Raw genomic sequence first — 69,967 nt, 5'->3', positions numbered from 1 at the left:
TGAGAGGGGGCCGGAGCTGGAGCTGGGGACCACGGTGAGAGGGGGCCGGAGCTGGAGCTGGGGACCACGGTGAGAGGGGGCCGGAGCTGGAGCTGGGGACCACGGTGAGAGGGGGCCGGAGCTGGAGCTGGGGACCACGGTGAGAGGGGGCCGGAGCTGGAGCTGGGGACCACGGTGAGAGGGGGCCGGAGCTGGAGCTGGAGCTGGGGACCACGGTGAGAGAGGGCCGGAGCTGGAGCTGGAGCTGGGGACCACGGTGAGAGGGGGCCGGAGCTGGAGCTGGAGCTGGGGACCACGGTGAGAGGGGGCCGGAGCTGGAGCTGGAGCTGGGGACCACGGTGAGAGGGGGCCGGAGCTGGAGCTGGAGCTGGGGACCACGGTGAGAGGGGGCTGGAGCCGGAGCTGGAGCTGGGGACCATGGTGAGAGGGGGGACTGGACGCTCTGGCAACAGTGACACAAAGAAGTGACTACAGGCTGTGGACATTTTATTTAACCTCTCAAAAGAAAATGCCTTTTTTTTTTTTAAATCACAACACCTTTAAAATATTACCATCTGGGAATGAATAACAGAGACAGTTGCAGGATCAGGAATGTACTAACACCCCTGACTTGCGCAGTTGACAATCGTTAAAGTAGTCAATTTTATGTTATGTATATTTTACCACAATAAAAAAAATATATTAAGACAGCAAGGGAAAAATAAACAAAAACTTCTTAATGTCATCAAATGCCCAGATGTGTAATTGACCGCTTTCTTCAAAGTCTCTTGTAATCTATAGGTTTCTGCTCAATCTCTCGTCCTTTCTCCCATCTTTTTTTTTTCCTTGTTTTTTATTTCTTAAAATAAATAACATTCCTATGCTGTAGTCTGAACCATATTTCTCTGTCCCCCGTATTTTGTACAAATGGTGAGTTTGCTCTAGAGACTCGATGAGATTCGAGTTTAAGATGGTGCTGGAGACTTCCTACAGGGGGCGTCAAGTCCGCTTGGCCTCTCTTCTGGGAAAGTTGACAGCCACCGGTGGTCACGGCCTACGGCATTAGTCCAGCAGGGGTTGTGATGCCCGGGCACCGGGAGCAGCAGGCTGGGGGCTCCACTGGGCCTAGCGTCTTCCTGCTCACCTGGGGAAGGCCTTGCTGGTGTTGATCCTAATCTGGAGGGACCCAAAACATTGAAGACACGAACAAGGTCCATCAATTACACACCAAAGCTTTATTGTCTAGCTTGGCCAAGCGGCGGGAACTCCGACAGAAATCTGAAGGAGAGCGCGCCGGCCCTTTGTTCTACTTGGTTTTTATAGTTTTGTGAGTGGGAAGTACAGAAGCAAAAATTGTAATTAGGAGCCCTTTACCACTATTGGTTATAATCATATGTCCTTTAACATGATAGGACCACGTTCAATTTGCAAGCCATACATTATTTTAGAGAAAACACAATTTACAAGTCAACACAATGGTAGAAAGATGTCTCTTTGCATATTACAAGGCATTCCTATATTACCTAGTGTTTATCTGCTATCTCTTTGTCCAGAGTCACACGTGTTAACCACACGCATTTACATAGGAGAGGTAGTTTCGGTGGGGACAAATGCCCGCAAATGGTTCATTGCTATAAGAAAAGCTTTATTTTTGGCTTTTCTCTCCCTGCACCTGGCTAGCCATTCACCCCTTTCCCCAGAGGTGTGGTGGAATGTCTGGGAATCCATGTTTTCCTCCCCTTTGCATCTACAATACAATGCCAATCACACAGTACAGAGACTATTCTTACAATTTCTCTGCACACCTTAACCCAAATTAATAAAATGTTCTCCAAGCCTCTTAAAATATTAATATTAATTCTGTAGCTTTTGGTACTTTACAACACCTACGGCTGAAGTGGCTCAGTGGCTGCTCACTGGTGGAGGCAGGGTCTGCCGGGGTCTGCAGGCCCCTTCCTCTCCACCACCTCTGAGCACTGACAATTCTCCGCTTGGTAAAGAACCTCTCTTGTCTATGAAACCACTCCTGGCAAAAGAAGACAACTTCACCTGGGCTTTCCTTGTGCTCAGGTTTCAGTTTTGAAGTCAGCAGCAGGGCCAACCCTGTTGCTGGCCCTCAGGTAAAAGCCTGGCTCTGGAGGGACACGGGGCTGAGGGCAGGAGGGGCAGAGCTCACTCAGAACCCCCCTGACTGTTCAGAAGCCTCTGCCATCAGACCAGTCCGGGTCCTCCCCGTCCTGGCTTCCCCGTGCACCGGAGTGGGCAAGTTACTTCCCCTCCCTGCACTTCAGTGTCCTCCCGGGTAAAAGGGGAGTAGACACCAGGCTGACTCTCAAGGGCTGTAAGGTCAAACACAGTCGTGGGTATCAGGTGCTGAGAGCAGGGCCTGACACACGAGTTGTTCCCTGTGAAGCTGACTCATGTCACGGCATCGCTCGCCCCTAGTCCCTTCCTTGGCCCGACGGCAGAGTGATTCAAGGAAGTGGACCAGACCATTCACCCAGCATGCTCCTCTTCAGGGAGGTCCTAGAGCTGGTGGTCCCAATCAAAGCTTCTTCCAGAGCAGGCCAGCTTGAGTCTCTGACACAGGAGGAGAGGATCTGGTCACTGGTGTGAGGAGGGAGGTGTTTTGTGACCAGAGACAGGGTTTCCAGTTCCTTACGCTCATAAATAAATAGTAGCTTATTTGTGACAAGCCCCATAAGAAGGCAGGGGACCCTAAGGCCCTGGAGCCTCGGGACTCGCTCGGCTACCGCCCAGAAGCACACATCCCTGGAGTCCAAGGCCGAAGTCCTGTGTGTGCCCAGGTTCTGTTTATTACCCTGGACATTGGCTCAGGAGGCAGAAATCCCAGGAGTCCCAGTTCCTCCTCCCCTTGGCATCTCCTCGTCCTCCCCCTCCCACCCTCTTCTCTGCCAATCCTCGGGCCTCCGTCCCGTTTGGTGGACAAGTGGCCAATTGTCTCTGGGATCTTTGTGTCCCTTGGGAGTATCCACGCTGGGGACAAATGTGGCTGTTGTGGGCATTAAACACTGGGTCCCAGTGAGGCCTTCTGGAGTTGCTTAGAGAAGCCTGAGGGTGGGGAAAGGTGGGAGGGGGCTGGCTTGGGGAGGGGCTGTGTGTGAGCCCAGCGGTCAGGCAATGGGGGATGGGAAGCTGGTTTTCTCGGGTGCCGCCCTCGAGAATACAGCAGGTCCTGCAAACAGCATACAGCAGCAGAGCGTCCCAAACAGTGACGGCCCCTCAACCACGAAGCCACTAGCTCCTTCACATCTACTGAGTCGTCCCGGCCTCTCCCTGCCCCTGCTCCTACCTTCCTTCTGGTCCCCGGTGTCACACCCCTGGATTCTTGTCCTTACCTCCTAAAAGACACACCCAACTAGGTAAGCTCTTGAAAATGCTGGTGATCAAGACACTTGCTTAAAACCCTTCCGGGAAGAGTGCTTCAACATTGTATTACTTTTTATTTTAATGTGGGGTTTTTTTTTAACTGGCTTTAGAGACAGGAAGAGGAGAGAGAGAGGTAGAGACAGGAACATCGGTCTGTTCCTACATGTTTTGCCCTGATCAAGGATCTAACTGGCAACCTCTGTGCTTTGTGCTTCAGGATGATGCTCAAACAACTGAGCCATCTGGCCAAGGCGAATGCTTAAACATTTTAATGTTTCACCCACCCACCCACCCCTAACCATCTTCCCCCAACCCCCGGGCTGTTAGGTGAAGCCTGTGGACTCCTAACTAGTATAAGGTTTTCAATGCATTCAGCAAAATGTGTCATATTATAAAGGCAACCAATTATATTAAAACAAAATTATCAAAAAATATTTTAAAAATAAAATCTGGGTATAGTAATACAGGGTCAGGTGCAGCCTAATGAGTTCAGTCAACAACAGACCACACACGCGGCAGTGGGCCTCGTAAGAGTATAACGGAGCTGAAAATTTCCCACCGTCCAATGATGTTACAGCTATCATAATGTCATAGCGCGAGGCATTACACAAAACTCCTTACTGGGTTACAATGTGTTACGATTGCCTATGGCAGTAATCTTCAACCGTTTTCATCACACATAAATTAATTATTAAAACTGTGGCACACCGCCTGAGCAGGCGGTGTGGCACAGTGGATAGAGCGTCAAACTGGGATGCAGAGGACCCAGGTTCGAGACCCCGAGGTCGCCAGCTTGAGCACGGGCTCATCTGGCTTGAGCAAAAAGCTCACCAGCTTGGACCCAAGGTCGTTAGCATGAGCAAGCAGTTACTCAGTCTGCTGAAGGCCCATGGTCAAGGTATATATGAGAAAGCAATCAATGAACAACTAAAGTGTCCCAATGAAAAACTGATGATTGATGCTTCTCATCTCTCTCTGTTCCTGTCTGTCTGTCCCTATCTATCCCTTTCTCTGACTCTCTCTGTCTCTGTAAAAATAAAATAAAATAAAAGATAGCTAAGGTCTCTTTTAAAAAAAATTTAAAAACAAAACAAAACTGAGGCACAACAAAAAAATAAAATTTTTACTGATCTGACCAAAAAAAGAAGTAAGTACAATTTTGATTCATTCACACCAGATGGTTACTGTTGCGTTGGCTGTTGTCATTTTTATTTGACAGTCTACGGGAGAGGAGGTCAGTGCCCCTGACTAAATAGTTAGGTGGTGCGTGTTTTTAAATTTTTTGCGGCACACCGGTTGAAAATCGCTGACCTATGGTAGCCAGTACAGTAAACATACCGTAGGTTTGCAGCCTAGAAGATGCAGAGGACAGAATCTGTCACCCCGAAATACATCTCTTTGGCATAGGTTTATTGTATTTTAAGCTGGTTAATTTTTAAAAACAACCAACAAGGGAGAAGCTCCAAATACCAAGTTGAAATTGCCCTTTGTAAAAACACATTTACATTTGTAAGAAAGATCTTCATTTGTGGGGATATCTTCCGGGGGTGTACCAGGAGGAGGGGTCTGACCTCATCCTTATCTCTAGAAAACCCTTATCAATGCACGAAATGCTGAAATCTGCATAACAGCTATCCACATAACAGCGTCCAAGCCTGTAGAGAGTTTGTAAAGCCAGTGGCCACAGCCGTCATCACAGCTGCCGGCCCGTGCAGGTTCGCATTAGATTTGGACAGACGATAATGAAACAATGAGGCCAAGAACTGGTGGGTCATCATCTTTAATCCTAGATTGCACCTGGTGGGCAAATAAAAACACACACTGGGCTCCAAAACCCACTCATTCAGTGCTCACAAAGCTACTGACTTACCCGAGTTTTCTAGAATCAAAGGTTTCTAACCTCACCAGTCTCATTCACCTCTGTTCCCCATCTCCTTCTCTCTGCACAAACTGGCTTCTCCTTTAGCATTCTACCATCTTGGCTGTTTCTTCTCTCCTTCACGTGGCCTTTATCTGTTCTCCTCTCTAATGCTAATCTCAGAAACCAAGAGAGAGCAAGCTCCTGGTCTGCCCCACTTTATAGTATAGAAATCAAAACCTTTAATCCAATATACAAACAAGGAAGTCTCTGATACAAAGTCACTTATCTGAGGCATAATGGGATTCCTCATAAGAGTGCACCCCGCATCAAAAAGGGTGGGAAAGGCTTAGTCTTAAAACTAAAGCTTAGGCCAGGGATCGGGAACATTTTTGGCTGAGAGAGCCATGAACACCACATATTTTAAAATGTAATTCCATGAGAGCCATACAACGACCTGTGTACGTTATACATTATCCAATAAAAATTTGATGTTGCCTGACCTGTGGTGGCGCAGTGGATAAAGCCTCAACCTGGAGATGCTGAGGTTGCCGGTTTGAAACCCTGGTCAAGGCACATACGGGAGATGATGCTTCCAGCTCCTCCCCCTTTCTCTCTCTCTCTCTGTCTCTCCCTCTCCTCTCTAAAATGAATAAATAAATAAAAAAAAATTAAAAAAAAAAAATTTGATGTTGTCCCGGAGGACAGCTGTGATTAGCTCCAGCCACCCGCAACCATGAACATGAGCGATAGGAAATGAATGAATTGTAATACATGAGAATGTTTTATATATTTAACGTTATTATTTTTTTTTATTAAAGATTTGTCTGTGAGCCAGATGCAGCCATCAAAAAAGCCACATCTGGCTCGCCAGCCATAGGTTCCCAACCCCTGCCTGCTTACAGCCTGTCCCCCACACCCAATGCAAACTATAAGGGAGCAAACATATATATCATATTTACAAACTTATTTGACCAACACTGGGCGATGGGCTTCTATGTGGGCAGCACCATCTTTAACAAAGTGAGCATAATATATTTTATCTTCCCAACAGAGTTTTTTCCTTTTGTTTTAAAAAATGTGTTGATGTTAGAGAGAGAAAGGATGGGAGGGAGAGAGACACCGATCTGTTGTTCACTTAGGTAGGCACTCATTGGGGGATTCTTGCATGTGTCCTCACTGGGGATCGAACCGGCAACCTTGGTCTATGACGATGCTCTAACCAACTGAGTTACCCAAGCAGGGCTCTGTAGAGAACTTTTATAAAAGTTGCTCTGAGCCAAAACTGATGACATTTGGCAGGAAGCAGAATCTCAAGCGCTCCAGAGAATGACAGTTTTGTTTTAACAGTCACTTTTGCCCGACGCCTGCTTTGCAATCCCTTTTTTTCCTCTTTCATTCTCCTTATCAACCAGCTCCACTCCATCTTTCTCAGCCCCACCCCCCTGCCCTAAGCAGCTTATGGGTCCAGCCAGCCAGGAACAACACCGGTGACTGACGGGTAAGGCCGAGGCGCTCGCGTGAGCCAGCGGAACTTGCGTAAAAGTTCTGGTGGACATGCCTAAGTGCATTTTTCTGAGGAGACGTCCACAGATTGTGTCCTGACCAAAACAAGCAAATTGAGAAAAGATGAGGATCCATGAATGTGTTAGGGTCACACTCCTTCCCTGGGTTTGCAAGGAGGTCTTAGGGGACAGGGTGATGCTTGATGCAAAGGAATGACTCCCAAGTGGTGGCGTTTCAGGGGTCAGTGACAGTTTGAGAGAGAGGTTTGGGGGCAGGTCCCATGACACACACCGCCCTGCTGTGTTCCTCTAGAAATGACCCAGTCTAAGGAATAGCTTTGAGTGACCTCTGAACTGGTCGGAGGGGCACTCTCTTGTTTCTGAGTTGTTTTTCCTGGCAGTGGAAAATGTAGATGTTGTCACATAGCAATGAAATTCTGACATTATCATGTTTCCGTGTGAGAGAAGGGCTCTGAAACATCAGTGCAGGCCCCTCTGAGATCTTCAAATACAAGTAAACCAGAATCCGAGCTTGTGCCCTGCTCTTAACCTGCAAGAATGGTTTCTCTATAGCTTGACTGGCGCTCAGAGCAAAGGACAGGCGGCTCTCGTGATAGTATAAGGAGAACCCTACCAGGGCCGTACTGGCCTGATCTCATCATTGTCACTTAGCCGTATCTCTCTCCTCAATGCCTGGCTCATTCTTGTAACTTCAAATTTCTTGCATTGAATTTACAAGGTCAATTTTTACTACATTTTTTTGGGGTGTGTTTTTCATATAAAAATGACTATTCATAAACTTGATGTAAATTTACAAAACTTACTGCAGTAGTTTTTTTGTGTGTGTTTTTACCTTAAACATAACGTACTCTCTTAACACAGAATTTGCTATCTTTTTAAATTTTTCCATTGAATTGAGAGAAAGAGAGAGGGGAAGGGAGTGGGGGGGGGGGGGGAGAGGGAAAAGAGAAAGAGAGAGATTGTTTTGCTTAGTTGTTTCATTTATTTGTGCTCTCATTGATGGCATCTCGCATGTGCCTGGACTGGGGATCAAGCCTAGGACCTCAGGGGGCTGGGACGACACTCCAAAATATCCCGCTGAACCACCAGCCAAGGCTAATTCAGCATGTTTTTAAGGGAATAGCACAGAAATGTTAACTATGTTCTCCTTGTTGCGCAACAAATATCTAAAACTCTTAAACTGAAAAGTTTAAAACATTGAACAAACCTTTTTTTCCCTCCCCATACCCCCTGGCCATTACTATTTTCTGTTTCTAAGAGTTTGACAATAGTCATGAGCCATTTAAAGGACATGGAGACATTCTAAGAAATCTGTCCTCAGGTAATTTCATTGTTGTGCAAGCATCGTGGAAAGCACGTACCCAAACCTACACTGTATCATCTACATCGATGTCAGAACATCCAAACCTGTCAAGGATTTTTATGAGTTTATTTGAGCCAAAATGGACAACAGTGCTGGGAACAAGATTTCAAATGCTTTGGAGAATGACAGGTTTGTGGTTTCTTTTATACACTTGGAATTAAGGAGGGGAAGGGAGGAAGATTACAAGAAGGTGGGAGAAAATAGAGTGAGATACCTCCATGTTTAGATAACAGAGTTACAAAATAACGCACCCCTCCCCTGAGGGTGGTTAAATTTCCCACGGGTATAAAAAAGAAGCATTTCAAAGGTCTTAACCGAGGTGCGCAAGAACAACAGACTTTGCTGAAGTCAAAGACTAGCCTTTTACTGAAGAAGTTACGTGCCTGGCGTGTGACTATTCACTATGACCTGTTCAGTTAAGAATTTATAATCAGATACTTCTGTAAGTTACTTTCCATTGACCCTTTCACCTAATTTTGTCCACAAGAACCATAAAGCTTTTTTTATTGTTGTTGTTTTTTGGGGTTTTGTTTGTTTGTTTTTGTTTTACAGAGACAGAGAGAGAGTCAGAGAGAGGGATAGATAGGGACAGACAGACAGGAATGGAGAGAGATGAGAAGCATCAATCATCAGTTTTTCGTTGGGACAAGAATGGAGAGAGATGAGAAGCATCAATCATCAGTTGTCGTTGGGACACCTTAGTTGTTCATTGATTGCTTTCTCATATGTGCCTTGACCATGGGCCTTTAGCAAACCAAGTAACTCCTTGCTCGAGCCAGCGACCTTGGGTCCAAGCTGGTGAGCTTTGCTCAAACCAGATGAGCCCGCGCTCAAGCTGGCGACCTCGGGGTCTTGAACCTGAGTGCTTAGCATCCCAGTCCAATGCTCTATCTACTGCGCCACTGCCTGGTCAGGCAAAGCATTTTTTTTTTTTAAGGAATCAAGGTTTTCAAATTATTGTAATGTTAAATCATTTTATGCTCTCTTTTAAGGAATATTTATTGATTTTAGAGAGAAGAAGGGAGAGCACAGGAGAGAGACAGGAACAGATGTTCCTGTATGTGCCCTGGCTAGGGATTGAACCGGCAACCTCTGTGCTTTGGGATGATGCTCTACTGGCCAGGGTTAGTTTATACTCTCGATGGTTCTTTATATGCCTTCTTAGGTGGGATGGGAAATTTCAGAAGAGGACTATTTTCCTTGAAACTCCTGAACAGAATATAAACAGAAACATTCCTACAAGGAGATAAAACTTTGTGTTTTAGCATTATCCCGTGTTCTCTCACCAGGAGGATAATCCATTCATCCACACTGAGAGGAGGAAGTAACAGAGGTGGGTGTGGATCTTTCTGTGCACAGAGTTGAGGAGCGTGACCTTGGGGGAAACCACCAATCTGCTCCGCCGGTTTCTCAGGGTGGAACCCAGGTGCGTCTAGTGAGTGACCTGTTGCTATCAAGGTGAGACTCGACTCCAAGCCGATTGCCTTTCCAAACAGGGCGCTCTGAAAGAAATGGTTATCAGCTGCAAGCTGATAAATCAGCATAATAAGAAGGTCATTTCAATGTAGCAACGTTCGAACAGACATCCCCTGAGCCCCTCCCCCACAGTCCCACCTTTTCCTTTTCTGTTCTTGAGGCTCAAGTTGTCTAGACAGTCATTAGTTTCAGTACAGATTATATTTCCCAAAAGCCCCCCGCTAGCTGCTGTGCAGAGAACGGGCAGGACTCCCGATTTCCATCGGAAATTGTTGAACCAAATGTGTGGATGGGACCAGGGAGGGTGGGGAGGGCGGAGGGAAGAAGAAAGAAGCACATTCGATGTGGAGAGAGACAGAGGAGAGAGAGAGGCAGCAGAAGGGAGAACGGGGAGCTGTGTGAGGGTTCGGAGGGAAGGTAAGGAGGGGTCCCCCGAAGGAGAGGGTGAGGGGAGAGTGGGTACGGCACCGACATCAACATCGGGAGAGCCGGAAAGAGAAAGGGGTCAGGAAATGAAGACAGAGGCACAGCGGACAAGCAGAGGAACTAGCAATTATAAAAACTTCAAATAAAAACCAACTGGTCTCAAACGATCCTGCGGTGTTTTTGTGAACCAGTGAGGCCGAAATAGGAAGAGGCCCTTCATTTTCTTAGGAAGGGAGCACAGTCCAGAGGCGGGAGAGGAATGATGGGACTGAATTTTCCAAACAAAGAGAGAGTCTGTGGCCTCTCACACTGCCCTCACCCCACGCCCGCCCGATGAACTGTTCACACCATAGTCTCCGATTTTCTCCATCCAGAGAGGAGGCGGAGGGACAGAAGCCTGGACTCCCCGGGGGGCCAAGGGCGGGAGAGTGGGGCCCCAGAGTTTGGTTTGGGCCGGATAGAAGGCAGGCAGGGTTAGAGAAGAGGGCTCTGTCCCCGGTGGGCCCAGAGAGAGTGTAAAGCCAGTAGCCACGGCCACCGTCACAGCCGCCTGGCCCACGCAGCTTCACATTTGATTCGGACAGACGGTAATGAAACAATGGAGCCAAGAACTGGTGGGCCATTACCTTTAATCCTAGCTTGCACCCAGTGGGCAAGAAATACACACAGTGGGAGAACACTTCCCTTTCCATGCAGGGCTCCCAAAGCCACTGACTTATCCGAGTTTCCTAGAATCAAACGTTTGTACCTCATCAGCCTTATTCACCTCTGTTCCCCATCTCCTTCTCTCTGCACAAACTGGCTTCTCCTTCAGCACTCCGCCATCTTGGCTGCTTCTCCTCTCCTCCACGTGGCCTTTCTCTGCTCTCCTCCAGCATGGGCTCCTCTTCCCTCATTTTATAGTGTAGACATGAAAACCTTTAATCCAATATACAAACAAGGAAGTCTCTGATACAAAGCCACTTATCTGAGGCATAATGGGATTCCTCATGCGAGTGCACCACCCCACATCATGCAACAGTCAAGGGTGTGGGGAAAAGCTTAGTTTTGAAAAGATCTTAGTATTAAAAGGGTGGGAAAAGCTTTGTCCTAAAACTAAGCCTTAGGCTATAATGACCCTGCCTGCTTACAGCCTGTCCCCCACACCCAATGCAAACTATAAGCGAACAAACATATACATCATATTTACAAACTTATTTGACCAACAGGGAGCCATCCCAAGGCTTCAGGGACATGGAATCAGGAAACCCGGGGCTTCCCAGCTTCCTACTCCAGCCTCCTGGGGACACACGCCTGCTCTCAAAGTGAGACAGAAACACGTACAAACCCAGATCAGCCTTCAAATCTGAAGCTCCAGCTCCTTTGACCCAGCCTGATTTGGAGATCCTACAGACACCTCTCCCTTCCCACCCCGCCCCAAGTAAAAACTGCCCAACTCTTGATACCCGAGCAAAGACTCCTTACTTCCCCCCCCCCAAAAAAAGGGCATTGGTCTGGGAGCCGTGAGGGGGCTTGACCTACAGCTGTACCGGTCCTGCAGAGACATTTGGGGCCAGCCCTTGGTACAACGTGCTGGAAGCATGTGTCTCTCCGGCTTCTGTGTGTGGCTGGTTCACAGCTCTCTCCCTGCAAAGGGGGTATAAGGACAGGCCCTGCTTATGATGCTTGGAAAGGATATAGCACGCCTGGGGTTTATTTACAGTTTATACACACTAGATAATTGATAGCAAGGCGAATGAGACATATCCGTGTGTGTGTGTGTGTGTGTGTGTGTGTGTGTGTGTGTGTTACAGTTGTTTAATGATTTTTTTTTTTTTTGAGAGAGAGAGACAGACAGAAAGGGAGAGAGATGAGAAGCATCAAGTCGTAGTTACGTCACTTCGGTTGTTCATTGATTGCTTCTCACATGTGCTTTGATGGGAGTGACTCCAGCCAAGCCAGTGACCCCTTGCTCAAGCCAGCGACTTTGAGATCATGTCAATGGTCTCACACTGATGCTGGCGACTCGAGCTGAAGCGCCTGCATTCTAGCCGGATGAGCCGGCGACTTTGAGATCATGTCAATGGTCTCACACTGATGCTGGCGACTCGAGCTGATGCGCCTGCATCCTAGCCGGATGAGCCAGCGCTTTAATCCGGCAACCTCGGGGTTTCGAACCTGACACTTCAGCATCCCAGGTCAGTGTTCTATCCACTGTGCCACCACCAGTCAGGCAAATTTGGTTAATTTTTTTTATTAAGATATAATTGAGGCCCTGGCTGGTTGGCTCAGTGGTAGAGCGTCGGCCTGGCGTGCAAAAGTCCCGGGTTCGATTCCCGGCCAGGGCACACAGGAGAGGCACCCATCTGCTTCTCCACCCCTCCCCCTCTCCTTCCTCTCTGTCTCTCTCTTCCCCTCCCGCAGCCGAGGCTCCATTGGAGCAAAAAGATGGCCGGGCGCTGGGGATGGCTCCTTGGCCTCTGCCCCAGGTGCTAGAGTGGCTCTGGTCGAGACAGAGCAACGCCCCGATGGGCAGAGCATCGCCCCCTGGTGGGCGTGCCAGGTGGATCCTGGTCGGGCGCGTGCGGGAGTCTGTCTGGCTGCCTCCCCGTTTCCAGCTTCAGAAAAATACAAAAAAAAAAAAAAAAAAGATATAATTGACATATAGCATCATATCAGTTTCAGGTGTACAACTATAAGGCCAGGAGCCGCCATCGTGGCCATTCACATGCAGGTTCCCATTGGATTCGGGCAGACGATAAAGAAATGGCGGAGTCAGAGGATGGGGGGCCATCCTATTTATTGGTGTCTCACCAAGACAGGCAAACCACAAAAGAAGACAAGGGAAAAGCAGAAAACCAGCTCTTCCCATGAAGGGCCAGGGATCAGGGAAGCCCCTGCAATTGTGATAGCAGGAACTGTGTGTCCAAGCTCCTGGTCTGTCCCACTTTATAGTGTAGAAAACCAAAAACTCTTAATCTAATATACAAACAAGGAAGTCTCTGATACAAAGTCACTTATCCAAGGCATAATTGGATTCCTCATGAGAGTGCACCACCCAGATCATACAATCCGTCAAGGGTGTGGGGAAAAGCTTAGTCCCAAAACCAAACCTTAGGCTACAACGACCTGGCCTGCTTATAGCCTGTCCCCCACACCCAATATAAGTCACAAGCGAGCAAACATATATATCATATTTACAAACTTATTTGACCAACAACAACCTAATGATTGTATACTTGTATGTATTGTGAAATGAGCACCACAATACGTCTAGTTAATATCTGTCAACACAGTTACAAAAAAAATTTTTTTTCTTGTTGTAAAGCCAGAAGCCAGGGCCAGGGCCACCATCATAGCAGCCGGGCCCATGCAGGTTCGCATAGGATTCGGACAGTCGGTAAAGAAACAATGGAGCCAAAAACTGATGGGCCATAGTCTTTAATCCTAGCTTGCACCTGGCGGGCAAGCAAAAAACACACACTGGGCTCCAAAACCCATTCATATTCAGTGCTCACAGAGCTACTGATTTATCCGAGTTTCCTAGAATCAAAGGTTTCTAGCTCACCAGCCTTATTCTCCTCAGTTCCCCATCTCCTTCCTTATCCCAGATACAAACTCTACACAAACTGGCATCTCACTCAGCACTCCGCCATCTTGGCTGCTTCTCCTGGCCTCCTCCACATGGCCTCCTTCTGCTCTGCTCTCTCCTCTAATCATCCCAGGAACCAAGAGCGCAAACTCTCGTTCTGCCCCCATTTTATAGTGTAGAAATCCAAACCCTTAATCCAATATACAAAATAGGGAAGTCTCTAATACAAAGTCACTTCTCTGAGGCATGATTGGATTGTACCGCCCCACATCAAAAAGGGTGGGAAAGGCTTAATCCCAAAACCAAGCCCCAGGCTACAAGGATTCTGCCTGCCTTTAGCCCACCCCCAACACACATTAATATCACCTGGGTAACGCCATCTTTAACAAAGTGAGCATAATACATTTTATCTGCCCAACACTTGTGACGAAGACTTTTATGATTTACTGTCTTAGCAACCTTTGTTTTCTTCAGATAAGTAACCAGAAGTAGAATTTCAAGATCATATGGGAGTTCTAATTTTAATTTCTTGAGAAACCACCATACTGTTTTCCATAGTGAATGTGCCAATTTACATTCCCGCCAGCAGCACGCAAGGTCCCCTTCTCTCCATGTTTTCGCTTACACTTCTTATTTCTTATCTTTTTGATAATAGCTGCCTGACAGGTGTGATAGTTCATTGCGGTTCTAATTTTTATTTCCCTGATAATTAGTGATGGTAAGCATCTTTTCATGTACCTGTTGGCTATCTATATGTCTTTTATTGGGGGGAAAAATGTCTATTCAGATCCTCTACCCATTTTTAAATTAAAATGCTTTGTTTTTGCTATTGAATTTTATCAGTTTTTATATATTTTGGATTGTAATCCCTTATTACAGTTGTCTTCAACTGCCAGCCCACGAACCAGTGCTGGTGGTTGAAAAACACTTATCAAATATGTAATTTGCTAATATTTTCTTCCATTCCATAGGTTGCTTTTTCATTTTGTTGATGATGTTCCTTTGCGGTGCAGAAGCTTTTTAGTTTGAATGAGTCCCACTTATTTATTTTTGTTTTTGTTGCCTTGGCTTTTGGAATCAAGACCAAAAAAAATCACTTCTAAGAACATCAAGACTAATGTAAAAAAAAATTCACGGCCTGGTCTGGCCTGACCAGGTGGTGGCGTAGTGGATAGAGCCTCGGACTGGAATGCCGAGGACCCAGGTTCGAGAACCCGAGGTCGCCAGCTTTGAGCACGGGCTCATCTGGTTTGAGCAAAAGCTCACCAGCTTGGACCCAAGGTCGCTGGCACGATCAAGGGGTTACTCGGTCTGCTGAAGGCCCACGGTCAAAGCACATATGAGAAAGCAATCAATGAACAACTAAGGTGTCGCAACGCACAATGAAACACTAATGATTGATGCTTCTCATCTCTCTGTCCCTGTCTATCCCCCTCTCTGACTCTCTCTCTCTCTCTCTGTCTCTTTAAAAAGGAAAGAGATATTCATGACCTGTATTTTCTTCTAGGAGTCTTATGGTTTTAGGTCTTACATTCAAGTCTTTAATCCACTTTGGTTTAATTTTTGTGTATGGTGTAAGACAGTAGTCTAGTTTTATTGTTTTGCATGTGGCTGTTCAGTTTTCTCAATGTCATTTATCAAAGAAACTGTCCTTTCCTCCATTGTATATATTCTTGGTTCCTTTGCTGTAAATTGATTTCCAGGATCTATTCTGTTCCATTGATCTATGTATTTGTTCCAATACTATATGATTTTGATTACCATTGTTTTGTAATATAGTTTTTTTGTTTTGGGGTTTTTTTTTCGTATTTTTCCGAAGCTGGAAACGGGGAGGCAGTCAGACTCCCGCATGCGCCGACTGGGATCCACCCGGCACGCCCACCAGGGGGCCATGCTCTGCCCATCTTGGGGCATTGCTCTGCTGCAATCAGAGCCATTCTAGCGCCTGAGGCAGAGGCCACAGAGCCATCCTCAGCGCAGGGCAAACTTTGCTCCAGTGGAGCCTTGGCTGCGGGAGGGGGAAGAAAGAGACAGAGAGGAAGGAGAAGGGGAGGGGTGGAGAAGCAGATGGGCACTTCTCCTGTGTGCCCTGGCCGGGAATCGAACCCAGAACTCCTGCACGCCAGGCTGACGCTCTACCACTGAGCCAACCGGCCAGGGCTTTGTTTTGTAATATAGTTTAAAATCAAGGGGGTATGATGCCTCCAGCTTTGTTCATTTCTCTCAAGATTGCTTTGGCTATTCTGGGTCTTTGGTAGTTTCACATACATGTTAGATTGTTTGTTACATTTCTTTGAAAAATACCATTGAAATTTTGATAGAATAGCATTGAATCTGTAGATTGCTTTGGTAGGATGGGACATTTTAGTGATATTAATTCTCCCAATCTTTAAGCACAGAATATCTTTCCATTTATTTGTGTCCTCTTCTATTTCTTTTCTGTATAATAGTTCTTTTTTTAAAAAAGACTTTATTTATTCATTTGAAAGAGGAGACAGAGAGAGAGAGAGAAAGAAGAGACACAAAGGGGGAGGAGCAGGAAGCATCCACTCCCATATGTGCCTTGACCAGGTAAGCCCAGGGTTTTGAACCTGCAACCTCAGCATTCCAGGTCAAAGCTTTATCCACTGTGCCACCACAGGTCAGGCCTTCTTCTACTTCTCTTAATCAATATCTTATTGTTTTCAGTGCACAGTTATTTCACCTTCTTAGTTCAATTGAGTCTTGGTATTTTATTCTTTTTGATGCAATTGTAAATGATAATGCTTTCTTAATTCCTATTCCTTATATTTCATTAGTAGTATACTGAAGTGCAATTTATTTTTATATATTAATTTTTTATCCTATAACTACTGAATTCATTGATTAGCTCTAACAGTTTTTTGGTGAAATCTTTAGTAGGATTTTCTACACATAATATCATGTCATCCATAAATAGTAACAGTTTTACGTCTTTCTCTCCAATTTGGATGCCTTTTATTTATTTATTTTTCTTGCATAATTGCTCTGGCTAGGACTTCCATTGGATGTGTGGTTTTGACAAATATGTGTTTGGCTGTCATTCACTTCTTTGTTGCACAAATGTTTAATGAGTATCTACTATGTAACAGGTTCCTGCAATAGGTCATTGAACAATCCAGACTCCCCACCCACAAGTTGTCGTTTTTAGTGTCATATAGTATATTTGAAAGCATTTAGTGCTAGGAAGAAAATAAGGCTAACAAGGGGGATAAGGAGTGTGTGTGTGTGTGGGGGGGGGCCGTTGCAATTTTAAATAGGCCTAGGAATATAAAAGAGGTCGTTTTCCCTAGAGTTAAGGGGTATATGTAGTGAGGATATGGGTACGGGAGGGGTAGCAGTGCTGCCTAGACTGGTTCTTCCCTGTCCCGGGGTCTCACACCAGAGCAAGTGAGAATGGGGCTATAAGGAGGGGCTGACATCCTGATTCCCCACAGTTTCTCCATTCCCTTTCTGATCCTCTTTCCCCAAGTTTATAATTCTAGGAAGGTGTGTGAAACAGAGAAACTGAGTATCAAGCTTTCTTGGCAGAAACGTCAGTAAAGGAAAACTGAACTACAATGAAAATAAAATAGTAGTAACTTCCCGATCCCAGTCATTAGGTACACGCTCACTTTACTTAGCACACCAGTACTAGTAACACACGCGAGTCCCAGAGTCCTCAAACGCTTAGGCATTTGGCACCGGGGCGCGAATCAAACAGTGGAGCGCACCTTGAGCGATTGTCGCGGCTGCGGGGCCTGCGTGGGCGGGGCCTGAGGCGGGGCCGGCGAGGGGCGGTCCTGGTCGGCCCCACCCCCGCGGGGGCCTGGCGCGGGCGGGCGGTGCTGGCTGGGCGCTGATTAAAGAGGCGCGCGGAGGCGGGCACGGCGCATACTGCTGTGGCGCGAGTAGTGCTGCCCACGTGTCTCCCAGAGTCGAGCCCTGAGTTCCTCCAGCTCCTTCGGCCCCCGCGATTCTGGGTCCCCTTGCTGTGAGCCTATCCTCAGCCTGCGTGAGCAGGACTCCACACAATTCCCCTGCGCCTACGTGGAGACAAAATCAACTTTGTCCGGGGAACCGCGCCGGGGGTACGGGGCACTGCGCATGCGGAGCTCCAAATTCAAACAGCTGTTTCCAGAGGCTGGAGGGAGGGTGGACAGGGAGCCTCGGAGGCTAGGGGACGCTTTCTCCAGGAGGCGGCCTCTCGGGAGCCATGGTGGACCGGGGCCCTCTGCTCACCTCGGCCATCATCTTCTACTTGGCCATCGGGGCAGCGATCTTCGAGGTCCTGGAGGAGCCGCACTGGAAAGATGCTTCGAAAACTTACTACACACAGAAACTGCATCTACTCAAGGAGTTCCCGTGTCTGGGCCAGGAGGGTCTGGACAGGATCCTGCAGGTGAGCCTCCGCTTTACCCCTACAAACACCTGAAGCTGGCTGGAGCTTTAGGGGTGCTGAAGGGACGCCCCTCACTATTTTGGATGACCCTCGGTCCCTGTGGGTTGTCCTGGGGGTGACAGGAGAGGATGCCTCATCATGGATCTGGCTGCTGGGATCTTTCGTTCACCCGTGGACACAGGAGTCACCCACGCGCGGAGACTCTTTGGAACCCAGTTTGTCCAGAGAAGAATTTAGGGTTGACCTCCGGGTGAACCAGGCCCCGCGGAGGCTCGGTGTGGGTGTGCGGGTGCCTCCCTCCTAGGAGCGAGGCTGTGGGTCGGATAAAGGCGTTTATCTTTCCTTGGAGACGCTCCCGGAGTTCGGGAGCCCAGCCAGGTGTCACCCCCCCTAACGTCACCTCCCATGTCCGCGGTCAGTGCGGCTCCCGCACGGCTTCTCTTCAGGACTGTGAGCCCGGCGGCGGCGTTGCAGGAGAGCCCCCAGTTCCGGCCTGAGCGGAGACCCCCTTCCCGCGTAGGGCTGAGTGAGGAGTGGGGTAAGGAGCTCTGCCAGGCTGGAACCGCCGGGATCGGGGCTGGTGACTGAGGTGCTGGAGACGCGCTCTGGCTGCCGGGAAAGCTTATCTCCTTATCTCGCCGTATGTATCTCGCCTATCCGGCAAGGCTAACTTCAAGGGCTTAGAGTTAAACTTGGTGAAAGTAGTAGGTTGAACAAAAGAACAAACCCTGGGGAGTCCACTTGGGAGAGGGGGGGAGGGAGGAGGGGGGAGGGGGGAGGGGAGAGTTTCTCATCTAGGTTGGCATTGGGAGTTTCTTCTAGTTCATATGCCCTATGGGTGTCATTGACCTCACTGGGGGAAACCGACCTTTGGCCATTTTGGGAATCGAAGCCCCCCTACCTTAGTTTTTAGAAGACTCTTCGTCTTAACCATCCACTGTTGGTCTGCACTAATGGCTTCCTCCAGTGCAGTGACCAAGACCTGAGTGAGAGCCCTCGAAGGCTCTAGGTTGTGAGGTGGAGTAGGGGTAGTTAGTGGATGGAAGATGTTGCATTGCCCATGAGGTGAAAGGCCCCAGCCACAAAGGAGGTCGTCTGATAAGGAACGACATTTAATCTACAGCAGTCCTCCCAGTACTTTATGGCTGTTTTGTGTGTGTGTGTGGGGGGGGGGGGGTTCTGGCCTCAGTTTCCCCATATTGTAAAGTAAGAATGGAACTGTCTTCCTCTCTGTTTCCTGTCCTGAACTGTTGGAACGTTGACAGCATTGGAAAACGTGAAGCTGTCTGCTTGTGGCTCCCCTTTATGCCCCAGAATTGATAAGACCTCACAGATGAGCAGATCGGTGCCTACCGGCAGCCGGGCCAATAGACTTGCGCCGTCCAGGGCCACCGGAAGAGGGGAGGCTTAGGGCTGCAGGGTGGGTGTTTGACTTCAGTGGGGAGAGGTCCCAGGATGGGGACCAGGAGTCCAGGTTGGTGAGGAGGATGAGCTTCAGAGGGTCGTTGGGTGGTCTGGCTCCTAATAGCAGGAGTTCTCAGGTGACGAGGGTCCCCTTGGCTGGGCATCTGCCCTCTGTACATGTGCTGGGGAGGGGGTCACTTGATAATTTCCCTTGAGGAAACAATTCTTTGGACAACGAGCTGTTGTTTAGTTTCTTGCTGGGCTTTGTTTAGAGGGGAAGAAGGCCGGCGAGCGTGATAAAGAATCGAGCTGCCCTCGAAGTTTCCCTCTTCCCTGCTCCTCCACCAACCACTGCAGGGGAAGGAAGGAAAGAATTCAAGGCTGAATGTGGGAAAATAAACTTCAAAACACGAGGAGAAGGGAAAAGGGGGGGTCTAGGGGCAGGCAGCCGGGTGCAGCTGGTGGTAGGAGCTTTGGAGGTTAGACAGCTTTCTTAAGGTAGTTTGAGCAAATGAAATGTCTCTTTATTTTGAGGTCCTGTTAACCCCCTCCCCCTAAAGCAGGCAGGTAACTTTTAGAAAAAAGATTTCGGCGTCAGGCCAGTGTGACTTGAAGATGATTGTGGATAGATAGCCCTGTCCCCATCCGCAACTCAGAAACTCAAACCGTCTCCAACTGGGCGAGTCTCTTCCCTTCATAGGAAAAACCCAAGAAATGCAAACCAGTGGAAGGAAGCATTTTGTTCGTGTTACCTTGTAGTCTCCAGAAGTCTGCCGGGCTGGGCGCTCTGGTGTGACTTAGGGCATTGCCTCAGACCTCGGGAAATTGGTTTAAGCAAAAAGGAAAAGTCAAAAATTTTTCCTATGGGGTTGTTTGGGCATTTTCCACCTGAAGTTCTGAATCACCTTTGTAATTCTAAAGAAGTCCTTTGCTAGGAATTCCTGGGGGTGGGGGCAGGCTCATGAGAAGGGCTGTTGGAAGGCTGTGGGGGTGGTGCTGGCTAGGTTGGGGGTTTTCTTAACACTGGAAATTGGGTGTGCTTTCAAATTCGTGAGAAAGGGAGTTCACACACCTTTCTGTAGCTCACTGGAAACAGTCCCTGAGGCCTCAGGTGCTTCCTCCCTGTTCAAGCTGTGGTTGAATTGAAGGGGAGGTAGACTTTCAAACGCCCTGCACCCCACCAGTTTTGGACCACGTGGTCACCGCCTTCCTGTCTTCAGAACCTTCTCAAACCCTTTGCTGTGACCCTTGCTCCACCAGGGGTTAGGCGACCGCCTCTCCAAGCCTCGCATGAGGGGAGTTAACTAACTCCTCCCCTCAGGGACTGAGCTAACAGCGCCCTTGGTGTTGGTGTTGTGGGTTGTATCTGCGTTTTATGAGAAAGGGCACAGTCTGATTTTTGCATCTGGCCTGGCCAATTTACCCGTCAAGCCATGTAAGTTCTCCATCTGCAACATGAGGGTCTGGTGAAGTAGAAGCATTCGGCCAGATATCCGTAGATGTCACGTAGGAGAGCCAGCTGGGCTGCCCGTCATTTGCATGCGTGGAGCACACACTGATCAAGGCAGCTCGCCAGGTGCTTTACCTGTCTTTGTTCAGGTACTCCTTTTCCTTTTGTTTTGTTTTTCCAGTTCAGGGACTCCTTGCAGCAACCTTACCTATTTAAATATGGACACACTGACGCTCAGGGAAGTTCGAGAGGTTTTGGTGACACAGGAAGGAGGCACAGCCTGGGGTGGGGACCAGCTGTCTACCTCCTTGTACACCCCTGCCTTTCCTCTTGGGCATGTGGAGCTATTGACTGGTTGTTCTGTAAGTGAGTTTAGTTTGTAAATTGGTTCCTCTAGACTTTGGTCGGCTGGGAAATTCTATTTTCTGTTCCCCCAAGAACAGGCGTCCGCACGCAGGCTTCTCCGTGCTGCGCCTGGCTGAGCAGGCGGGCTGCGTCACGGAAGGAAGCGTCGGTCCGCCGTGCCCCGGAACGCAGAGGATTGGGTTGGAGGAGCAGAATGAACCCTTCTCGGCTTTCACCACCGGTGTGCTGTGATCACAAACAGGAAGCATCTGAGATCTTACCTAGCACCAGGGATTCGGTTAAACACTTCACATTTATTCTTATTTTAATCTAATCTTGCTGACCACCCTCTTTGATAGGGGAGGACAAGGAGGCTCAAGAAAATGATACAACTTGCCCAGGATCGGACAGTGCGGAGTCAGGTTTCAGGCTGAAGTGTGTTGCGTTCCAAAGTACATGGGAATTAGATGACAAGCAATCACTAAGCACCCACTGTGCGCCAGACACGGAGCAAGTTGCTGGGAGTTCAAAGGTGAACTTAAGTCACAACCAAGCTTAGGCTGCCTGCTGGGGACAAGAATAAATAAACCCACCATGACAGCAGTTCCTGGGGTCCTCCCAAGGGTGTTCAGGAGGGACTTTTAACGAGGGCCTCCAGGTCCAGCCTGAGGGGTCAGGGAGAACTCTCAGGAGGAGGTGACCTCAAGCTAGAGTGGGGTCTTGGAATTAGCAGGGTTTAGCAGGGAAGAGAAGGGGGGAAAGGGTAGGGTGTTGCTTTGTGCTGTCACTCCTGACATTCCCTCCATCTCTTGGGGGTGTGGTAAAGGTCACCCCAGACCCTGCCCTCCACTGGGGTACCCATCCGTCACTAGGTTTTCCTAGACCACTCGCATAGGTGACCAGTTCCCAGAGCCTCTTGGATTTCACTGGCCTCCTTGCAGCCTAAGCTGCAAACTGTGTAATCTTATTGGGAGGTCTTCCATATGTCTGAAACCTCTCTCCTTTTATTTTCTGAACCCTTCCTACTCTCTCTGCATGCTCCCGTCGACAGGAGTGAAGCTCATTCCAATTTTGCGGCTCTGACATCCTGTTCTTCACACCATTCCTCCTCCTAAAATTTGAAAGATACAGCCGTGCGGTCAGGTTACATCTGACTCAAAATGCTCAGCATGGGGCACATTTCATGGAAATTGTTTTGGAGAACTGAGGGTTAACATAAAAACCTCTCTTGTGTCATGCCTTGTTGGAAATGGTAGAAGTGCACTGGTACGTTTAAATGCCTTTGTAAGTGAAGGGAACACAATAGATCTTTTGATTACCCAGGATTACGGAGGCCCCGCGTCATTTGCTCGGATTTGAACCCTCACCTTCTAGGAATGGAGAGGCAGAAAGTGGAGAAAAGTTGGGTTTGGGAGAGGAAATGGAAGAAAAAGGTCTCTTCCTAAGGGCTTGTTTCCTTATTAACGTTTCGCTCAAAGTTTGGGCAGCCAAAAGAAAAGAAAAAAAGAAATTCTCAAATTAGTAAATCTGCCTTAGTTAACTGCTCTGGTTAGAGTTTTAACAGTAAAGTGAATTTTTATTGAATCGTTTTGAGAGTTTTACTAGCGGCTGTAGGATGATTCCAGAAGGCACGGTAATAGAGACTTACTGAAGGTAGGAATTAGCAAGTGTTGAAATGTTCTGGCAGAAGTGGGGGCTTCCTATAGGAGGGGTGCAAGGGGTGAGGACTGTTGCTTCTGAGTATTTTCCTGGGCTTTTGCCATCTTTATAGTCTGTTGTTTAAAAGAAACAGAATCTTCTAGTTTTGAAGACTGTGCCTGGCTGGCTCCGACCTCAAACCATGGGCTTTCATCTTGAACTTGGCTGTTTGCTGTGAGCTTGGACTCAGCCTTTGAACTCTATGTGTGTGTGTACGGGGTGGGGCGGGGGTGGCGAGCGGGGAAGTGCAAGGCTTTGGGGCGCAGAGGAGCCGTGCTCCTGAGAGGGGTACTCCCCAAGAGTGTCTTCTCAAATGGGGATGTTAGATCCGAGGGGTGTGCTACGGAGAGGCCAGGTGAGGTCGGTGACTGTCGGAAAACACTGGAAACAGGTTCCTCTCCTTATATCCCTTTCGGGGAGTGGAGAGGGAGATTCCGTGAACATGCCCCTGGATCAGTCCCGCACCCTGGCCTTGGACTGCGGCCACAGGGCAGAAGGAGGAGGGAGGGAAGGGTCAGATAAGGAGGCTTTCTGGGTTTAGCCAAAGAATTTGAACTCACCAAGTTATTGCCATTTTCAAGTCAGGGAGTGACCAGCATTTCGGAAAGTTCTTCTTCAGAGCCGTTTGTGACTTGAAAGAAGGGGAATATTCTACTGTGCATAACGGTATTCCTGTGGGCGGATCCCTTGCCCCCCCCCCCCCCCCCCCGTGAGGGTTGTGATAAGGGCACTTCCTCCCTTCTCCTGAGAGATGGAGTGTGGTTTCTCTACCAAAGCCTTCGGCGCACAGCCTCCCCCTCAGAGAGCCTGCCACGCTCCCTCACTCGCCCCAACTTGCAGTTGAGGTGCCACTCCTTTCCACGAGCCCCTTGGGGGGTGTCTAGATCTGGGTCCCCCTCCCTGCCAGAGACACCCCCCACCTGACGACCTGCACAGACTCTGCCTTCGTTGTACCTTTATGTAGAAGTGGGGGCGGGGCAGCGTGCTTCGCTCTGTGCGCTGCCTGAGGCCTCTAGGCTTCTTGGGAGCAGTTAATCTGGTCCCCAGCTTCAGAGACCTGGGCGACGTTAGGGGACCACAGAGGAGCCCGTGGCTCCAGCTGTCTTAGGGGACCACAGAGGAGTCCGTGGCTCCAGCTGTCGTTTCTGTGTGTGCTGGAGCTTCCGAAACCAGACGGGGCTCCAGCCCCCAGGAGCTGAGGCTGGCTGGGGAGAGGAGCAGGGCCGGGGCGGGGGAAGTGGGGAAATCCAGTCCTGGTGCTGACTGATGGTGTGCAGATGGCTGAGGCTGGAGAGATGCACGCGGGTCAGAGGGCCTCAGAGGATTCGGTGCCGGCTTCCGAAGGCCCGTAGCAGCCCCTGGCCAGCAGGGGGATCGGCCCGAACGAAGCATAACCCCTGCCCTCAGGGATCCCCGGTCTAGAGGAAGAAAGGCGAGGAGCTGTTACCAGGGGGACGGCGGCCAGTGGGTTCCGAGGGTGGACCATCGACAGGCTAACTTCTGCTCTTGAACTTGGAGGAGGGGACTCGGAGGCCGGCGGGAAGGGTGAGCGGTGTGAAGAGCAGCCCCTGTGAGCGTTCTCCCAGGAACCGGCATGTGCCAGGCACTGGGCTGGTGCTTCACCTGTGCCTCGCCGAGCCAGTCCTGTGGGCCAGGTGTTACTGCTCTGCCCACTGGACAGGAAACTGGAGGCCAGGGGATTTGCCCGCGTCTACACGGCTAGCTGGAGGCCGAGGTTCACAGTGCCGCGCTGACTTCAGAGCCTTGCCGAGTGGAGGCCGAGCCGGAGGTTGGAGTGATGAGAGCGAGATGGGACGGTGGTGATGGCCGGGTAACAGGCCCGAGCACCCGCCTGGCCACGGGCGTGTGAGCCGTGGTGTGCAGGTTCTCAGCCCTTAGCAGCCGGTGCTCTGACTGGTACTGCTACCTCATGGTGGGAGCCGTAGTGAGGACCTCGGAGGCTCTGTAACTGGTCTGAGCCCATGCAGCCGGGAAGTGGGAGACCGGGGCCTTGAACCCAGAGCCCATACTCCGAGCCGTTTTAAGTGAGGCCACCAGGAGGGTGGGGGGATAAAAAGGAACAAAGGCCTAGAGGAGGAAAATGCAAGGTCCGTGTGCTGTCTTCAGAGGCGTGGGACAACTTCCAGTTTGCTTACTCAGCGGCGTGACTTGAGCAAGCCACCTGCTCCTCTACGAAACGGGACAGCAGTACAGGAGCTCCCACATTCCCGCAGAATCCGTGTAGGCTCCTAGACGGAGCGCCTGGCATCTGCGACAGGCCACGGGCCAGCTTTCAGCGGCTGTTTCTGTGTCCCCTCTCTCTGCGGGGGGGGGGGGGGGGTTCCTCGCCTGCCTCAGGCCCCATTGAGGGCTGAGCTCCCAATCTGCAGATGGACTCACAGACAATAAAATGCACCTAACCCCTCCATTTTCCATTGTCCTCAAATGCACCCACAACCCACCCTCCCCTCAGAAGAGCTCCCGGTCACCACCAAAGCCATGGAAGCTTCACTTCCTTTCCTCACAGTAGGGCCCTGCTCCCTGCTCAGTCTCGGCTTATCCGGGGCCGTGTTAAACCTTTTCCCTTCTGGGGGATTCCTGGGTCCAGATGGCCTCGTGGGGTGGGACCTCCCTGGAAGGCGGTCACGTGGGATCCGGGGTCAAACTTGTACCCTCCTCGGGGGCTGACGCACTACCCACCTCTCCCCTTTCAGAGCCCTTGGTAGTCAGGGCTCTTTGATTGGCTTTGAAATGTATATTCTATTTTTCCTCTCCTCTATCTAAATATTTGGGTTTCCTGCCTAAATATCTAGGGAGGATTGTGTACTTCTGGCTGTTGTCACCTCCCGTGGCCCACTGTGATCTTGCCGCAGCTGCTCACTCAACCCCTTTCATGGGGGACAGGCTTGCCTCAAAGGCCAGGAGAGAAGCCCAGTGGAGCCCCTCCCTCGGCCTGAGTGCGCCGGCGCTTAGGGCTGGGGCTGCGGCCTTTGTCTGGACTGCTGTGCACGGAATAGTTCGGATTCTCCCTACAGAATGGTTTGTGCTGGGTGACCCTGGTCACACTGCGTCTCTCTGAAGTCCACTTCCTTTGAGTAAATTCATCTGTTCGTTCAAGGAGACACAGAGTACCTGTCACATGAGGCCCGGCTAGACTGCAGGAACCCATGCGGTGGGGCCACGGCTCCCAACCATTGGCTCTAAGTCCCCAGGCCAAGCCCACGAGACAGGCTCAGGTTGTGTGTGTGGGTTTTAGTCAACCGGTGACTTGCCCAGAACCTGCCTATTGAACCTGAGTGCCCAGCATGGTGCCTGGCTCTGAGGGGGGGAATGCCGAGAGCCATGTGGACCTTCCGGCTGGAGGTCCGGTCAGGAGGGGCCCTAGCCGAGCCTCTCATAAGATAAGGCGGTTATTGGGGGTAAACTGAGCCAGGCCCAGACTCTGGCCCTGGTCTCCAAGGCTCTGGATCCTGGAGAGGGGAGAGGGCGTGCCATTATAAAAATTTACTCCCACCGTCCCCTTCAAGCCACGTGAGGTGAGACCGTGTTTCCTAGTGGTTGAGGACAGGCTTTTAGGTCGCCCCTAAGCGCCTGCTTCATTGGATGCCCGCGGGAGTGGACGCACTGCAGGGACGCATGGGCAGCTCACCCACTTCGTCCCCGTTGAACCTTTAAGACCCACTCATTGTCCCCTTCTCCATCTGAGGGGTTTTACAGAACAAACAGCTCTCCCTTCGGGGGTCCAGCCCTCAACAGGAATCCTCTTCTCTGTCCACTATCCCTTGCTTCATGGTCTTTTCCGAAACGCCTTTCCCCTGGGGTTCACAAGGTGGCCGGCGTGAGCGTATTTAGGAGGCCTGTCCCCGCAGGGCTGGCGGTGGAAGGGAGCTGTGCTTTCTGCTCTAAAGGAACTGGAGACGGAGCAGATATCCATCCAGCCCTCCCTTCAGGAGGTGCTTCCGTCACGCGCACGCCCCGCGTAGGTCACGCGCACGCCCCGCGTAGGTCACGCACACGTACGATGTGCCCAGGTCTATTTGAGACCTGCTGCAGAGAGAGAAAGTTTTGCCCCTGCCCTTTGGGGGGCAAAACTTCAGACGACGGACCGCAGAACCCAAGAAGGCAAATGAAGTGCTGGAGGGAGGGGTTGGGGGGAGACAGCACCCCTCTGCCTCTTCCTTGTGGAAACTTGTTTGATCTCCAGAGCCTTCTGAGAAGGAGCAGGAGGGAGGCTGGGCTGTTTGCATGGAGAAGGGCGTGTCCGCAGCTGGTATCTCTTTGGCACGACGGGAGCCAGTGCTGGGCCTTTTCTGCCCTCTGGCCCACCCCACAGGGCACCCCCTTCACAGCTGACCAAGGGTGTTGGCCCAGGGGAGGCGGCAGGGGTGTCGCCTGCAGAGACATAGGCCCCCCCACCTCACTGTGTGGGCTCTGCAGACCCACCCTCCAAGGCTCCTTCCTGCAGCCTCTCTGGGCCTGCCTCTCTGAGGTCTGGCAGGGAAATGCCATCCCATTTGCCAGATGGAAAAACTGAGGCCTGGTGAGGAGCTGGGCACAGACTGTCGCTAGAACCAAGCTCAGGTTATAAAGGGGTTCCACGTGCCCAGGTCCAGGGAGCCTTTTTCTTCAGGGAGCCATTTGTCACGCTGCCTCTAATCCCCTTTGACGTGGCCCTTAAATCACAACCTTGCTGGTTGTGGTGGCGGACAGCGCTTGCTCAACGAACACTAACCGGTCTGCCGACTCCCTAACCTGCCCGCACGCCCCTTCCTGTCCTCCCGAGCACCCCCACACACCTAGTGAGTTTCTCTGGGGCAGGAGGCGAAATTCAGAGACTCGGAAAGGCCAGAGCCTGGGGCAGAAATGATCCAATGCCTCCCCCAGGGAGTTTCCGGTCACAGGACAGCGCTCCCCAAGGGTCTGCGCCCAGGAAGCTGTTGTTGGCTGATTTCTTGGAGCCTTGGAGGCAGGTGTGGCTGGTGGCCGTGGGGTCAGGCTCTGGTCTCTCTGTAGCCCGGACCGAAGGCCCAAGCTTTGTGAGGTTATGTAACTTTTCCAAGGTTGCCTTGCTCACCAGAGGCAGGGGAAGTACAATAAAAGAGTAATTAGAGCTAAGTGGGGCAATTAGGGAAAGTTTCTGGTAAGCATTGACCACAAGAACTGGGATAAAAGGTGATTGCCACACCTAATAGGTCCTCTGGTCACTGCCACTGCAGTCAGGGACTCTCAGAACCAGATCTGGACCCCCAGCTCAGAACAACCTCCTCCCCCCCCCACACCCATGGCTTGTCCCTGAGACAAAGGGCTGACACGCTCTCAGTGGCCCAGGTGACCTGGACTCTGCTACTCGTGCGGTCCCGCCTCTCTGTGTCCCCTACCCCTCATCCCAGGAGCCTTGATACAGGCAGGAGGCCCAGCATGTCCACTAATCCCACAAATCCCACAGGTGACGGGATGGGGCAGGGGGTGGCACAGGGAGGCGTGAGGACAGTCACAGCAGTAGGAACATGAGCTGGCACCCAGGGGAGGGAAGGCTGTGTGGGCCAGGTGAGGGCCAGGGCCACGTCCCGCCGGCTCCCCAACGACGGTGGGCTGCGCGCTGTGGGGAGCCTCGTTTTGCAGATACGGCGACAGAGATGGAGTCGCTGAGCCAAGGCCGCGCAGCCAGTGTCTGGCCCGGGCCCAGGCTCTCTGCGTCCCGAGCGCTGCGGGGCCGCCTCTGTCTCATTTTAAACCCCGCGTGTCCTAGACCCGTGCCCGTCCTCCCGGCCTCGCCAAGCTGTGCCAGCCAGTCCTTGGGGCTGTTTTCTGCTGGGACCCCATTAGCTCCCGGCACCCCGGCATGCTCTGGCTCTCTCCACTCGGCTCTGTGGGTCTGACACCGCCGTGCCTGACCACATGGACCGTCTATAGCAGTGGTCCCCAACCTTTTTTGGGCCACGGACTGGTTTAATGTCAGAAAATATTTTCACGGACCGGCCTTTAGGGTGGGACGGATAAATGTATCACGTGACCGAAACAAGCCTCAGGAGTGAGGCTTAGACGGATATAACAGAGGGAATCTGGTCATTTTTTAAAAAAGAAAACATCGTTCAGACTTAAATAGAAATAATGTAAGTTATTTATTCTTTCTCTGCAGACCGGTACCAAATGGCCCTTGGACTGGTACCGGTCCGCGGCCCGGGGGTTGGGGACCACTGGTCTATAGGTTTGTTTGCCATTGTCAGTGTGAAAAGTTTGAACGCAGGCACACCTGGGTTCTGGAAGTGGGTGCCATGCCTCAGAGAGCTGGGACTGTGGGCTCTGCCCCGCCCCCAGCCCCTGACCCCTGTCGCCCTTCATCAAGACCTAGCAGGCCCCTGACCCTTCCCTGCAGGATTTGTGGGTCAGGGGACCCAGAGACCCGTCTCGGGGAAAAGGGAAGGGGAGACACAGTTGCCTCTCAGCCGTGGGGGGTCCTGCCTGCGTCTCATTATCTGTCACCTCCCTAACAGCTACACCCACATCTGTGACAGGTCCTCCCGTTTGGGTTCCCCAGGGCTGACCCCCAGCAGGACACTGGCCTGCACCTTGGGGGGGAAGAGTTTGCCCCAGCCTCCGTCCTGGGGTGTGAGCGCTGCCCAGACCCCGGGCCTCCGTCCTGGGGTGTGAGCGCTGCCCAGACCCCGGGCCTCCGTCCTGGGGTGTGAGCGCTGCCCAGACCCTGCCTGCACGGCCGGGGACCCCGGGGCGGGTCCTTCATGGGCTGAATGTTTCCTTTGGCTTGGGGGCCTTGTGTGACTAGCACGGCTTCTTGCTCCTCCCATGCCCCGGATGCGGGATGGCACCTGTTCCCAGACCCTCTGCAGGAGAGAGAACAGCAGCGGCTTGTCCCTTCCCCGTCGCTCCTGTTCAAATAACACCCTTGCCTCCCAGGTCGTGGAATGCATCCTGACAGTGTTGGCTTTGGAAGGGCGCCCTGTCCCTTCTCAGCATCCAGGCCCCCTTGGAGCGGCGGGTGGAGGGCCGCCCGTCCCCGGGAGAAGTGCTGAGTGGGCTAAGTGGGGCAGGCTGTGCGGGAGTGTCTTGTCAGCAACCCCTGGGGAGCAGGAAAAGGGAGGGTGTCCTGATTATCAGCTTTTCAACACCCACCTCTCCCAGCCTCCGGACGCTGAACAGGGGCCCCAGATCTACTTACCAGTGTGGCCCGGTGGGGGACTAGAAGACAGAGCCAGCTGGGGCCTGGCGGGGCCGATGTGCTGTGTGACTAGGCCAGGTCCCTGCCCCCACTCTGAGCCAAGGACTTGCTCGCTCAGGCCAATTAGGCACCCGCTGTGCTGTTTTTAAGGGTCTGGGGAGTTATGAGAAGGGTTAGATGTTATTCCAGTCTTGGCTGTTGGAGTGGGGCCATGTACTGTATGTTATTAAGCAAGTTGTGACGTGCTGTAGGGGTCTCAGGCGCTCCAAGGGGGAGGTTTCCCTGACCCTGGACCTGGGGGTTGCCTTCCTTTGAGCCCCGTCATCCTCTGGGCATGAGGCCTCTGCCTTGTGTGCACTCCCCTCCCCACCCCCACCCCCTGTCCCACAAGGCCCTCAGCTTGTGCCCTATTGGATTCCAAACTCAGCACACTGAAGAGGGTAATTATTAATGAACATCCTGAACTGCGAGTCCGTGTACCCCCCTCCGTGGCCTTCCAGATGGGTCCACCTCCAGTCTGGAAACTGCGATCAAGGCTCCTCCCAGCGAGGGGGCCTGCCAGGCCGGCCCCTGCCCTCCCCCAGCAAGCACTCTGGGCCTGTCCCCACCTCTCTGCCTCGTGCGTGTGCAGTGCCCTCTTCCCCGAGGACGCTCTGTTCTCTTTCGGGACAGGTGGGTAGGTTGCCCGGTGAAGTGCGTCACATCTCCCCGGCGAGCATCTGTCTAGACCCAGGGCAGAATCCGCAGGGCGTCTGGTCAGGGCCAGCTCGGACTCATCGGGGGCACCTCGGGGTTCCTGCTCGAAGGCTGCCGTGCTCACCAGGCAGGCGGGCTGGGATCCGAGGGCTCCCCGGTCTCGGCTTCGGCTTGCCCTCTCTTCTCAGAATGCCCGGTCTCCCTGCGCCTGCTCTGGGTTGGGGTCGTTGCGTCCATGGCATTCGCTTCTCCCTTCCTGCAGCTGGTCTCCCACCTGTGTGCACACTCCCCCACACGCCTCCGCGCTCCTCTGCACACACGGTTTCTCCCCGGCCTGTGGCGTCAGGAGCCTCGGACAGCCTGCCGCGGGGCCGCGGGGCGCAGAAGCTGCCCAGGCCCTGGGGTGGGGGTGGTTTCTGGTGCCACGAGCCCGATGTGATGTTACACGAAAGCAAGCCCGGTGGAGGGCGGGCCCGTGTGGGCTCTCCAGGGCACGGTCAGAGAAGCCCGGCGGACAGCCAGCAGGGGGGCGCTGCCGGGTCGCGGACAGGGTGGTTGATGCCTTGCTCTTCCTCTGCCTCCCCAGTTTTCTGTAATGCTGTGGTATCGCTTTTAAAGCCAAGAAAGCTAATTTTCCTAAAGGGTAAGGTCATGCATATGGCATTAGCCCCCTCTGTCTACGCTGGCCATTTGTTTTATTTTATTTATCTATCTATTCATTTTAGAGGAGAGAGAGAGAGAGAGAGAGAAGGGGGAGGGGCAGGAAGCATCAACTCCCATATGTGCCTTGACTGGGCAAGCCCAGGGTTCTGAACCGGCGACCTCAGCGTTCCAGGTCAAAGCTTGATCCACTGCGCCACCACAGGTCAGGCCTATGCCGGCCATTTTTAATGTACGAGGTGCACAGGCCACTGATAAACAGGGTTTCAACAGAACACCCTCTGAGAACTGGTGCCACCTGTGTAACCACTGACCAGTCTGCTGATATTTTTAAGTCTAGCTGTCGGAGTGGCGGCTTCCTGGTAGCCATGCTGTTGCACTCCGGTGGGCAGGTCTCAGAACCTGAGGAAACCGGGTGGGCTCTGCTCTGCAGACCAGGAAGTGAGAGCTTGGGCACGCCAGTTGACAGTCACCAAAAGAACGTGATTCTTCAGCCAGAGGCCTGTCAGAACCAGCAGGGCACCAGCAGCTGTCCCCAGTGTTGGGGGCAATGTCACCTGCATGGAGGGGACCCTCCAGAGGTCCGTGGACAAGTATTCTATTGGTCTCTGTGTGCACCTAGCTCCTTGGGGGCCCAAGAAAATCTTGCCTTGTCTTTCACACTAAGCACAGCAAAATGCATGCACGAGCAAGATTGGGGACCGCCCAGGACCAGGCAGGAGCTCGCTGTGGGCCTCGGCCGGCAGGTTGGGTCAACCTGAGGGCCCAGGGGAGGCAGACCTTGCCTGGGGAAGGGTTTGGGTAGTGACCACCCCCATGTCACTCGCTACCTTCATTAACAGGGGTCCCCAAACTACGGCCCATGGGCTGCATGCGGCCCCCTGAGGCTATTTATCCGGCCCCCTGTCGCACCGGAAGAGGCACTTCTTTCATTGGTGGTCAGTGAGAGGTCGTAAAGCGCAGCGTCACTCACGTACAGTACTACTTCCGGTGACGTGGGACGCACGCGTCACGGCTCCGGAAGCACGTCATATCACTTGTTACGTCTAGCAGTGACAAATATGGAACTGGACATTGACCATCTCATTAGCCAAAAGCAGGCCCATGGTTCCCATTGAAATACTGGTCAGTTTGTTGATTTAAATTTACTTGTTCTTTATTTTAAATATTGTATTTGTTCCCGTTTTGTTTTTTTACTTTAAAATAAGATATGTGCAGTGTGCATAGGGATTTGTTCATAGTTTTTTTTATAGTCCGGCCCTCCAACGGTCTGAGGGTCAGTGAACTGGCCCCCTGTGTAAAAAGTTTGGGGACCCCTGTTCATTAATATGTGATATAACTGACTATGGTGGCTGTTTAATTTTAAGTTAAAACCTGTAAAATTAAAGTTTAGGTCTTCAACCACACCAGCCACTTCTCATCAAAGGCTCAGTAGTCACAGGGGACTGCTTCAGGTCTAGAACATTCCGTCAGCACAGAGTTCTAACGGAAAGTGCTGGAGTGTTGACGGGAATCGGTCGGCGAGGTTTCCGACGGCACGCAGGCCTCTCCGGGCGCCCCGTCAAATCGCAGGCCTGCTCCGGGGTGGGAAAGGGGAGGCCTGGCATGGCAGCCGTGGAGTGGGGAGGGTGAGCTGGGACCCCACAGGAGGGTTTTCCCCTCTCGCACCCACCAGGACACTTGCCAGCTTTCCCCAAGTGAGCACACCCACCGGTCTGGTTTACAGAAAGCAGAGTTCGCAGAGGCCTGTTGAGAGCCTTACCCCGTCTGCCCCATCCATCAGACTCAGATGAGTGTGTATTTGGCGGGAGGGTCATTCCTGGTGTCCCCAAACCCAGCGTCATTGGTCAGCCTTGGCTCCATTGGAGGTGAGACCAGGCTGTAGAAAGTGGATCCTTTTTCATGGGCCTCCCACTCAAAACGTGGGGTCCCAATTGTTTCTCGTTGCCCCCTCTAATGCCAGCCCCTCAGCCCACCAGTCTGCGGCGAGGTGCGCACCCCTGTTCCCCAGTCCTTGCGAGGAAAGCCTTTTCCTAAGGTGCGGGTCACGGGTCAGGGGAAGCTGCTGGTCGCATGGGCACGTCTTCCTGTTGGCATGAGACCTGCAGATGTGTCTTCCTGCCGCGAGTCTAGAAAGAGGAAGAAGAGGGTGGCCGACGAACGGGCAGGCTGTGCCTCCGTGACCTCCGGGGCCCGCGCTGGGGCCTGGGCCGGGGGAGGCAGGGCTCTGACAATGAGGGTCTGGGGGTGGGGTGGGCAGTCTGCAGAGCAGGGAGAGCACCTGACTGGGAGACGGCTCCGGACTAGCTCGGTCGTGGCTTTTGAGCCTCAGTTTCCCCACCTGTGTTTGGGCTTCTCATCCTGTCTTGTTCCCCTTCGCTTGGACTGGAAGGGGGCATGCCGGGTGCCCCTGGGCCTGTCCCGGCCTCACCGTTGGTTTGCCTGCTGCCACCCCTGTCAGGTCACTCCTGGCTGCCTGCCTGTGTCTTGTTAGACAGCGAAGTCCTCCTGGACAGGCCTCTCTCTGTCTTACACTACTACCTTGTTCTGCCCACAGCATCAGGACACATGGCTGGTGCTTGATCTATGAGCTACGTCAGGAGTCCCCAAACTACGGCCCGCGGGCCACATGCGGCCCCCTTAGGCCATTTATCCGGCCCCCGCCGCACTTCTGGAAGGGTACCTCTTTCATTGGTGGTCAGTGAGAGGAGTATAGTTCCCATTGAAATATTGGTCAGTTTGTTGATTTAAATTTACTTGTTCTTTATTTTAAATATTGTATTTGTTCTCATTTTGTTTTTTTACTTTAAAATAAGATATGTGCAGTGTGCATAGGAATTTGTTCATAGTTTTTTTTTATAGTCCGGCCCTCCAACTGACTGAGGGACAGTGAACTGGCCCCCTGGGTAAAAAGTTTGGGGACCCCTGAGCTACGTCATGCAAGGGAAGTTTGTCCATCACGCTGGTCCTATGCTTCTTTGGGTTAACTTAGGTTGGGTGGGCGGTTCTGTATGTGGGTGGCGGCTTGGTGCCTGGCCACAGGCAGTGTTTGTAGTAGGCAGACAGTTTTGCCCACTGCCCCCAAGAGGGGAATGGCCCAGGTCCCCGGGGTGGGGAAGAGAGTACACTCATTGCCTTCTCCCCGGGAGATGATATATGCAGGAGGGAGGGGCAGGCTGTGTCCTGGATGCCCACTGCTAGGTCACTTGTTGGGCCCTCAGCAGCCCTGGATAAATGGTCCTCTCTGGACAAGTCTGAGAAGTGGCCACCCCACCTGCCACTCGCAGTGTTTCCCAGGAAACCGAGTTCTCCCAGGAACGGGATGCACTGACTTGAGTGGGTCTCACTCTCCTGTCTGACCCTTGGGTGACTTGGAAGTCTGGTCACATTTACTTTTCTGCCTTCCGCCTTCCCCTGGCCCCACACGGTGCCTTGGGACCCTGAAAGAAAGCCCACCCCAGGGTTGCCAGGGTTCGGAAGCTAGGAATGCCCAAGTCAGGAGCGTGTCTAACTTTGCCTGTGTGCCTGCTTCGCGCTCTTCACGTTCACGTCCCACAAGCCTCGGACCCATAACCCTGAGACCGGCGGGGGGGAGGCGGGAGGGTGAGTGGAGGAACGGGGAGTAGCCAACGCGCAGGCCTGAGCGTCGAATGCTCTGTGCTCTGCTGAGGACCCCCAGAGCCTGGTGGGCGTCAGGGGCTCGAGCAGCCTTGAGAACCAGAGCCTCTGTGGAGGAGGAAGAACGTGTGTGTGTGAGGGCCCTGTCCTGGGCCCCTGCCTCCGGCCCTTCGCAGTGGGGCTGTCTGGGTCAAGATTCTCCCCACGCCGGCAAGAGATTTCCGTTTCCTGTCACCCTGGCTTGTCCCTGGCCCTGGGGCTGGGGGGCAGGAGGTTTCTCCGAGCCCTGCACCCCCCCTCACCTCCGCCAGCCTCCCTGTGCTCGGAGGGCCGGCTGTACTTTTCCATACCTTCGGCACAAGACGGCTGTTTCTTCACCCTGGTCACGTCCCCGCCCAGTGGCTCCGGGATGGGAGGGGTGCGGGGCAGGCTCCTGGGCACCGTCCCTGCAGCACGCTGGTGGCCTAGAGCGGGCTCCCGTCCCCTTCCCACACTATTTGGGGGTCTGCTTGGTGTCTCAGCCCTTGGATCCCCATCCCGATGGGGGCCGTGGGGACCAGAGCCCCGGGCAGCCGCCGTGCTGTGAGGTTTATGTCTGGAGTCTGCACGTGAGGGCAGAACTGCCTTTGCATCTGGTCCACTGACTCCACTGGTGGGGCATCATGGCCTTAGCTCCTGCCTCCAGCTGCGATTCAGTGGGGTCTGATCTGGGATTTGGGGGCTGTCGAGGCAGAAGGCTCGACAAAGGCTCACAAAGGGTAGAGCACCCATCCCCAGATGCCTGTGCTGATTTGCCAGTAGTTCCTTGTACAGTTTACTCCAGAGGGGAGGAGGCCAGCCGGTGTCGTCTCTGGCTGGAGGCTGGACGACCGAAGGACCTGGGGCTCGGCCCGCAGCCACAGGCGCTGAGGTGAGAGTCCAGACAATAGGAAGGTTTGGAGGCAGGTGGTTTGGCCCTCAGGAGGATCCTTTGTGAGGAGGGGTGGGGTGAGGTGGGCTCGGACAGAGGCAGAGGGCCAGGTTGGAGTGGGAAGGGTGGTTTGTGATAACCAGGCTGGGAGGTCACTTCATCGGAATAGAGAAACCCAGCTGGCCTCCGCTGCTGCCGGCCTGACACCACTGCCCGGTACCCCCTGGGCTTTTAATTTTTTAATTAGTGAAGAGGTTTACAGTTTAACCATCACGTCATCCTAAACAAGTTATAATAAATGGGTAGGTTTAATAACCCCTAATTATCAGAACTTCAGCCTTCAAGGATGGGCAGTTGACTTATTACCCAGAGCAGCCTGCCACAGGCGAGGGAGAAAGGATGGCAGGAAGGGGCAGGTGCGGAGACCCCTTTCTGAGGCCCTGAGTGGGGACAGTTTGCTGGTGCTCTACGGGGCAAGAGGTGGGAGGCCAGCCACCACCTCTGTAAGGTGTGAGTGAATTGAGATGGAACGAGTGTGGCAGGGGTCAGGCACAATTCTCCCCATGGAGGTGGGAGTCTGGGGTGTTGGTGGGGGGGCGTCCTGTCCACAGAACCCCCCAAGGTGGGCCAGGGACAGGGCTGGCAGCCACCAGGGAGCAGAGCCGTCTTCCTCCCCATTGCTGGGGAAGACCTGTGGCCTCACCGTGGCCTCTCACCTGCCCCCCCCTCCCCACCCGCCTCCTTCCTCTGAAATCCCCATGGTTCCAAAGTCTGCAGTGCAGCTGACTCACCGGGGCTGGCATCTCAGGTGGGGTAGGGTGAGAGGCCGGGCAAAGGCACTGAGGCAGAGCAACACCAAGCCATCAGCCTGGGCTGCCCGCACCTGCTAGGACTGCCCGCCTCGTCCAGGGGAGCCAGAACCCGTGCTAAACGCAACACGGCAACCACCTTTGTGCCCCGGAAGGGGTGATTGTGGAGGGCATACGTCTGGGAGACTCGGTCACTTATTTGGCAAATACTGAGCACCCACTGGTGCCAGGTTCTGTCCTGGGATGAGTGAAGTTTCTGCCCTCAGTGCTCAGTCTATTTGCCAGAGATAGAGGCCGGATAACAGGTACTCATGAGAATGTCATGTGGTGATAAGTACCGTCCCGAGCCCTGGCCTTCCAGAAGTTGGTAGCCAGGGAGGAGGGGATTGCTGTCGACGGCCAGCCCAGCTCTCTGGTCCGCAGCTGTGGAGGTGCCCTGCGCCGCGGCACAAAGCCTGGGGGCTGAGCTGGCCTCCCCAGCCCCCCAGTCCTCCCGCGTTCACTTTTCTGCCCAGCACCAAGCCTCGCATCGTTTCCAGCCCATTCGAGTCTTGGTAGCCCCACTTTGCAGGTGCAGAGAGTGAAGCTCAGAGACGGGGGAAGACATGCCCCCGTTGACCTTGCTGGTGGCTGGGAGAGCCGGGACTTGAACCCAGGCGTGTCAGCCCCAACGCCTCGGCCTTCCCCCCTCCACCCGGCGCTGCTGGCGCAGGGTCCCCGACGTGGTGTTTGTGAGATTTGGGGTGGGGCAGGCCATCCCGGCGGGGGTGCAGACCTGGGCTCTGGAGAGCAGGAAGCAGGCTGGCACCGGGCGGGGCAGCCGGCTGGTGATGAACCAGATCTCCCTCAGGCCCTCAGCCCAGATGGCGAAATGGCAAGTCAGCAGTTGCCGTGACCTCCTTTGTGGCCCGCTCAAGGGCTGTTTTTAGAAACTTTGAGTGGCTGGTGACATCCTGGGGTTGCTTCCTTCACCTGCAAGGTTGGGGGTAAATCTAAGGCATCTCCGGGCGTTGGGGGCGGGTGGCGTAAGCGTGCGCTCATCCTTGCATAATGTCGAGATTAGATCGTGGGTGTGACGGCTCAGCCCTTTCGGATCCCGGCATCACCGATCACCTGCGTCTAGCTGCTCCGCTTCGGTTGGTGTTTCCTAGCCTGGTCCCAGGCGCAAGGCTGGATGGTCTGGTTATTTGATAGGAAGGGCCCTCAACTGAGAGAGAAGGGGGGGCTCTTGGCTGGTTCTTCTCTGTACTTGGTCATCGGCTTGCTGTGTGACTTCTACCACGTCGCTCGCCCTCTCTGGTCAGTTTCCTCAGCTACAAAATGGGAATAGTGGTATCCATTCTGTCTGTCTCCCCTTAAGTCTCATGTGATTGGGGCCGGAGGAGGTTGTAGGCACGAAAGGTGCCTGGTGAATGTGAGGTTGGCGGGGAGGAGGGAGATGCTGACACGCCGTCTCCTTCGTCAGTTACAGAGGAGTGGAATGGGGCCCAGAGCGGTTTGCCGTCTTGCTTAGAAAGGGCACCAGTCAGAAGCCAAACCCTGTGCAGGGACCTCTCCTCCCTAATGACCCACACCCTTATGGGGAAGGAGGAAGGGGCTGCTCTGCCCACCTGATGTGCCCGAGGGGTCCTGGCTAAACAGTTTCCTGCCCTCACGTTGTTGACCCACTGGTTGGGAGCCACCTCTTGGCATCAGTGAAAGCAGAATGATGTCATCAGACACTCCTAGGATCTCGATTCTGGGGGCAGGGAAGGGACCTGGCCATGAACCCAGCCCCCAGGACACAGCCTCCCAGGCTGGGAAGAGACACCCGCCCCCCCAGCACAGGACTGGGACCAGGCAGTGGTGGTGAGTTGGGGTAGGGAAGCCACAGGCAGAAGAAGAAGGTCCCTCTTGTCATTTAAGTCTCTGGACCTCCTCCCACCCTCCCGGAGTCCTTCAGGAGATGATTCAGGGGTTTGAGAACGTAGCCCCAGAGAGCCATCCGGTGGGTCTGTGTTTGTGTCAAAGGGGACTCTTTCTTACCCCCAGGGTCAGCTCTCAGGCAGTGGTGCTGCGGGCCTGGGCCTGGGCCCGAGAGGTCCCCTGTGTCCCCGTGCAGAGTTCCAATCCAGCTCGTCCGCTGAGTCCTCCGGGCGCCTGAGCCTGCCTGCTGAGCCCCCGTCCTGCGCCCAGACCCCACCCGCCAGCCTTCGGGGCTGCTCTTTAGCCGAACCTGGCGGCCCTCACAGGTCAGCCAGTTCCGCGCAGCTCAGAGCTCGACTCTCACGGGATGGGGCGCCCAGCTGCCAGGGGGTTACCGGTCCAGCCTGAGAACAATGGGGGCAGGGTCACCTCCTTTGTTTTCATTGTCCCTCCTGAGTGAGGACAGGGCTCCCGGGCCTGAGAAAGTCGGAAACCCAGAGGTTTCTGCTGAAAGCATGCTCACCTCTGGCATGAGCTTGTCCCTGTGAGCGTGAGACCCTGGGCCCTGCGGAGGCTGCTGAGAGATGGCCCGGGAGGGCAGGCCAGGGGAAGCCCAGAGGCGGGGCGGACGGGAGGACAAGTGGACATCCATGACCTGTGCGCTGACTCCAGGGACTGGCCGGACTCGGGCTGGCCTCGGGCCTCCCCCTGACAAGGGAAGATGACGGTGTGTGTCTAGGACAGTGATTTTGAAATCGGCTGTGTATACATTATTAGTGTCACTAGATTCCAGTGGGTGGGACCCAGGCATGAGTGTTTTTCTAGGCTCTCTCAGGATATCTTGATGTGCCGTTCAAGAAGCCATAGTGGTGACCGTGACCCCTGTGGTGTGCGTCAGGGCGGGGATGGTGTCCCCATGTTCCCCCTCGCCTGATGAGGGTGCCAGGTTTCCGGGGTTGGGGGCAACAATATATCTTTCCTTCTGTTTTTTCTAATGAGTGAGACAAAGACAGACAGGAAGGGAGAGAGATGAGAAGCATCAACTCGTAGCTGCGGCACTTTAGTTGTTCATTGATTGCTTCTCATCTGTGCCTTGACCAGGGGTGGGGCTCCAGCACGGCCAGTGACTCCTTGCTCAAGCCAGCGACCTTGGGCTTCAAGTCAGTGACTTTGGGTTCAAACAGTGACCTTTGGGCTCAAGCTGGCAACCCCACTCTCCAGCTTGATGAGCCTGCACTCACCTGAGACCTCAGCACCCCAGGTCAGTGCTCTATCAACTGAGCCGCCACTGGTCAGTCTCTTTCTGCCTTCTAAAAGCGTTCTAATTAACCGGGTAGGAATTGGGGGCAAATCTGAACATTTAACGAAGTCCCCGTTGCGATAGCGGAGGTCTGTTCTCTGTGGAGACGGGTTGCCCTGGCCCTCGGGTCCCCGCACCTGCCCCTGCCCCACCCCCACCCCAGACACCCGCCCCTTCCCAGGGAGAGAGAGGGCCTGGGCGAGCTGCATCTGCAGCTGGCGCGGGTATCAGGGTGGCACCGTTGGGCCGTCGCCAGCACCCTGCTTATAAACCGGGCCTGCCTCTGAGCCGCACCCTGGTCACCTGGGCTGAGGGGGGAGGGCAGTGAATGCCGTGGATGCTTTCCCTCTGTCCTCAGATCCTCCCTCCTGCAGGGAGACGGGAGGCTGAGCCCGGGGCCCAGCCCGGCACCCACACTAAGGCAGCGGTCGGCCGCGCATCAGAACCGCCCCAGGAGCTTGTGGCCCGGGGCCCGGGTCCGGGCATCCTCCTAGCCGGAACTGAGAGCCGCTGCCCTAGTGGCCATGTGGGGTGTCTAAGGTCCCCAAGGCCTCGGTTTCCTCATCTGAAAACAGTCCCAGCACCCCTCCCTTGCCCCCCACAATTCGCCTTAAGAGAAAACTCGGGCAGTTGAGTCAGAGTAGAGAGCGAGGCAGTGGGGATAACTGAGGGCTTAGCTGACAGTTCAACCTCTAATTCGTCTCGGGAATGAGCTAGCAGGTGCTCACCTTCTCTGCAAGGTCCGATGGACCTGCCAGCCGCCCCCAAAGGATGGAGGGCCTGCCCGCCACCCCCTCAGAGGGAGGATGGCTGGATGGGGACCAACAGCCGTACCCACGAGCCCCTCAGCCCACTCCCCCTTCGCAAACTGCAGCAGGGTGTTGGGGCCCTGGGGTCCTCCCCCGGCACCGTTTATGTTTTCACGAATTCTTGGTGTTAAAGAATTTGGAAACCATCGTTTCAAATAAGCCCAAGTTGCAAAGAGTTGCATGAAAATTGCCTGTGATGGCTTTGCTAAACTCTCCACTTCTGTCTGTCCTGTTCAGATCTCCCCAAACCCACTCATGGTGGGGCCGCCACCCTACCCTGGGCCCCCGGCACTGAGGGGTTCTTTGTTAGAGACAAGAGAGACATGGGGACAGACTTGGACACAACACATAGCGCCAAGCCCACGGGCTGGGGAGGAGGTGCGGGTGGGCATTGGCTGCCTTGTGAGGCTGAGGCAGCCATCGGGGAGGTTAGGACCAGGGTTCAGAGAAGTCTGCATGGCCCCTGGGTCACCTGCAGAGCACAACGCGGTGACCGGTGCGTGGCCCTGTGTTCCCTGCAGCCTGCCGGCCCAATTGGCTATGCAGGGAACTGTCCCAGGTGGCCAGGAGCTCTGGGCGACGGAGGGCAGGAGAGATGGGCCTTGTGAGGGGTGGGGCAGGACATTTTAGGGGTGCTTCTGTCTCCCCGGCCTCTGCTGCCTCCAGGGAGAGCCATTTAACGTGCACACCCCTTTTCCACAGGCCGCTGGACTCCAGCAGTCCAGTGGCTCCAGAACACCTGGGGAACAACTCCTGAGCCTCAGTTTCTCTGGCCACCCAGGAATTTTTTTTTTTTTGGGTCCTCCTCCGTATTGGAGAAGTCGCCCAGTGGCCTGAGGAAGCAGACTGACCAGATTGAGGAAGGACAGCTTTGACTGCTAGACGGGGACAGTTGGGAAGAGGCGGCAGGTGCGAGGAAGTCTGGGGACAGTGTCCCTGTTCCCACCTACGCCTGCCCTCCAGTGCCGGGAAGTAAAGCCCTCTGATCTATCCTTGGGGGCCAGCAGTCCTTCCTTCGGGTCTCAGGTCCCTGCAGGGCCTGGCTTCCTGACAAGCACATACAATGGATCAGATCGTGGCTCTGACTGCTGGTACATTTACTCAGCGCTGACGATGTTTTGGGTACTTTCCATATGTTCAGAGTAGGTGTTAGTTTTGGCAGATGGCGAGACGGAGGCTGACAGGCTGTCATTTACCTAGAGACTGGGTGCCAGCCATCAAGAGACTCTAGCCTCACACCCAGGCCAGGCCCGCGTTTCCACGAGCCTCTGCCTGGAAGAGGTCACCGGTCTGCCTGTGCCAGAGGGCTGTGTCCCCCCTCCCCCATTCACTTTACTTTTTCTGTTCTCTCGGGGAGTTTCCGGAGAGAAGAGGCTTTCATTTCCTGCAGGAAGGATAGTCCCTCCTGTCACCGCGGCCACCCCAAGGATTCTCTCAGCCCGCTGCCTCTCGCTCTGCCCACTCGGACCCCTTCCCCACCCCCCAGCCTCCAGGACCTTTAGCCCCTGCCCTCCTGCCCTCTCTGCTCATACAGCCTGGTGAACAGTCCCCTCCCCTCCCCCCTGACAGCAGTTGGCTGCTGCTGGCTTCGGCAGCCCCTGCCTCCATCCCCAGACCCTGCCAGCCCCAGTCAGGCTGGGGTCGGACTCTACTTCCCATCTTCTTGCTGGGTAAAGGCTTCTTCCACCTTGTTGCTGGTGAATTAGTTGAACCCAACCCAGATGCTGGGAAAGTCTGAGAAGGAAGGACCTTACAAGATGAGTTACTTCAGGGCTAGAGAACAAACCCTCATTCGTGCAGATTAACTAACTCACTCACTCGTTTAACGAATAATTTATTGAGCACCTACTACGTGCCTGGCAGTGTTCTAGGCTCTGGGAAAAGAGTAGTGGAAAAGAAAGCAGAAAACAACCGTGCCCTTGTGGAGTGTACCTTCTAAGGGAGGCTCCCTTCCTGTGGACATGTCCCTTGCAATGGCCTGCAAGTTGTGCTCCAGAGACCTGGCTTCAGTCCTGGTAGCTCAAAAGCTCCCTTGTCCCTCCCTCCCCCACACCTGTCCAGCTCCAGCTCTGAATAGCAGCAGTGTGACCTTGGGCAAGGTACCTAGTTAGCCTCTGGGCCTCCTTTTCCTCATCAGTAAATGGGGCTACAGTAGTCATTCCCTCTCCCCCTTATTCACGGTTTCGCTTTCTGCAGTTTTACACCCACGGTCAACCACGGCCCAAAAATATTACATGGAAAATTCCAAAAATAAACAGTTCATAAATTGCGTGGCATTTTGAGCAGCATGATACAAGCCCACGTCATCCAGCTCTGTCCTGCCTGGAACATGAGTCATGCCCTGGTCCGGAGGATCCACGCTGTGTGATCCCCACCTGTTAGTCACTTAGTAGCCATTGAGGTCATCAGATAGACTGTCTTGTGTACGAGGTGCCTGTGCTCAACACCCTTACCTTAGTCCTTAGTGAATAATGGCCCCAGAGCTCAGGAGTGGTGATGCTGGCAGCTCAGTTCTGCCAAAGAGAAGCGGTACTGGGCTTCTTTTAAGTGAGAAAAGTGCCCGTGTAGGGAAAACAGGGTCGACTTAGGTTTTGGTGCCAGCCGTGGTTTCTGGCATCCACTGGGGGTCTTGGGACGTATTCACCTTGTATGAGGGGCTGCTGTATGTAGGACCTACGCTATAGGTTCTGGAGGTTTCCGCCAGCTGAGTTCCAGTGGTCTGGTCGGGGCCTGTCCTCTATAATTAAGTGAGCACTTATCACGAGTACTCAAATAACAGCTGTTTTATAATCTGTGATAGGAGCATTAATAAGCCATGCCCCACCCACCTCAGCAGGTGGCCGGGAGGGCTAGGTGAGAGGAACCATAAAGGTTCTTCCTGGGCTGCCAAGCCCCGTACACGGGGCAAGGAGCGTTACTTCACCTTCCAAGCCAGGGGGACCAAGCGAGCTTAGACGGATCGGGCTAAGGATGCAGGCAGCCCGGGACAGTGAGGGACGGTGGGCGCGCACACCGCCAACAGTCCGTGGGCAGTGGAGGCCAGCATCGAGGGGGCTGGGGGCTGCCCGCCCAGCAGGAAGGGGCTCTGAGGCCTGGGTAGCGCCTGCTGTGTGTGACGGCCGGGCTGCCGCGGGCACTGGAGGCAGGATGGGAGTAGCCCATGGGTGCCAGACAGGCTGCCAGCCTTCTGTCGGTTTCCGCCACCCTGCTCGGTGACCGGAAAGGCCCCACCTCAGCCCCGGCTGCCCTGCCCGAAGGTGGGCACTGTCTCCCGATCCCTGCGTGTGCCTCCTCCGGCCCTGCCCGCGTGGCCCGTTGAATCTCTCTCTCCGGGGAGAGGGGACGCGCAGCGGCCTCCGCGTGGGAAACCCTGGGCCCCGGGGATGCGATGTGGCCCGGGAACCCGGAATTCACAGACAGTGAGAGATCCCAGGAGGGTGGGGTGAGGGCCGCTGGGTGGCCGGAGCCAAAGGCCCGGGCACGCATCTCACTCGCCTCCTGGAGGGCTGGCTGGAAACGCTAAGCTCAGTCACTGGACCGACTGGTTCTAGCGCAGTGTTTTCTCAGCTGGCGCGGAGGGGTGGAAGTAGGCCCGGCCGGCCTCCGTCCTGTGCCCTGGGGGAAGTGGGTAGGCTCGCAGTGTCCTGGGCCAGCTCGGGCCCAGACGGGCAGGGCTCTCCTCCCGGCTTCATTGCTCCGAGCAAGCACCCTGACCTTCGGCTACTTACTTCACCTCCGAGCCTTAAAACCCTCATTTGTAAAGTGGAAAAAAAAAAAAAATGATGGTTTTGTCGCAGCAGGATTCAGTTCTCATGAAACAAGCTAAAGGCTTGTGAAGTTTGCTTTAGCACCTAACATTTGTCGCATAGGAAGCCCCCCATCAATTATAGCTGCTTTATTAGGAGGGTGACGGAGGCCACGGGGAGCCCTGTTCCGTCCCCAAACAAGAGCCGGGCCTGGCAGTGTGCAGGGTCTCCCCCTCGTCACTCTCCCAGGTTCTGTGGAAAAGGAAAATATTGTCTTGTGTGCATTTGGGAGCCAAGTTAAAGAATCCCGCCAGTGAGCAGGGGCCACCTCCTCCCGCGAAAGCTGTTTCCCTAACCCTGCAGGGACAGGACGCCGAGTCTAACTGGATGTTAGCCTGCCCACCCCCCCACACCCCTCTCCCTAACCCAGGGATGACCTCGGCCTGGGCCAGCCCCTCTGCTCTGGGAGACCTCTCCTCCACAGCCTGCGTGACCCTGACCTGACCGTCCCCAGTGTGGCATCCTGACCAGGGCCACAGTGCCGCGTGGTAGGAACACAGAACAGGCACCCCAGCTCCCACTGGGGCCTCTGCTCCCAGGCCTAGCTGTTCTCCCCCGCCGGTGACGCCCGGTGGAGTCGCAGGAGGAGCCTGGAGGGTTAGCGACACCAAAGCCCAGAGGGTGTCTGACATACGGCACTCGGAGCCAGGCTGGTTCTCGGGACCCATAGGCAGAGTGGGGACGACCACAGCTGTGCTGGGGGCGCTGGGCACGCGGGGGCAGACAGAGCAGCGGAGGGAGGGAGGTGGGAACTGTGCTGACTGGCACCCAGCAGCCCAGAACCCACCCCGATCCTGCCACTTAGCCTGTCAGCCTCTGTTTCCCCACTAACCAGCAGGCGGGAGTCCTGCCACTGGCTTGTTCTGAGGGTCAGTGGTGCTTCTCACCCTGGGGGTGTGAGGCCTTCCAGAATGCCCCTTGTGCCTGTCCCTCTCTGGGTGACCATGAGGGACAACGGAGATCACGTATCAGTGGCTCCCTGATAACCTAGGGCCAGAGGCGGAGGCTGTGCCCCACAGGGCACCCTGTCTCAGGGCAAAGGGCAGGAAACCCCGCTTCTCAGCCGCAAAGCCCCCAACGGCAACGCCCTCTTTGGTCGCCTGTTCTGCCAGCTCTTACGCTTGATGCCTCCTTAGCACTTACTAAGTGACTCCCCAGCCACCGCTCACCGGTGGCAGCCAGTTCTCTCAGTGGGAGCGGTGTCGGCATGGTGGGTGGGCTGTCCTGTGACTGGCAGGGCATTTCGCCTCTCTGGTCCCTGCCCACTTGATGTCAGCAGCACCCCCACCACCCCTGGGAGGTATTTCATCTCTGCGCCGCGTTATCCCTGGTGCCCGAATGGTGCCCAGCACAATGCTCCCCGCACCAGGCTGCATATCTAACATTACCAGAGTGTACCAGCACCCCCCCACCCCCCACCCCACCGCCCAGCTGAGGACCCCTGCTCTAGCCACACCTTCGCCATCTCTGATGTACGGGACTCACCCTTGGTCCCAGGGGTCCCCAAACTTTTTACACAGGGGACCAGTTCACTGTCCCTCAGACCATTGGAGGGCCACCACATACAGTGCTGCTCTCACTGACCACCAATGAAAGAGGTGCCCCTTCTGGAAGTGTGGTGGGGGGCCGGATAAATGGCCTCAGGGGGCCACATGTGGCCCGCGGGCCCTAGTTTGGGGAAGCCTGGCCCTAGACCCTTTGTTATTGGAAATGGACAACTGCCAGGGGCAGTCTCTTCTGAGTTAGCTAAGAAAGCGCCCCCTCCTCCCTCTAAGACCTTGGCCTGTTGGTGGACACGTTGGTTAGTTACCATATCCTGTGAAGTCACCCAGAATGGGGCAGAGTGCCCACTGCCCGCTGTGTGGCCTGACCTCGAGAGAACCATGGGCCCATTACCCCCAGCCCTGCAGAACAGGTAATGTGTGGACGTGGCCTGAGATATATTTACCTTTCTCTGGGCGGCGACCCTAGTGTTCACTGGTTTGTGCTCGGCTGGAAACCAAGGACTTTCCTCTCTGGTCCTATATCGGTCTTTTCCAACCCAAAGTGTAAGACACGAAAATTTTAAAAAGACATTCATATCTTGTCAGTTTGGGCTCAGGTTTCAAGTACAGATGGTTTTGAGTCCTCAGCTGCCATTGCCGCGTGTGGGTCAGCCATCGTCCCATCCCAGCCTTGTCCCCGGCATTGCGTCCTTTGCAGATGAGACTGGCCGACCACCTCTGTCCTTGGTGTGTTGGTGATTAAAATGTTGACGAGGCCAGGCCTTTGGCCTGATCATGGAGACCACAGGCCAAGTTGATAATGATCAATACGTCTTGGGGTTGTTTCCCTGCCTTCAAATGGACCCAAATTAATCCCAGCTCTTTACCACCACCCCACCCCATCCCCGCTTTCTCTGTTTTGTCCACATGAATGTCTTTAAACCCATGCCTTCAGCTGCCTCGCGAAATCTAGATCTACTGCATTCCACCCAACTTCAAAGCATCGCAACCCCTTTGGAGCTGCGGAGATGCACTTAGCTGAGCGTGACCCGTTCCTTCATTGTTGGTGACCCTGTGTTCTTGGTGACCCCGTGTTCTTGGTGACCCCGTGTTCTAGGTGACCCGTTCCTTTGCTCTTGGTGACCCCGTGCCCGCTCCAGGGCCCTTCACTTCCTCTCCGGGTCTCCAGAACGTTCTGCCACGGCGAAGTCTGCAGCAGTTCATGTTGGAGTTTCCAGGATCCACCCCTTTTTGTTGTTGTTGTTTGTAAAAGAATAGAGGCAGCTGGTCTCCCGAAATCTTTTTCTGTTCCCGGCGATTCCACGGGGACGACCAGAGGTGGCAGGTCAGGCGCGTCCTTCCCTGGTCAGCGGGACGGTTCCCGCCAGAAGGTGTCCCTGTGTGCCCTTTCCATCTCTGGAAGTTCACCGTGCCCTCCCCGCTCCCCTCTGAGACGGATGTCTGAGGGGTTCTGCGCTCTCTGCCATCTGCTGGACATGAGGGCACAGCCTCATTCTCCGGCTTCCTCAATGTCCTTTTTCAGGGAAACTTTGGGTGGGCCTTCATGTCTCAGCTCTCCTGTTGGCCCGTTCATATCGAAATGTCCCGGTGTTGTCACACGCACGTGGCCTGGCCAGCTTGACGGCCAGCTCTCTGCGGGCAGGGCTGACGGCACGGCAGCCTCTCCACGTGGCTGCCCCACGGCCTGCCAGGATACACTCTGCACATGCCGCGGGGGGGGGGGGGGGGGGCAAGCAGCAAGCGAGGTAGTGTGATGGCCTGTCAGGCAAGCATGGCATCATGGGAAATTCTTTATAGCATCTGCAGATGCACGTACACGGACTTGCAGCTCCTGCTGCAGACTGCGCCTTCCTTCAGAGCAAGCTGCCCCTTCCCCGTCTCCCACCAAATGTCAGTCATGCCGCGGCGGGTTAAAGCTATGGCTTTTCTGTCTCCCTCGCTTCCATCCCTTTCTGTCTCCCACCAGCCCTAGGCTTGACTTTTATAGGGACTATGGCTGAACTCCCGGCATGTGGACTGGGTGGGGCATCCTGGGACCCCCTCCCTCCTTGGGGGCAGAACTGGAGCCCCAGACTCGGAGCAGATCCTGGCCCTGTGAGCTGCCCTCTGGGGTCCAGCCTCCGGCATGGCATCAGAGATTACGGTCCAGGGGGCAGAACGGAAGGATGGGCCAAGGGCAGGGTCTGGTCAGGTGGAAACAGGTTGGGCAGCTCTCAGTGCTCCTGGAACAGAGAAGGCCTCCCCCAGGAGCTTCTCCCTGGACTTCCCCAGGCGACCTCCCCGCCCCGCCCCGCCCACAGCCCACAGTTGCTGGGAGCTCTCTGGGGACTGCCAGCACCATATTGAGTCACCCAGAAATGTATACACTAATGATCTGTCCTGTCCCAGATGTTGAAACTGCTCGGCCCAGAGCTGAGATAAAGGGCTCCAGAGAAGGCGTGGGGGAGGGCAGGAGCCCATAGGGGGAGAGGATGGAGACCCAGACACAGGGCAAAGGGGACCTTGGAGGGCAGATCCCCGAGGATGCTGAGCCCAAGAGGAAACCTTGGCAGGTGTCCTGACAGTGGGGGTGGAGGGTGTGGAAGGGTCCCTGGCGGGCCAGCCCTGCAGGAGAACACTCCTCTGTGGAGAGCTGGGAACGGCATGCGGGCCCTCCTGTGTGTGTGCCGCCGTCACACCTGTCCTCTCAAAGAGGCCGAGCCATCTGCTGCAGTGGTTCTCAAAGTGTGGTCCCTGGACCCGTAGCTTCAGCATCACCTGGGAACTTGTCAGGAAGGGAAGTTCTTGGCCCCCTTCCCAGACCTCCCGAACCAGAGGCTCTGGATTGACAAGCTCTCTGGCTGATTCTGGTGCATGTGAGTAAGTTTGGGAAGCACTGGCTCGGGTAGAGGGGCGACTTGGGAGCAGACTGCCTGGGTTCGTTCAGATGGTACGCAACGTACAAGGGCTGGACTTGCGACTCTTTGACTCGATGGTGATGTGAAAGCAATAATGCATTCAGTAGAAACTGTACTTGGAATTTTGAATTTTGAGCCTTCCCGGGGCTAGTGATAGACGGCACAGTCCTCTCGCGACGCTGGGCGGCAGCCGCGAGCCGCACGCCCCAGCCGGCCCCATGGCCACAAGGGCCAACCACCAACTCTGCAGTGCCCAGTGCTGCCGGTGCTGCTTGTGCTGTGTTCTGAGCACGTTTCAGGTGGGCTAGGCTAAGCTGTGATGTTCGGTAGGTTAGGTGCGTGAAATGCATTTGTCAAAAAGATTTTATTTGTTGATTTCAGAAAGAGGAGAGAGAAAAAGAGCCAGATGGGAGGGTAGGGGGGAGAACAAGAAGCATCAACTCACAGTTGCTTCCCGTGTGTGCTTTGATCGGGCAAGCCTGAGGCTTTGAACCGGCGACCTCAGCATTCCAGGTTGAGGCCCTATCCACTAGGCCACCACAGGTCAGGCTAAGTGCATTTTTTGACTTGCGAACTTACAGTGGGCTTATTGGGACGCAAGCCCATCATAAGCTGAGGAGCAGCTGTACTTAATAGCTAGCTGTGTGACCTTGGACAAATTGCTTAACCTCTCTGATCCTCTATAAAACGTTTCATCATCTATAAAATGGAGACAATAATGTCCCTTGTTATTGTAATGATTAAATGAGAATGTTTACAAGGAATTGAACACAGTACCGTCACTTAGAAAGCATTTGTTGGTTTGGCCTCCTTTGACCTTCACTGTCCCCCTTTGTAGGTAGTATCTGATGCCGCAGGACAGGGCGTGGCCATCACAGGGAACCAGACCTTCAACAACTGGAACTGGCCCAATGCAATGATTTTTGCAGCCACCGTCATCACTACCATCGGTGAGTCTTCTGGGACCTTGGGGATGCCCACTTCCATGCCCTCGCTCCCCAGAACCTTGGAGGAGTGCAGTTCTGGTCCCACGGCCTTGTCCAGCTAAACTCGTGTCAGCTGCAGCCTGTCCTTCTGAGACTTTTCCTGGGGGGAGTTGTCAATCCTTGGGGACTGGCCATGCCTGGGAGACTGTGTTCAGGAGTCCCGACCTGGGCTCTCAAACCAGAAACGACACGGCCTGGCAGTCGGAGCCATGCAGGAGGGGGTTGAGCAGGTAGGTTGCTCACTGTGCAGGCCAAGCCCCTGCCTGCTCGCCCGGCTGGGTGTCTGTCCTGGTTATCTACGGATGGCTGCATAGCCGGCCACCCCAGAGGACAGTAACTAAAAGCATAACTTCTCATCTTGCGCCGTCCTGGGAGTTGACCGGTCACGACTGGTCGGTTCTTGCTTGAGGCCTCTCCGGCAGTGGTCGTCGGGGTGGCTGGCGCCAGGCTTGTCTGAAAGCCTCACTGGCGGACATTCCCTGAGTCTTCTTCCATCACAAGTGGTGATCAATGCTGGCTGAGGGCTGGGAGCACAGCTGGGGGCGAAAACACAGAGGTGCGGTCATCTCACAGTGTGGCATCTGGATTCCGGGAGGGACGGTCCCCAAGGGATCAGAGGGAGAAGCGGCAGTGTTCTTAGACTGAGCCTGTCCATTGTCACCGGTCAAGCACGTCACTCAATCCCAGGTTCAGAGGGAGGGCAGTTAGACACCAAGTTGACGTGAGCAGCCGCAGGGTCGCATAAGGCTGGATGGAATAAAGAGTGCCGGCTTTGGGGACCATCTAGGGGTGTCTTCCAGAGATGACAGTGGAGGCTGTCTGCCGGCCAGTCACGGGGCCCTCAGGCAGACGGCAGAGGCACAGCCCGTGTTATCGTGATTGCCCGGAAGCGATCATGATCATAGGGTGATCAAGGGAATGTATTTCCTAAGGAGATATATTATATTGCTCTAACACAGGGGTCGGGAACCTATGGCTCGCAAGCCAGATGTGGCTCTTTTGATGGCTGCATTTGGCTCACAGACGAATCTTTAATAAAAAAATAATAATAATGAAAAATAAAATAAATAATAATGTTAAAAATATAAAACATTCTCATGTGTTACAATCCATTCATTTCCTACCGCTCATGTTCATTCCTACCAATCACAGCTGTCCTCCGGGACAACACCAAATTTTTATTGGATAATGCATAATGTACACGGGTCGTTGTGTGGCTCTCACGGAATTACATTTTAAAATATGTGGCGTTCATGGCTCTCTCAGCCAAAAAGGTTCCCGACCCCTGGTCTAACATCAAGTGATCTGAGGGCAGGGGCCACTCTGAGCCTGGCTCCGTGCCCCCCGCTATGGTTCTGTTCTTAACTCGACTTCTCTTCTTCCTCAGGCTATGGCAATGTAGCCCCCAAGACCCCCGCTGGGCGGCTCTTCTGTGTCTTCTATGGTCTCTTCGGGGTGCCACTCTGCCTGACGTGGATCAGCGCCCTGGGCAAGTTCTTCGGAGGACGAGCAAAGCGGCTGGGCCAGTTCCTCACCAAGAGAGGCGTGAGCCTGGTGTGTCCCCAACCCCGGGTGTTGGGCAGAGATGGGGGAGCCTGGCAGGAGGTGGGGCCGGGTGGGAAAGATCCAAGAACTGGACAGAGGTGTTAGATGGCTGTTTCAGAACCCCCTGCCCTCCTGACTTGGGCTAGGAACCCAGGGCGGTGAGCCTCCTCCCGGGTGTGGTGCCCACTGACCTTCCCTCTGGCCGCACCCCTGGCCCTCGAATGTCTGTGCTGGGATCCCCTGCTCTCTGCCGTTGTCTGACCTGGTCTCCCCACCGCCATCCTATCAGCGGAAGGCGCAGATCACGTGCACGGCCATCTTCATCGTGTGGGGCGTCCTGGTCCACCTGGTGATCCCGCCCTTCGTGTTCATGGTGACCGAGGACTGGAACTACATCGAGGGCCTCTACTACTCCTTCATCACCATCTCCACCATCGGCTTCGGCGACTTCGTGGCCGGTGAGTCCTGCCCTCCCCCGTGGCCTCTGCCTCCCCGCCACGTCTTTCTCTGCTTCTCCAGTCCCAGTTGGTGACCTGCATTGGGAGCCTGAGGGGGCATTTGTGCCCTGGGCACTGCCTCACCCAGGTGGCAGCGGGGACCCCACCTCACCCTGCCAGTTGCAAGAGGAGCCGAGGCTCCTTTCCTGGGGCGTGGCTTTCTCCCCCCCCCCCCCCATCCTCTCTCCGGGATCAGCGAGTGATCTCTTCCCAGCAGGCTGGGGACTGGACCGGGAGAGGCACCGGTGTGCCCACCTCCTGCTCTGAGGTGCACTAGGAACAGGGTGGGGCCTTACACCTGCGGAGTTTGCGCCGGTGCCCAGAGAGCCCCTGAGCTGAGACCCCGCCCCGCCACAGAGCTGCCTTCCTTCACGAGAGCTGAGGAGCTGCCCCGGAGGCTTGGCTCAGAAGCCCGAAACTTTGCTCTGACCACAGTCAGCTTAAACAGAAGAGAGGCCTTCTCCCAAGCTGCCAGGGCCAGGACACTCCCCCCCCCCTATGTAATCCAGGCAGGAGGAGAGGTTCTGTGGCCCCTTTGTCTGTCCGGTCACTCGGTCACTCTCCTGCTTGTGCCTGGGGCCTGCACAGCCTCCTGGTCCTTAACCGTCTTGACACCCCGTTTGGCCACACTGACCCACTGTTTGTTCCCTGGGGCCTCTGGTCTCCCCCTCCCCCTTCCCAGGGGGCAAAGGCAGGTCACTGCCCTTCTGCCCCATTGTAAGTGGACACTCGGAATGTTGGGAGGGGGCGGCTGGGCCAGGGCAGGAACAAGAGAGGCCTGAACACTCCACTGACCTGGCCAAGCTGGGCCTGTGTTTTGGGAGATAAATTTAGACGGAGGCACAAGCCTGCCTTTGTGTGGCCGTCGGGGCCCCAGGCAGGCAGAGAGGAGCCTTTGTATGGAGAAGCGTAGAGGGTGCTTATAACCCGTCCTTTCTCAGCCCAACGAGATGCTAAACCTCTGCCTCGGTGCCCCTAAAAACTGTAAAACTGGTCCAAAACGAAACAAAAATCCTGAAGGAACAGCTCCCGCCCCCAGGTGTGGAAAAGTCCAGTGAGTTCCTGGTCCTCGGTGCTGAGGAGAGGGCCCGGCTGCACGAGCGTGTGCCTGGTTGTCGGCATAACCCCCGATGCCCAAGACCCGGAATAAGATGAGCAGCGCCTCCCGTCTGCGGGGGACACACAGCCCCTGCCTTCGGGGACCCTCTAGTCCCTGCCCCGAGGGAGCCGCACTCCGGAGGAAGCCCCTTTTTTAGGCTCAGAAGATGGCAGGAGAAGCACAGGAGACATAATGTTACAATCAACACGCCCCAGGAGGTGGAAACTTACACAAACCCCAGATAATCCTGGAGTGTAAAACGTGTGGGATAACCTGGGAGGGCTCCCTGGAGCAGGTGTCAGCAGCCTGGCCGTGGGAGGGCAGGCCTCCTGGACCCTTTCTTATTGCAGCCCCTCCTGTGTTTTTTCTTTTCTTATTTTTTTGTTTATTTTTGTTTTTGTTTTTGTGACAGAGACAGAGAGAGGGACAGATAGGGACAGACAGGAAGGGAGAGAGATGAGAAGCATCAATTGTTCGTTGAGGCACCTTAGTTGTTCATTAATTGATTTCTCTTATGTGCCTTGACCCGGGGCTACAGCAGACCCAGTGACCCCTTGCTCCAGTGACCTTGGGCTGGTGAGCCCTGCCCACACCAGATGAGCCCAAGCTCAAGCCGGCGACCTCGGGGTTTCGAACCTGGATCCTCCGCGTCCCAGTCCGACGCTCTATCCACTGCGCCACCACCTGGTCGGGCTCCCCTCCTGTGTTTTGGTGCCGTTCCCACTCCCAGGTGGTGGTCTTGGCCTTTGAGTGTTTGCGGGTCCCGCTGCGACCCTCTCCTGACCCTCTGGGCTTCCGGTTCTGTCCTCAGGTGTGAACCCCAGCGCCAACTACCACGCCCTGTACCGCTACTTCGTGGAGCTCTGGATCTACCTGGGGCTGGCCTGGCTGTCCCTGTTTGTCAACTGGAAGGTGAGCATGTTCGTGGAGGTACACAAGGCCATTAAGAAGCGGCGGCGGCGGCGGAAGGAGTCCTTCGAGAGCTCCCCGCACTCCAGGAAGGCGCTGCAGATGGCGGGGGGCCCAGCGTCCAAGGACGTCAACATCTTCAGCTTTCTGTCCAAAAAGGAGGAGACCTACAATGACCTCATCAAGCAGATTGGGAAGAAGGCCATGAAGACGAGCGGGGGTGGGGACAGGGTCCCGGGGATGGGGCCTGGGCCTGGACCCGGACCCGGACCTGGACCCGGACCTGGACCCGGACTGGGACTGGGACCAGGGCCGGGGCCTCAGGGGGGCGTCCCTGCCTCCCTGGCGCCCCTGGTGTTCTACTCTAAGAACCGGGTGCCCAGCTTGGAAGAGGTGTCTCAGACGCTGAGGAGCAAGGGCCACGTGGCGCGGCCCCCCGGTGAGGAGGCTGAGACGGGGTCCCCCCAGGGTGGCTCCCCCGCCTCCGAGGTGTTCACTAACCAGCTGGACCGCATCAGCGAGGAGGGCGAGCCGTGGGACGCCCCGGACTACCACCCGCTCATCTTCCAGAACGCCAACATCACCTTTGCGAACGAGGAGACCGGCCTCCTGGACGAGGAGGCGTCCAAGTCCTCGCTGGAGGACAACCTGGCCGGGGAGGAGCGGCCCCCGGAAGAGGCCGAGGCCCAGGCGACCCTCGGCTTGGGCGAGCTGCCCTCGTCCGACGAGTCCACCTTCACCAGCACCGAGTCGGAGCTCTCCGTGCCTTACGAACAGCTCATGAACGAGTACAACAAGGCGAACGGCCCCCGGGGCACGTGAGGGGGGGGCCGGCTCCCCACTCCACCTTGGACGGCTTCTGTTACCCTCATCCTGGGGCGTCCTGCTGTGCCCGGGACCCCCTGGAACTAGGAGTGGGGCGCTGAGGGCCTTCCTCACCTTCTATCCCCTCCAGCTAGATGCTACCCGTTGAGCATGGCGCCTGCCCAGGACAGGGCCTCTGTTCTCCGGCTGAGCCGGCGCCCTGGCCCCGGGAGGCGTCTGTCCCGAGCACAGCTGGTTGACTTGATGGTTCAAGGACACGGGTGGGCCAGCGGGACGGACCCCGAAGAGGCCTGCACTGCGTGGGTCTGCGCCCCATCCTGCGGTTCAGAATGTCACACGGTTCTCTTAGTTCGGGGTCTCGGCCACTGGAGCGTCCAACATGAGTGAGCTTCTGTGTGCCGGGCGCCGAGCTAGGTGTTTTGGAGAGAGGGAGCGCCCGGCCTTTGCCGGAGGTCTAGCTGTGGTGTGGGCGCTGGGCCCTTCGTGCCTCAGCAGGAGCAGGGCCCTGCCTGGGGCAAGGGTTCAACCACCCCCTCTGGTCTGCCCGACTGGCCCCTCCTGCAAACCTCAGTAGGGGAAGGGCCGCCTGGGGAAAGGGAGGGAGCAGATAAGGCGGTTACTGCAATGGTCCCGATAAGGAGCCAGTCCTGGGTCCCAAGCCCCAAGCATGCCCCAGCTCCTAGAGCCTTGTTGATTTACTGGGACACCCTGTGGCTAAGTGATGGTAGATGCGGGCTTTCTGCCTCCCGGGTGGTGGGAGGAAGGGAAGGGGGCAGGTCGTGGCCGGTGACCAGGGAGCCACAGCGCCAGCTCAGCTCTGACACCCCCCCACCCCCCCCACCCCATCTCCCTCTGCCCAGGGCCAGGACCTCACTGCTCCCCAGTCTGCGCTTAGCTCTCACAAGTGGGAATGGCCAGATATGTGAACCAAGCTCCTCCCTCTAGCCTGTGTGTGTGTGTGTGTGTGTGTATGTGTGTGTGTGTGTAAGAGAGGAAAGGATCTGTGATGGGGGGAGGGCAAAGATAATGTGAAACTGAACAGACTGTTTCCGGGAAGGGGCTGCAGACTGTTTCCAGGAAGGCGCTGGTTGAGTTCTTAGGTTCTCTTCCCCGTGCATGTTTTGTTATTGTTTTAAAATAAACTGTTTTATACACCCGGCACCTGTTGGCTTTAGAGCCAAAGTGGCGCGAAGGAGCAGGAGCAGGGTCCCAAGGATTGGGGTGTTCGGTGTTCATTCTCTTACCCCGCCACTCAGCTGGGCCTTTCTTGGTGACCTCCGCCAAGGTCTGGATGTCGAGAGTCCCCACACCGAGTGTGGGAGGGGACGCTGATCCGCAGGTGAACAGAGTCGGGGAGGGTTACCCGTCACAGGTGACGGATACTGGGCGGGAGGTGAGTGATCACTCTCGACCCCAACACCCTCTCTGCTTCTCAGCCCCCTCCCCGTTACTGGGGGGCCAGACCGGGCCAGAACCCACCCACTCCCCTGCATGTGAAGACGGCGACAGGCGTGAGCATCCACACCCGCACCCACTGAAACTGAGGGATATGGTGGACAGTGGAGTGAGAAAGAGTGGCCTCCCACTACTCTGTAAAATGTTTTGATCATATGCTCATCTTCCTGTCCTCGCCCCCCTCCTCCCCGCTGGGTGTCACTGGCTGTCCCGGAAGTGCACACACTGTATGTGCATACGGACCATGATGTCAAATGTAATTTATTTTAACATTTTTACAATAAAACCTGAGATGGACAGGCCAGCCTGGTGTGTGCTGTGTGGGGGTGGGGGTGGGGGTGGGGGTGGGAGGGGGAGGTTGGGTAGGGGACAAGGGGGTGGGGGCCGTCGGGGAGGGCTGAGGACAGCCTCGGGGTGGTCTGAAAGGAGAAAAACAGTGGAAAGTGAGACTCTGGGGGAAGGGCAGGCTTCCTAATTGAGGCGGGCAGAACAGGCTTCCCGGAGGAGGTGGCAGTTAACAGGTCTGAATGAGGATGGGGAAGGACCACCACAGAAGGGGTTCCAGAACCAGGAAGGCGAGTTGGGAACGAAGGGGTAGAGGTGGGGGTGCCAACAGCAAACCCGTGATACCAGTCTGCCCAGCACCGTGCTGCGTGCTCTAACTCCGTGATATGTGAAGGAACCCGTCTGATCTTGCAACAGCTCTGCGAGGCTGGTATGCCATCCCTGTTTCTTAGGCAGGTGAGGAGACAGGCCCCAAGAGGTGACTTGTGCAAGACCTCAACACCCAGGTGGGGAGGCTGGATTCAAACCCACGCAGCCCCGCTCAGGTTGGTTGAGCTTGGAGCCTTCTGTGACAGTGCCAGGGCTTCCTTCCCGGGGCCACACCGCACAGGACAGTCAAAATTTTGAGTCTGTTGGGGAAAATGAGGAGTTCTGTGACTTCCGGAGTGAACCACATTCTTTATGAGGGTATAGATGTATTTACAAACGATCATTGTCTAAAATACCAACCCATTCTGTATCATCTCAAGCAAGACAAAAGAAAAAATAAACAAATGGGACTACATCAAACTTAAAAAGTTTTTTGCACAGCAAAGGAAACCTTCAACAAAATTGGAAAAACAACCCACTGAATGGGAGAACATATTTGCAGCTATATCTGACAAGGGCTTGCTATTCAAAATTTATAAGACCCTTATAAAACTCAACACCAAAAATGCACAAACAATCCAATTAAAAAGTGGGCAAAGGACCTGAATAGACAGACACTTCTCTTAAGAGGGCGTACAGATGGCCAACAAACATGAGAAGATGATCAATGTCACTAATCAGAGAAATGCACATGAAAACCACAGTGAGATATCAGCTCATATTTGTCAGAATAGCTATCACCAATAAATCAACAAACAAGTGTTGGCAGAGATAGGGAGAGAGCAGAACCCTCCTGCACTGTTGGTGGGAATGCAGACTGGTGCAGCCACTGTGGAAAGCAGTAGTATAGAGTTACCTCAAAAAATTAAAAACGGAACTGCCTTATGACCCAGCAATTCTGCTTCTGGGAATATGTCCTAAGAATCCCAAAACACTGATTAGAAAGGATATGTGCACTCCCATGTTCAATTACAACAGCCAACATTTGGAAATGGCCCGAGTGCCCATCAGTAGATGAGTAAATAAAAACGCTGTGGTACATTTACTCAGTGGAACACTACTCGTCTTTAAAAAAAAAAAAATGAAGGAAATCTTACCGTTTGCAACAGCATGGATGGCCCTGGAGAGCATTATGCTGAGAGAACTAAGTCAGAGAAAGACAAGTGCCGTATGATTTCACTCACATGTGGAAACTAATGAACAAAATAAACTAACAAACAAAATAGAAACAGACCCACAGATACAGAGAACAGACTGACAGCTGTCAGAAGGGAAGGGGTTTGGAGGCTAGGTGAGAAAGGTGGTGAGATTAAGCAAAGAGAAAGAACTAGACACAGACAGCAGTGTGGTGATTACGGGGCAAAGGCAGGTGGGAGGAGGTAGGGGAGGGTAGAGGGGATAAGTGGTGATGGAAGGAGACTTGGATGGTGAACACACAATATATAGATGATGTATTCTAGAATTGTGCACCCGAAAATGATGGAATTTTATTAATGTCATCCCAATAAAATTCATTAAAAAATGGAATCCAAAAATATACCAGCCAATTCTTAACTACTTGATATTATCCCTCCATCTGTTCAAACATCTCCACTCACTTCTCCCCGTCCTCTCTCTCTCTCTGACACACACACACACACACACACACACACACACACACCCAAGGTTCTTTGGTTTTGCTTTAGCTCCTTTCAGCCTCAAGGCAACAATGTTGCACTGAGCGCTGCATTACCTTACACTTGACCATTTCACAAAGCTCTTTGGCAAACACAGCGTGGACCCCACCACCACCACCCAGTGGGGCAGGTTACTCAGCCCCCTCTGCAGTGAAGGAGAGACAGCTGGAGCACAGCCTCTCAGAATTGTGCTGAGCCCGGATAAGGCCCCACAGGGAGGCTGGAGTGGAGGTGTGGTCTTGGCCTCTGTGGCTAAGCTTAGTCTGGAGCTTTCTGAGCAAAGGCCTGGAAGTGGGGGAGAGGACAGCAACTAGAGCAGAGGGTGGGGCCCGGGGGGCACCCCAAGTTCCTGAGGGACCCAGAGCACAGGAGGGGCACCATGCAGGGGGCGTGGTCATGTCACAGGGCCTGTGCTGTCGCTGTGGAGGGCTGGAAGGTAGAGGAGGTGGTTTGGGAGTCACGGGGGGGGGGGGGGGGGGAGGACCCCAGCAGGGAAATCCCTCTGCTGACGCCAGACCCATAACCCAGGTCAGTGAGACCCGGATAAGTGAGACCTACAGGCTTCTGGGGGACATGGTCCAACCCCCAGAGGGCCTCCTGGCCTGTGGTGGAGCAGTGGATAAAGGGTCAACCTGAAACACTGAAGTCGCCAGTTCGAAACCCTGGACTTGCCTGGTCAGGGCACAGATGGGAGTTGATACTTTCCTGCTCCTCCCCCTTCTCTCTCTCTCTCTCTCTCTCTCTCTCTCTCTCTCTCTTTCTCTTTCTGTCTGTCTCTCTCCACTCTCTAACGTGAATAAATAAAATCTAAAAGAACCAAAAACCCCAGAGGGCCAAGGAGCTCTGAGGCAGACACTCCCAGTCCAGTGGGCCCGTTCCCCACGGCCTCCCAGCCCCTGGCCCCTCCTGCCCCCTCCTGGAAGCCTCCTTGCCCCCCTAGTGACCCGGCACCCTGCTCTCCACAGTCATCACCCGGACGTTTCATTCATTTCTCCAGCTCCTGTTCCCCGAGCACCTACTACTGTCGTACAGGCTCTGCTCGGGCCACTCGGAAAACAACAGTGTGTAAAAAACAAAGATCCCCGCCTCCATGGAGCTTGCGGTCCGGTTCCCTTGGCTCGCATTTCCGGCCGTTTTTCATGGTTTGTGCTTGGTGTTCGCATCCTGTCCACACTTCTCAAAGCTCATTCAACCCCTTTGTCTCTTCTATTTTGTCTTTTAATCCTCACAACAGGCATGATGATTTTTTTTTTCAAATTCAAATTAGTGAGCAGCCCAGCAGCTTGCCTGGCTTACCTTGCTGTTCCTCCTGCTGCGCTCCAGAGGTTCCTAACCTGACGGGCGAGACACCCACAGACAACCCGCAGGCCGACGGAGGAACCGATCCCTACCCCCGAGTCTGCAGCCTGAGGGGACCAGGGCACAGGTAGAGAGAGAAACAAGCACCAGCCCTGGGGGCATCCCTGAGTGGCGTGCCAGGACGGACAGAAAGAAACCGGGGCGGCTGGGTCTCGCCCCCTACCGGGAAGGGCCGGGGCAGGTTGTCTTTAGTCTGACAACACGGAAGCTCCCTAGAGCCCAGGGCAGCGTGAGGGGGCAGGAGCAGGTGGGCAGAGCTCTGCTGCTGTGGCTAGATCTCCTAGAATCTCTGGCCTTTCCTGGGCCCCTGACGTTTAGGCTCCGCTCTGCCAATCAGCTCTCCACCCCTGAAATAACAGGTCCCCAATTTCCAAATTCATACACAACTAGTCCAGGAACCGGAGGCCAGTTTGTGAATCTCCAGGATATGTTTGTGTAACAGTGAGAGTGCCTCCCCAAATCTCTGCCCCTTCTCTCCAGCCAGTCCTCGACTGCCCCTCACCGGGACCCCCACAACAACACAGGCAGGGCCTGGTACCTAGTAGGGGCTCCACAGATGTTTGTTGAATGACTGAGTGAGCCCCTTAGCTGGTCTCCCTTCAGCTGGCCATCAATGCAACCAGCGATATGTATCCTAAACTCCACCTGACCCCTCCGTCCTCTGCTTTCGACTCCTCAGGGGCTCCCGCGGCTCTTCCCGACCCGCTTCTCTCTCCAGCCTCACCTTCCATCCTTTTCCACCTCTCTATGGCCACAGTGAAGTTTCTCAAATGAGCCAGGTCTCCCCAAACCCACGCAGTTTCCTCTGCCTTCCCTGTCTCCTGGCAAAATCCTAAGACCGGATGGGGTTCAAGGTAGACATCAGCTTCTCTGGGAAGATTTCCATAATTAATTACCTGCCCCATCTCCAGATTCCGGATTCCGGGTCAGACGTCCCTCTGGGCCCTGAGCAACCCCCACACAGCAAGCTGATGCTTCTGTGCCCTCAGGCTGCCTGCTTCCTGGCCCCCCCACGCCCCGCCCCCTGCCCCCACCCCGGAGCCGCCCCACCTGGGGATCCCCACCTCTGGCCCTGGCTTGGAGGGAGCTCAGCTGCTCCGTGTTTACTGAACGGGGGGTGGGGGGGGGTGAATGGGCTCTCTCCCTGGTATTTTGCCCCTCTTTCCTGGGGCAGAGGCCAAATCCAGAGGCAAGGCTTGTTCCACAAGGGCAAGTCCCAGCAAATCCGGGTGAATGAATTGAAGGGACATTGTCGCACACAGGCTGTGGTGGCTTGATGAGTCACCTGATTTTGCTAAGTCACCTGAATGTGGTGGGCAGGATAGGGACACAGCACGCCTTGTTTCTCTGCCCCACAGAAAGCACCTTTGACAGCACCCCCTTCGTGTCTCCCCACACCTCTCTGTCACCACTTTACTGATGACCTGGGGGACGGGGGACTGGGCCTCCCATCCCAGTGTCCCCTGGTCCCCATGCTTCCCTCCAGAGTTCCTGTGCTCAAAGCCATCTCAGCTCCCAGGGGCCAGTTTACAAAGCCCTGTCACATTCATTCCCATGGGATTACTCAGCCCTAGGAGCCTGGTGCAATATTTTACAGCCCCCATTAAGGGGCTTTTTTTAAAATTTAGTGAGAGGTGGAGAGGCCAAGAGACAGAGTCTCACAAGCACCCCAACCAGGATCCACCCTGCAAGCCCCTTACCCAGTGATGCTCTGCCCATCTGGGGCCGCTGCTTCATTGCTTGGCAACTGAGCTATTTTTAGAGCCTGAGGCAAGGCCATGGAACTATCCTCAGGGCCCAGAACCATTTGAGCCATGGCTGTGGAAGGGAAAGAGAGAGGGAGGGAAAGAGAAAAGAGGGAGGAGGGGGAGGGGTGGAGAAGCAGATGAGCACTTCTCCTATGTGCCCTGACCAGGAATTGAACCCAGAACTTCCACAAACCAGGCCGATGCTCTATTGCTGAGCCAATCAGCCAGGGAAAAGAAGCCTTTTCAAACAAAGAAACTTGGTTTCTTTTCTGAGGAGAGGAGGAAGGCCTAATACCAGAAGTGGGTGGTGTTTGGAGGAAGTGGCAGAGGGGGAACGAGGTACAGATGGGAACAGAGCAAAAGGCCATGAAGGGGCATTGTTGAGCTAGTCCCCTGTGGGCACTGGGCTCAGTCCTGCCTGCGATCCCCTTAAGAGCCTGTCCAATCTCTGAAGGACAGGGGATCTGCATTTATCCCCCAATTCCTGCACTCGTTGGTTAGGGATGGCCTAGGGGCATTAATCCCCTCCTTCCTCCCACACACGCTGGATGTGACCGAGTTTGTGGTCAAGGACCACAACAGTATTCCCCATCCCGCATTCTGGTTAGCAAAGTGAGCTGAGCTCGCCACTCCCTCAGCAAGAGGTGGAGTCTGTTCCCCTCGCCTGTGGGCTGGCCCCGGGACTGTTTTGGTCCATAGAACAATGCGGAGTGACCTTGTGTGCTTTCTGAACCCACGTGTCAAGGAGGCCCGGCAGCTCCTGCTTTTGTGCTCTTGGGGAGGCCAGCCACGTGTAGGAAATCCAGGCACCTCGAGACTCGTGCTGCGCAGAACCCAACCAGCCTCGTGCAGGAGCCGCGTGGGAAGAGGACCTGCCCATCCTAGACATCAGCCAGGCGGAGGCCGCAGAGAGCAGGGCCCGGCCACCCTCATCTGCAGCTTCATGAGCACACACGTGATTGCTGTTGCTTTAAGCCTCTGAACTTTGGGGTGTTCTGTTAAGCAGCTGCAGATAATAGGCACACTGGCGGGGCTTGCCCTGAGCTAGGCGGCCTTCTGCCGGGTTTCAGAGAAAACGTGGAGGTGACAACCTGGAGGGGCAGCACGCCTCGGACTGCGCATGCGCGCGGCGCTGACACGCCCGGAGAGGACTGAGGGGGCGGACACGGGGCACACACAGCCTTCGCTACCCCGGCACTGGAACCCTTTGAAGTGGCAGAGTGGAGACCAAAGGCCATCGGTTCTTCTCCCTCCTTACGCAAGATATCAAAGTCCCTTCCTTCTCCTCTGCGTGTCCAGCCCTCTCTGCCGTGCTTAAACAGTACTGGAGGCCCGGGGTATTCTACCATCTGGCCACGTGACTGAGCTGCTGCTCCAGCCCTTGGTGCGCTCCTCACAGCACACGGGCACTGACCGGGACACGGCCTGCCCACGATCATTTAATCCCCACACACTGTGAGGTCTGTGCTAGGACCCCCACGGGGGAGCTGAGGCTCAGAGTGGTGCTGCAACTTGCTGCGAGTCACACACAGTTAGAAGGGAGCCTGGGCTCTAACCGGAGAACCCAGAGCCTGTACTGTTATTAACTCACACACGCCTGTGTTTTGAACAGAAAGAGTTCATCCACCCGGTACCCGCAGAGCCAGACACAAAACACTCGAGAATCGCAGTGGAAAAACATTGTCTGTTTTATTATCAGTGGCGCCATCCCGGAGAGCTGGAAGCTAACACTCAGAAGACCCAACTCCCGGATGGCATGGAGATTACAGATTCTATAGGGCAACATCCCAAACAATGGCTTAGGGGTCCGGGTTGTGCTGGGAGCTGATTGGTTGGAGGTGAGATGAGGGTCATAAATCATTTTTTTGGGGGGGGGGTCTTGAGGACAGTTCTGAGGTCTGTTCTTGGATCCCTCTGTCTGGTCTCATAGGAAAGTTGCCAGAGGGTCATTCCAGCTAGGTCTCAGGAACTGACACAACTTAGGTCAAGATGTTATCTTTACCTTGCCGGAGGTCTGGACCTTGTGATCATTGTTCAAGTCCTGTCTACTACCTCCTGCTACCTTGGGGGTTGATGATTATCTGGGGAAAGGCTAGGTCTCTGAGAGGGGTGTGTGTGTGTGTGTGTGTGTGTGTGTGTGTGTGTGTGTGTAGAGAGAGAGAGAGAGAGGGGAATATGATTTCTAGAGCTAGGATTTAAAGCTAAATTTAATCCAAGTCCTAAGGACCCTCAGTCTCGCCTGCCAGAGCCAGGGTGCCCAGGGAGGTGCCCTGGCCACAGCTCCCACCCCACTCCTCGTCTGGATGACTAGGGAGGTGAACCAGCCAATCTGGGCGAGCGAGCCTCAGAAGCCCCCAGTGCCAGAGAATACCTGGCCGGAGAGCTCGGAAGTCAGGTCCCTCCGTGTGTCCAGCCTCCCTCCGCACCTGTGTTTATCTCCAGCTGGGCTAAACTTCCTCCTCATTCTCTAATCCCTGCACCTGTCCTCCGGCCAGCCAGCCACGATGCTCTGTGTGCTGTTGACATCACACAGCCCAGAGAGCCTGTGTTTGTTGAATGTCTCTTAGGTTGCCTAGATCACCTGGCATTGCTGACTGAGGAGGAAGAAAACTGAAGAACAGATACCAGCTGGGCGGTCAGGCCTCCACCCCTGTCTCTCTGTGCACTGGATCCCACCCGCGGCTGTCCACGCCAGGGGGAAGGTGCGGACCACCCAGCGGTCCGGTGCCTGTCCATACAGCTCATGAGAGTGGATGGTTAAAGTTTCGGACATTTTACAAGCTGCTTGCATTAAAAATTAAGTTATGTAACCATACAATTAAATCATATTAACCACAAAGGGGTAAATACTCAAAACTCATTGTTTCTTAATTTCTTTATATGTCACTAATATCCCTGTCTTTGAGGTTATCGCACCTAAGAGAGGTGTACAGTGGAAATATTACACAATGGTATGCTACCACTGTGCTTCTCTTCCCAACTTCACCTTCTGTGACATCATGTTGGTAGCTTAACATCAGCCATAATGGCAGGATTTACACCACAGGAATGGTCGAGCATCATATGGTAGGGTTCTCCCCTCCCCCAGAGAGCCAGATGGTAACCCTTGACCAGAACAACACTGTACTGACCTTCTTCTGGGCTGGCTATGTGGCCTGAGTGGGGTGGGGGGCAGTGGGGTTTTGTCCACCTTGGAAAGAAGAAGCAGTGTCTGGTTTTCAGAGGGAACTTAATTCACAAACTTGTCCCTCGCAAACTCCCTGGGGTCTCTCAGACCACTGTTGACTTGGGGTGAGAATTCAAGGTCCGTGGGAGCTGACTGCGAGGGTAAGTAACAAGTGTGCAGATTACACAGGCACCTGCCTCACATATGTACATGGACGCTCTTGGGTCATTCTCCAAACTGGAGGCAGAAAGGGCACCACAGGCCTCGTGTAGAAGGCATTTCTGCCTTCAGCTGGAGTTCTCAGACTGCCCGCAGCCTAGTCCAGGAGCTGCCTTGCACTCTGCCCAACTACACTGTGGCTTCAGCTAAGCCCCCAGCCCCTGGATGTCCTCACAATGAAAGGGGAGACCCTCTTAGCCAACACTAGGTCTGCCAACTGGATCAGGATAACTGGGCGGGCTGGGATCCAGACAGAGGCTGCAAGGATCACACTGCTGAGCAAAAACACCTGCTGACACGTGGGGTCCCTTGCCTGACGTGAGCCCACCCAGGAGGGAGTCTAAGGCCTTCCAGAAATTCCCCACCCCCAGTGCAGGGAGGAGGTGACTCCACACGGGATGTGCATGGCCCAAGTCAGAAGTGGATGCTGCAGGGAGGGGTCCAGTGTCCCTCGGCCCCAAACCAGAATCCTCCCAGCAGCTGTCCGCAGTGAGCCAGCCAGAGTAGGGCTCGCTCCTCGGGACCACCTGCCTTGTGACAGGCTCTGTGCTGGGTGGGCACGTCACAGTGGGACCCAGGGAAAAGGTGTCCTCTTCTTCATTCTCTTCCGTTCTCATCCGCTCTGTGCGTGTTGATAGTAGGAGGTGGAAGGAGAGGTTATGTGGGGTGGGTGGTGGGGATCCTTAATGACCCACCACAACCGCAGTGTGTGAGTCCAGGTTCTGCAAGAGGCGGATGCCACGGCTGGACTCAACCAGAAAGGACTGTATCAGGGGAGGCAGCCGGGAGAGGCCGGGAGCGTCATCTGACTGCAATGCACGTCCACTCCTGAGTGACTGGGAGGGAGAAGCTGGAAGCATCCTGGACCGGCCATGCAGACTAAGGCAGCCTGGCTAGGCTGCTGGGGGCTTCTCCAGCCAAAGCAGCTCAGTTGAATCCGGAGTACCCTGCTCTGCTAAGTCACTGGCTAGAGCAACTCACGGTCTGGGCACAAACTTGGCAGTGGATTTCCGAGGCAGCAGCTGGAGCCTTCGGTCAGTTACCTTCCCTGTAGTTGGAGGTCAATGATGGGGGAGCAGAAAGTGCGCTCACATGAAAGACAGACGGTGGAAAGAGGAGAAAGGAACAAACGCACAGAGAAAGGCAGATGGGCGAGTGTGCGTGTGTGCGCGTGTGCGTGAGCGTGCGCGCGCCCGCACGTGCACGCAACATTAAGCCAGAGAGGAGGAGGAGAGGGACTGGGGGAAACCAAAGGCCAGAAAGACAAAAAGAGAAGGAAAATAAGAAACATTAGAGAAGACACCTTTCTAGCCCTACGCCTCTCTCTGAGGAGATGCTGCCCTCGCCTCTGGACTCCCGTCAGTCCACCTGCTGAATCCTGACCGCAAACTCTTCCTTCCTTGAGCTAGCTAACGTGGTCTCCGATTCTTACCCTGGAAAGAGCCCGCGCAGTAGCACCCCTGGTTCTCAACCCCAAAGGCCGGCCCTGCCACCCCAGGAAAGGTGCCCCAACGCTAGTTAATGAGATGTCATCTCCTCACGCTTCTCCTCAGCCAGGTGGCCCGGTTCTCTACCAACCTAGAAAGATCCTCTCAGCAGCCCCCCCCCTCCACACACACACACACATCCCATCAGAGTATTTTTCTTGGCCCTTCTCTACCTGGCTGGCAACCTCACACCTGTGGCTGCTGACTTGTTCTCTAGGGCTAGGCGGTTTGTGGGTATCTGTCCCCTCTCCCCAGTGAGCAGGTAGGGTCTGGGCTGGTCAGGAGCTGCCTCGAATTCCAGGCTCAGCTCTCTCCCAGCTAAAGGCCTTGGGCAAGTCACTTAACCTGTCTGGCCCTGTTTCTCCACAAGAAAACTAGGGACCATACCCCAGCTGAAAGGTTAACATCTAAGCTGCCGGCATGGCTCCATGTAACTGTTCGTAGGAGTAACGAGCGCATTGTTGTCATTCTTCTCATGCTTGGAAGCCTTAAAGGATTCGTTGACGTTCCAGGGGAAACTGTGACCGGACAGCGGTTCCGTCCCAAGGCTGACCATACAGCTGAGCGCGCTCTCTCCTGCCCCCTCGGGAGACGGTAGGTAGCAATGGGCCTGGGATTTACCTGAGATTAGGCCTCCGGTGAACAATTCTTTACATTCACGAGTGCTTTCCAGTCCTTTGTCTCCCTTAATCCTCCCAACAGCCCAGTGAAAGGGGAGATATGCATTCTTGTCTTGCCTGTGAAAATCTGGTGGATTTATCCACCTGCCCAAGTTCACAGAGCTGTTGAGCAGAGGACCGTGCTGGACTTCAGATCCCCAAGGTCGCATCCCACCTCTGGGCCTCGTGGGAGTCAAAGATTCCGGGGAATGCGGCGTGCTTCATCTTCAAAGAACCACTCTGAGAGTCCTTAACTGGCAGTGCCCCCTCCTTCCTGTCTTCCTGCCTCTGATCTGAGCTCCCCAGCACCCCAAAACTACCTTTCAACTCGGAACCAAATGTTACAGCCGCAGGGAATTTACTCCCTCCAGGAGAACCAAGAGAATCTATTGAGCACGCTCACGTGCATGTGTGACAGAGAGACAGAGAGAGGGACAGACAGACAGGAAGGGAGAGAGATAAGAGCATCAACTATTCGTTGTGACACCTTAGTTGTTCATTGACTGCTTTCTCATATGTACCTTGACGAGGGGGCTACAGCAGAGCAAGTGACCCCTTGCTCAAGCCAGCGACCTTAGGTTTCAAGTCAGTGACCCTGCACTCAAACTGGTGAGCCCACACTCAAACCGGATGAGCCCACGCTCATGCTGGTGACCCGAGGTTCGAACCTGGGTCCTCTGCTTCCCAGTCTGATGCTCTATCACTGCACCACCGCCTGGTCAGGCATTTTAAGCATCTTGTATAAGCAAAAGTACTATGTTGGTCACTGAATGTTAGCAATAATCTAATGAGGATCTCAACCCTGGCTGTGTATTAGAACTGCTGGGGCATTTTCTTTTCTTTTCTTTTTTTTTACAGAGACATAGAGAGAGTCAGAGAGAGGGTTAGATAGGAATGGAGAGAGATGAGAAGCATCAATCATTAGTTTTTCATTGCGACACCTTAGTTGTTCATTGATTGCTTTCTCATATGTGCCTTAACCGCGGGCCTTCAGCAGACCGAGTAACCCCTTGCTCAAGCTAGCGACCTTGGGTCCAAGCTGGTGAGCTTTGCTCAAACCAGATGAGCCCGCACTCAAGCTGGCGACCTCGTGGTCTCGAACCTGGGTCCTCGGCATCCCAGTCCAACGCTCTATCCATTGCGCCACCGCCTGGTCAGGCTAGGGGCATTTTCAAAGTATCTCACCCAGTTCCTCTGGCAACCAATGAAATCAGAATCGCAGCAGAAAGGTGTGGGAGAGAGGAGGGAGGCCAGTTATCAGAATGTTATTTAAAAACTCCCTGGCTGACCTAATGTTTTCTAGGGGCTGAGACTCTCCAATCTAATTGAAACATAGCTCCCCCTCAAGTTATAGAGGAGGAAACTGAGGCCCATAGAAGGGCAGTGTCTTGTGCGAAGTCACAAACCTGAGCCTGGTTCTTCCACCTTCCAACTTCCAGCGCCCTTTCTGAAGATACTTGGTAAGTATTTGCTGAAAGTATCCATAGATGAATACGGAGTGACAGCAAGGGAAAGGTGGTGAGTATAGTAGATACATTTGAAATGCTTCCCCCCTGCCCACAGTCCTTCCTGAAGATGGGACAGCCTGCCTGGGTAGCCATCTTTGAACCATGTGACCCACCTTGGCAAAGCTGATTGGACTAGAAAAGGAATTCTGATCCATGATGGACCAATGAGATGACCCGTTAAGGCATTTGAAATTAAGACATTGAGAGGGTGGGCCAGTTAGCTGTGAGGAGCTGAGTGTGAGGTCTTGGAGGCTGGTGGGAGGTGGCTGGTATTGGGATCATGTGTGACCCCGTGAGTAGGGACAGGATGAAGGTGTGCAAAGAGAAGCAGGAGGATAAAGCATGTACATAGCACGAGGGACACCGACCAGGGACTAGCCAGGTCTTGGTTCCCTTGCGAGCTGTCACCTTACATTGACTCTCACCTTTCATAACCAGTGGGTTCCTTGATACCCAGAAGGCCTTGACCATGGGAACAGTCCATGCAAAAGCCCGTAGTCACCGAAGACCTTTATGTATCCCTCACTTTGCCTCTGACCCCCAACAGTTTCCCACGGAAGTGTCTAGTCGTTCAAAGCACTCAGGCAAAGGGTCCGTGTTCACCTCTTGGAGACGTGGACAAGTTGATCTCATAGGTCCTGCTTCACCACGATTCTGAATTCCCACAATGGGCAGGCAGAGGAGTATTTTAAGATTGTTTTTTCTCCTACTTGGCGCCCAGTGTCCCATGCCAACACCTGGCCCCTGGCAAGGAAACCTGTACCCCTGGGGATGGGAGAGGGCTCACAGTAAACAAAGAACACAAGAAAGTTCCTCTGTCCGGCCCCACACATCCACAGGGGTGCAGAAACAATGGGAACCTATGAGTCATGGGGGTAGTCAGGATAATGGTTCTCCAAAAAAGCTCCCTCTAGCCTTGTCCGAGGAGCTTACACAGACAGCTGACAGGCAATGACACTTGGAATGAACCCCAGTTCTGGGCAATCACTTGCCCGGCCCTGGATGACCTGGGCTTTTTCTTTATCTTTTCATTCAATTTTTTATTTTTAGCAAAGTGATATCTATATAAATACTTCAGAAAAGTAAAATAATGCTACACATACCGTCATGGAAAACAGCAATTGCTGTCTCACCCTTCCTTACCCCCAGTTCCCAGAGGCAACTTCTTTTAGACTTCCCAGCTATTTCTTCCTATCTT

At 54.3% G+C, this 69,967-nt stretch overlaps 1 protein-coding gene across 2 annotated transcripts; it reads left to right on the top strand.

Moving 5' to 3' along the window:
• The first annotated feature begins 17,466 nt into the window (after positions 1-17,466).
• KCNK5 (potassium two pore domain channel subfamily K member 5) lies at positions 17,467-56,595 on the top strand. 2 transcript variants are annotated; one of them, XM_066240755.1, is made up of 5 exons: positions 17,467-17,988; positions 49,816-49,927; positions 51,351-51,517; positions 51,798-51,966; positions 53,916-56,595. In XM_066240755.1, the coding sequence occupies exons 1-5, from the start codon at positions 17,803-17,805 to the stop codon at positions 54,833-54,835; spliced, it is 1,554 nt and encodes a 517-aa protein (XP_066096852.1). In that variant the 5' UTR covers positions 17,467-17,802; the 3' UTR covers positions 54,836-56,595. The 2 variants fall into 2 exon arrangements, with proteins under 2 accessions (XP_066096852.1, XP_066096900.1); XM_066240803.1 differs by lacking the exon at positions 17,467-17,988 and adding an exon at positions 20,748-20,991.
• Positions 56,596-69,967: the final 13,372 nt, after the last annotated feature.

The sequence above is a fragment of the Saccopteryx bilineata genome, chromosome 1 (assembly GCF_036850765.1).
Source record: "Saccopteryx bilineata isolate mSacBil1 chromosome 1, mSacBil1_pri_phased_curated, whole genome shotgun sequence".
In the NCBI taxonomy this organism is placed as follows: Eukaryota; Metazoa; Chordata; class Mammalia; order Chiroptera; family Emballonuridae; genus Saccopteryx; species Saccopteryx bilineata.
This window is presented reverse-complemented; position numbering and strand designations above follow the sequence as displayed.

Coding starts and splice junctions, on each gene's coding strand:
- KCNK5 (XM_066240755.1), top strand. CDS start 17,803: ATGGTGGACCGGGGCCCTCTGCTCACCTCGGCCATCATCTTCTACTTG. Junction 17,989..49,815: donor GTCTGGACAGGATCCTGCAG/GTGAGCCTCCGC, acceptor CCCCCTTTGTAG/GTAGTATCTGATGCCGCAGG. Junction 51,967..53,915: donor CTTCGGCGACTTCGTGGCCG/GTGAGTCCTGCC, acceptor TTCTGTCCTCAG/GTGTGAACCCCAGCGCCAAC.